Source organism: Abrus precatorius, unplaced genomic scaffold, assembly GCF_003935025.1.
Source record: "Abrus precatorius isolate BTA unplaced genomic scaffold, Abrus_2018 Scaffold9, whole genome shotgun sequence".
Classification (NCBI taxonomy): domain Eukaryota; kingdom Viridiplantae; phylum Streptophyta; class Magnoliopsida; order Fabales; family Fabaceae; genus Abrus; species Abrus precatorius.
In genome coordinates, this window is record NW_020874439.1 from 28,094,978 (window position 1) to 28,156,581 (window position 61,604).

Below are 61,604 nucleotides of genomic sequence, written 5' to 3' on the forward strand. Positions count from 1 at the left end.
GCCGGACTAGGCTTTTGTATTTAATATACTAACACGTGAGTTACATCAAAATTAAATTATACACTCTAAATGAGCTATGATTCAACTTGCTTGAAGCACGATAATCCCAAGCCCCTAGTATAAAGGGATTACAAACAGAAGTGGCTACGCGTTTGAGTGAAAGTCCTAATTGAAGATGAAGAATATAAAGTTGGTATTCATCTTCAACATGCGTGAAGAGTTGAAGACTGATCCACTGCTCAATTATTTCTTTAAATATATGTGCTCCTTAGTTCATGCTGTCTCTTCCTAATGACTATGGATAAGAACTTAGGCGAATACGAAGAGGGACTGTTTAATTATTTATTTCGTTATATTAGATTTTGATAAATTCATTCAGTCACTGAATTGTGATTTCGTAACTAAATCAATACTATAGTACTTGTTTCTACCGTTCAACACGACTCAAAATGATCCCAAAAATTTAGTATCGGCATCAAAATCTTATAAACATACAAAAAGTTGATCCCCAATAAAAGGTAAATTTTAAAACGAACAAGGAGTGCTAGTTATTATGTGGAACAAATACACGAGTTGAACCAATTGGTCATGTGCTCTATATTTATTTAAATTTTTTGGTAAGAAGTCACATGTTCTTTTAGTGTAAACAAAGTTCTCTAATGATATTATTACACACCTAATATCGACCAAGTACACAAGTCCAGTCCAGTCCATATATTAGTCCTAAAAAACTGACAAATGACAATTTATTAAGCAACGTATTGTTTCATTAGCAACTTACTTCCAAATGACCAAATCAATACAATAACCGGTTTCCAACATAGGGATCCCCTAATCTCTTGACAACAATGGGAATTTAACAAGCCTATATCTTAAATACCTATATTGAGAAAGACGCAATCTAACTTTCAACCTGCTTGACGCAGATATCGTACCAGCAGCCAATTTCCGAGATTAGGCCAAATGCATGTATGTAAAGGATGTCATTTTTCAATGTTTTGGATCATTGGATGTTGTTGAACTGTAACCACCTTGAAACTCAAACCAAGTTTAGGACACAAGTGACCGGTGGTGAGTGTGAACCATTGCAATCTTTGCAGACATGTCACTGTTCACTTAATTTAGCATGCACGATACCCATTGACCGAGAAAGGCAACCAAACCAGAAAGTTGCACAATTTGGAAGGGAAGAAACACCATTACTGTATTTCTGATTTCTCTTTGAACGGATACTGTGCATTAGATAGCACATTTGAGAGCATAGGGAACAACTAGATTTAGCTTTTGATAGCACATAGACACACACATAGTCACCATAAGAAAGCCAAATATAGACCTGATAGCAACTGAACTGATACTCAATACGTTCAATTACACATCCAACCATGAATGACAATTTGCCATATATTCTCACCTGACCAATACACAACTTCATTTCATTTAACTGTTAAAAATGAATCCTACTTACTACTGGTTCTTTAAGTAGAAAAATAAATCCCGCCTTATTACATGTTAAAACCTTTGTGCCGAAAGCATGAAAATTTTCAGTAAACTTGGCTATGCCCATCAAGTTCCTGTAAACACTAACTGGGCTAATTACTAGGACTGATTTCAGGTACTCTTTTCTGCTTCATTATTATTTTTAAATAACATATATTTGACCATGCATATGCGAATTGCCATGAATTGACTATATATAGAAGTTGGAAGCTTCAGTTTACTGATATTTTCATGAATTGCCATAAAATCCAAGGCAATACAAAGAAAACAAAATCCCTAAACACAAACAAACCATGCTCCATGCAAATAATTTACTCTAAGCTCGCAAATGAATGAAATTTAAAGCTAACAAAACACAGCCAAAGCTCCAAAAAATTCATAAACACCGAACACCCAAACTGAAACAAAAATAGATGATGGGATTAATAAAATGCAGCGAAGGAGAATTTTCCTCCCTCACCAAATACACGTGAATTATCGTTCTTTGAATGTTGGTTTTATGTATGTTGCCCAAAGGGCAACGAGCATTTTTATATATAAGATTACACAACGGGCAAGAGAAAACCAACATTGATAAGTAACCCTTTCCCTCTACTTCTTCCTATACAGTCCAATTGCTGTAACCCGACCCAATTCCACAGAAATATAGTAAAAATTACGCAACATAAAAAGAAATTAAAATGAAAAAAGAAAAAGAAAGAAAGAAATACCGGAACGTGTAAAAAGAAAAGGAACGTTGAGTTGAGAATCACGTGAGAATGAATCAATGAGTTGTAACTTTGGACCTTTTTTTGGCTTCGCTGTAAAGCACCACACCCATGATAGTGATGCCGAACCCCGCCATTCCCATCACCGTCACCGGATTCCTAAATATCAAAACGGAAACAACCGCCGCCACCGCAGCTTTAGCATTCCCCAACACTTGCAACGTCAAAGCACTCGTATGTTTCGTCACCAGAAAATTCGTCAGATTCACCAAATACGCCACCGTGGCATTCCCAACCAACAAGAACACAATAAACGGATCCCCCTTAGCCTTCTCGACGGTCAAACCCAACACATTCCCTTCAATATAGAGCGTAAAAGGAAGCAATATCAACGCCGCCATGGGAGCCATATAGAGAAGCAAGTTCATGGAGTGAAGCTTCTCTGCTTCAGACGTTAACAGAATCCCCTGAACCACCGACTTCAAAGCGCGGCCCGCAGTGGAACCAACGCAAACCAAAAACCCGAACAAGTGAAACAAGGGTTCGCTATTGCTGGCGACGACGATCCCAAACACAACGGGTAACAAAGCGAGGTAAACCTCTGCGGTTTCTTTTTTACAGGTGATTAAGAAAGCGAATATGGCTGTGAAAAACGGCGTGGTTGCGCCGATGGCTTGGTTGAAGGAAACAGGGAGGTACCTGAGGGAGGTGTTGCCGCAAACAACGGAGAAACAGAAGATGGCGCTGAGGGCGAAGATCTTGAGGAACTGTTTTTTGGAGTGGATGTGTTGAAGGGGAACGATTTCGAGGAAGTTGATGGAGACGTAGCTGTAGGCGGCGCAGGATAGCATGTGGAGCATTGTGAGGAAGATGGGGAAACGGTAGCCGTAGAAGCTGAGGAGGTACTTGTTGAGGAGAAGGACACCGATGTTGGAGAGGTACCATGAAGCGATTATCAACGCCGTTAAGAGTGTGGGAGAAACGTTGTTGGATCCGAAGTTGTTACGGAGGTCTCCCGGGGGTGTGGGAGGGATGTCGACTACTTGGTCGTTGTGTGTGTCCAACCTCGGATTGCTCATTCTTCGGGTTGTCCATGTCTGTGCCTCCACCATCGCCAATGTCTCTAATTAATTAATTAATTAATCAACAATGATTAATGTATGAATAGTGGGATTAGAGTGTGTAGATCTGAAGCGAGGTTGGGAATGGAGTTGAGCGGAGTTGAGGTTGAGGCTGAGAAGGGTTTATTGGATCGCTGAGGTGGGAGGGATAAATGGGGGAATATTTGATCCTACGATGGGACTTGAGATTTGGGGGATGGAGGGTTCGTGATCGTTGGATGGAATGATGATTAAAAGGGTGCTTTGGACTTTCGCCGCTGCTGGTGGACCAGAGCTTGTTTGGCTTTCGGAAATATGGCTGGTTTCTAAGACCTCACCCTTCACTTCTAACTCTGTGATGCACATGTTCAGCTTCGTGTCGGTGTTCAGTGGGATACTTGTTAGACTTTCCATTTTTTTTAAAAAAATAAATACTTTATTCTAGTTTAATTTTTAAAATTATCACAATTATTTAATTACTTCTTTTTAATTGGTTCACGATCTAAATTTAATATTTGACCTTCCCAGGACTGCCAAGATATTTATCCAAGACACTCATTTTCTTAATTACTAATATTGGATGTCAGCTGAAAATAATCCGCGTATTATGTTGTTGAATATTGACGTTAAATCAACTTAAATGCGACATCATATAACATTTTTTTTTATTTTTTATTTTACACATTCTTAAAATTTGATAGTAAAAAAAATTATTGTTTCATTTTCTAAGTGCACACAAGACCTTGACTGCTGCTCTAAATTTTAGGACTCTCTCTCGCGATCCACCTAAAATTTGATTGTTTTATTCCTTGGCTTCGAAGAAAATTGTTCAAACATTGGTCTCTAGACACAGAGAGAGAGAGAGAGAGAGAGAGACTCTAATATTTTTGTCATTGGGTTGCTTACGATCAACAGCGTAGGGATTTCTTTTGTGTGAAAACAGCGTAGAGAATAGATAAACTAAATAATTAATAATGTAGATATGGCATGGGCCATGACAAGGCCAATGCGGATGGCATCTCACATATATAGTCAATGTGAAATTTATTGTAAGCAGCGAATTGCTAAGAGTGAGGGTGCGATATGCTACTGCTCCGTCATGACAATTAAAGAATTATCAGAATCTGTGAGATCTTATGCATGTTTTTATACAATTTTTTTATCGATTAGTTACCTGCCTCAAATGTATTATTGCTCATAATTTAATGCGTTCACCGGTGTTAGTTCTTGTAAAGCAAATATCTCTGGATGTATCTATCCGTAAAATTTGTAAAATACTCCCTAATCAGACCCCACTTTTTTCTTGTATTTTCTGATTTTATGACTCTGCATATCTCATTTGCATGGCACATTTAATCTTGATGGGAGTAAAATGCTCATTTACCGCGTTCACCAGCTTCAACCATTGATGATGTTTTTTCATCAATGACAATTACTCTAATGTGTCATGTTGTTAAAGAGAAATGGTGAAAGAATGATTGATAAAGAAAATAAATTGATGAAAAATGAAGCTTTTAACAGAAAAATTGAACATCAACAAATAAACTGATAAAAACTTAAGTAATAATAAGAAATCCAAGTGTATGAGAATGTTAATTGTTTAAAAAAATGAGGAAAGTAATGACAGAAATATATAAATTAATAAGAAAAAAATTGACAAAAAATTAGAAATGGTGAAATGTAAGTTAATAGAAACATAAATAAAATAGAAGAAGCTCAATGCTTTTTTTGACCCAATCCATTCCTCAACTTTCAGCATATTCTTATCATATTTTCTGATGTTTTTTTGTTGATGTTTATTCAAAAGGATCTCATCTTATGTATATATATGGCCTATATTAAAATAATTAATTTATTGAATCTTTTATCATTTAATTCTATTTTACACACTTGTTCTTTTTCCTTTTAATAAAGATTAAATTAAATTACATAAATTATAGGAGGTAATAAACTTGAAAACATAAAGATAATAATTGTTGCATTATTTTGACACATGAGATTGCTTGTAATAGAGATTTAATTTTTTTAAAAAAAATAAACTATTTGTCACATAATTGAAAACACTTTAAACTAAGAAATATATATATATATATATATATATATTATATTTTTAATGAATTATTTTTACAAAATCTTTAAAAGTCCCCTTAAAGCATATCCGGTGCTTGGAGAAGTTGACATTCCATTCTTCTCACCTCCATTGTATCTTGTGCCATTCAAAGTTAATTTAAAAATAAAGCTTTTAATAGAAAATTTGAATATCAAGAAATAAACTGATAAAAAGTTAAATAAATAACAAGAAAATTATATTAATAAGAAATCAAGTGTATGAGAATATTATTTGTTTAAAAAAATGAAAAAAGTAATGACATAAATATATAAATTAATAAGAAAAAATTTAACAAAAAATTAAAAATGGTGAAATGTACGTTAATAGAAACATAAATAAAACAGAAGAAGCTCAACGCTTGCTTGGCCCAATTCATTTCTCAACCTTCAGCATATTCTTAGCATCTTTTTTGTTATATTTGTTGTAAATATCAATAGCTTCTAGATAGTATTAGTTGTATATTGTATCAATATTTCTTTATTCTTTCATTTGTTTTGTTTTTGTCGATTCTTATCTAAGAGGATCTCATCTTGTATATACATGGCCCATATTGGGATAATTAATTTATTGAATCTTTCATCATTCAATTATGTTTTACACATTTGTCCTTTTCCCTTTTACGGTATCAGAGCTCCCATTTGGAGCTCTGCTAATATTGCTTTCTTATTACCATGGCACGACCCTGTCAGATCCACAGTCCCTTCACACTGATTACATCTTAGACCCACCTCCTCCTCCTTTTAATGATCCTAGCCAAAACTCGTCTAGTTCTTTCTACATACACCCTAGTGAGAACCCTTCCTCTATCTTAGTCTCCCCTATCCTTTCCGGTGGGAACTACCACTCTTGGTCTCAATCCCTTCGCATGGCCCTCACCTTTAAAAACAAAATTGGGTTCCTCACTAGTGTTATTCCTATCCCAAATCCTGATGATCCCACCTATCCTCTATGGGAGCGTTGCAACACCTTGTTAATGTCATGGTCTATTAGTTAACATAATCATAATCAAGTCTTAAAACTATAGAAAATCAACACTTAGTCTCAAATTGAAAATAAATAGTACAATATTTAACCATAGCAAACATAATAACTACTCCAAATACAAAACAGAATTGTAACGATAATGTGCACTTTATGATTCACAAAGTAGTAACTCTAGTAGCACCAGTTGTATCACTTTCTTCCTACAAAATAAAAATAATATAAATATTATGAGAAACATATTTTCGTGAAAATTTTGAAACCAAAATTATGAAAATATATTAATATCAACATCTTGATCTTCTACAATTGTGCCACATGCCAAGTCTGTGATTGCATTAGAAGAAGAACCTGAAAAAGAAAGCATAAATTAGTTAAAGTTATCAATTGCAAATGAGAAAATTTTACTACCTTTGACATGATTCCATAGCCAAGCTTGGCTACACATCAATGCCTCTAATATGTTAAAGCGTAATATACTACGATGAGGAGTAAGAAAACAACCACTAGTACTAAATGAAGATTTTGAGGCAACGGTAAAGATTGGAATAGCCAAAAAGTCCCTTCCAATCATTTGCAATGTTGGATATTTTAATCCATTTGTCTTCCACCAACCTAAAATGTCAAAATCTTCCTCTGAATCAAACAACACTGGCTCCTCCAAATAATGGTCTAGCTCTGACTTACAATACGTAGTGGCATTGTTATTCTCACTAACATACCTTGCAAAATTTGACTTCCAATTTGTCTTTCTTCCACCACCTACTTGCGAAACATTTGTGGCTGACCTTGAAGACAAAGAAGCATGCTGATAAGTTCATATTTTGATATATTTTATGATTTATATTTATACATTTAAACCTTATTTTATATATATTTATACTAATTATGTTATTAATTGTTGCAGTTTAGCTGAAAGTTGTTATTAGTGAATTATGGAGATATTCTAGGAAAAAAAAAGTAGATACTTTTAGTCCTTGCTGTGTGATCAATTGAAATTTTTACAATCTTTTTTCCTTTCATTCCTAGCTCATTAATCCTCTTTTGTGCCTAATTAGTTTGAATTGGATCATTTTATGATGTTTGAATTTTATTTGGGCTTTATTTAATTTTTCCAGCATTAGGCAAATTCTGATACTATTTTGGTTTTTGGACCATATCTTGAGTTGTAGAACTCATTTCATTATGATTCTTGATTTGTAGGAAAATTGAGAGAAAGGCACACAATTCCTATGAAGAGATCAGAAACCAATTCTGATGATAAGATACTGAAACTGGGCCTGAAAAAAGTCAAAAATATGCACTCGTGGTTTCTACCCTTGGTGCAGTATTTGGACAATATCTTAGTCCACAGATGTCCGTTTAAGCCCATTCTAGTTGCGTTTTGAAGCTAACATCCAGGGCTACAATTTCTCTTCATATCAGAAATCGAATCAGATAGATCTTCATGGCAAAAAATACCACACAATATCTTCTCAGATTCAGCATGGATACTAGGCAACAATTACAAGCATAACTTTTCCTCCAAAATTTAAACTTGAACAAATAAGGATTCCAGAGACAACTATTGAGTAGAAGATTAATGTAATTGAATAATTATTAATTATTTTTTATATTTTGACGCTTAAAAGGCCTGTATTTAAATTAGGGCAGCAGGTTGAAAAAGGGTTGGTTGTTTTTTTTTAGGAATAATACAAGTTTTAGGGTTTTTGTCTCTTCTTCTTTGCCTCTTCTCTTCTCTCATGTTTTTACCTTTCATTTTCCTCCATTAATGGAGGCTTAGACTTTCATCTAATCCAAGGATTGAAAAAGGGCTATGACATTCTTGAGGATCGGTTTCGTAATTTATTCAACAACAAATCTGGTTTCATCTCTTCCTTCTTTCCCTTTTGCTAATTATGATTTTGAATTAAAGTTATTTGTTTGGATTGATAATTGTGCAGTTTTTTGATTGCATATTATTCGGTTGATGTATGTGATTAATTTTTGAAGGAAAGTGAATTAGATTTTCAGGTTTGAGATCTATGATTAATGGCATTGGTGAATTAAATTAATACAAATCGATTAGGTTCTAGAGGTTTCTGAACCTTTAGCGATTGTGTGTTAATCGAATGTATGAAGGTTTTCATGTCAATACTTAATTTGAATTAAGGTTTCATTTGACTTTAATGTTAATCACTAATTTGTTGGCTGATGCATCTTCTTGGAATCCGGTGATAGAATAGTCATAGTTCTTCTAAATTCTTGGATTAGAGTTTTAAATTATTGTTAATTTTTCATTCTAATCAGTGTTATTTTATAAATCAAACCTCATCTAAATTTATAATCGTATAACATTATCATCATTAAGAGACGATTCAGATTGCAGCTCTTACTACATAATTTTTATGCAATTCAGTTTTTAATAATTTGTCTGAGTGCGACACTCGCGATCACTGTGCTATGTAAATCTGAGTTTGAATTTTGAAATTAAAATTTAAACTTAGATAAAGATTTGGAGTAATTTTCAATTAAGATTCTAATTGAAGATAAAACTGATTTGAAAAGATAGAGCTTAACCAATTAGAAACTCAAGGCACAATCTATATAAAAAGGCCTTATGCTCCACACTTGACACTTTCACTTCTCTACACACTTCCTTAGTTCTACCCAAACTCATCTTTGAGAGTCATTGGAGACTATTGACAAGGACAACGAGCTTTCCCTTGGAGTCCAAACAAGTAATTGAGTGCCCCTTCGAAGAGCGAGAACTTTCTTCGTCTTCAACCTTTTTGGATTTTTTTGTTTGAGTTTTCCTTTGTGGTTATGGGTTTATTTATCATGTTCTTCGTAGTTTATTTCGTTATGATTAACTAAACCCATAGCTAGGGTTATGGCGAATCCTACTACAAACTTTATGTGATTTTTACTTTAATATTGGTATTAGTGTTTTTTTTAATGTTTTTTTTTATTCTATTGGATTATATTGTGTATGTTAAGATTTGATTACCTTTAGCATCTCATAATTAGTTACATTGTAGGCGATCGTACCGCATGTAATTAACGGAACTATAGAATAAAACGAGATAAGGGGTTAGGTTAATCACACTTAATTCTTTTCTTTCAACCGTTATTGAATTAACAAACTCATAAGATCTCCATACTTTCTCGACCAATTACCTTGCATGATCATTGGGGTGTTTTGACATTGCATAATCATTGGGTGTTAATAAAACTAATTATGAGTGGTTGACAAATATTTAAATACTAATATCAGAATTAAATTAATTAGAACATAAATAATTGTAGAAGGTGAACTCATAAGTCCTAAGCTCATCTCATCTGATCTCTCTCATACATTGTATCACTGTTCTTTTAATTTATTGTTAACATTAAGCTCTATTTTTGGTCTATTGCAATCTCGTTACGTTTAAACAATTGAATTATGATATTCTTGGTACTTGAAAATAATTTCTGTGAGACGACAACTTGGAAACTCTTTTTGAAATCCCTTTATTACTTTTTTATGGGTACACTTGCCTATGAACACATGTTATTTACCCTTAAGTTTCATATCATACTCTTTCACCAAATCTTGACAAATAGATCTAACATTTTCAATTTCAGAAACAACTTCTCCATAAATTTGAGAAAAAAAATAGTCAAGCAAAATCATCTTGTACCTTGGATCTAATACCATCTCAACAATCATTACCATATTAATTACACCCGCAATACTTATCAAATTTAGCAATCATTGTTTTAGCCATTTTTGCAATAACAACATTAGGATTGTTACACCAATCAACCAAAGTCAACTTGATTTCACATATCTTTGGGAAATAAACATTTGCAGTTGGAAACAAAGTCCCATAAAATAATTGAGTTACATCATAAAACACTTCCAACTTTTGACAAATATAACGTGTCATCTCCCAATCTCTTTCACTAACCACAATGTGATATTAACTATCTACTATCAGCAATCGAGCAAACACATCTTTATAATAAATGATAGTGTCAAGCATAAAAAATGTAGAATTTCACCTAGTTTTGCAATCAATAACAAGTTCTTTACTATATGGAATGTTCTCTTGCTCACTTATCTTTTTGAACTTCTCTTCTCTTTTAGGTGTTGATGTCTAAAAGTTAACATTATCTCTAACTTTTTCAATAGAATCAAAAATTATAGACAACTTATGCTTAACAATTAAGTTTAGTATGTGAGCACAACATAACGTGTAATAACTGACCACCCAAAATAAGAAACTTACGAGAAACCTTTTCTAAAATGCAAGCAATCATAGCATTATTTGTTGAGCAATTATTAACTATCAAAGTGCACATCTTCCTATCTATATTCTAATCCAACAAGCATTCATGTAATGTTTCAGCAAGTACTTCACTGGTATAAGATGCAGGAACATCGACAAACCTAAAATTTTAAATAGGGATTTAAAAAGAAAAACATAAATATTAATCATCGACATATGGGATAATCAATGGCATTAAAATTAGATATTATCTAATTAGCTAATTTTGAAGGGTCCAAGAATCATCGATATAATGAGCCGTGACAGCCATATAACCCTTATTTTGTTGCCTGCAGTCCATATATCTATGGTAATAGCAATCTGACTTTGATTCTTGGCAAGTTTCTTCATTGTCATGTCCTTCTCAACCCCATAAAGTTTCATGATGTCACTCTTGATTGTGTTACGACTAACAACCTTAAACAACAGTTACAAAGAAGCACAAAAACTTTTAAATCTAACATGATCAATAATAGAGAGGGGATACTCATGAAGTATTATCATCTTAGCAAGTTTTCTCATTGTTGTGTCTTGATTAAATGCATAAGAACCAACCATAATCGTATCATCCCCTTTTTTCGATTTTCAAAAATGCTTGCCTTATATCTCGAGTTGTTTTAAGTAGGCAAATCTTGAAGTGACTTTTCAAATGAGAAGTTCCTTGTTTTGTATCACCTAACAACTTTCTTCCACAATAATTGCAAATTGCCTTCAATTTTTCATTAATGTTTTGCCTCTTAAAATGGTTCCAAACATCTGAAGTGAGTTTCCTTTTATTAGTTGGAGGACAAATTTTAGTTGGAAGAGAACTTTCCGTAGGAAGAGAGCTTTGAGTTTCAGGAGGAGTCCAATTAACTTCTTGATTCGTAGAAACATCATGTGATTCCTCCACATTTTGCTCATTAACTTGTTAAGTAGGAAGCACTTCTTTATCAGTCATTCTATACAAGGAAAAAAAACAAAATTAAGAGTGAGAATTAAAAATCAAATAGCCATAAGACAAGGATCAATACCAGTGAGCAATGACTTGGATAGGTTGAATCAGAATAGTGAACATAATCATAATTATATCAAATATAATGTACAATGCATCTGGTGTATTTGTAAGCATATGAAAGTTTGATCACCATCATAGCAAATTTTATTTTTTTTTGCCTTACTGAAGCATGTTTAGTTATCTACATAATCATAATTAGCGAACAAATCTATATAATTTACGTAGTTTTTTTTTTTCCTTACTAAAGCATATCTATATCATAGAGAAATAGCTACTAGTTACTAAAGTTGCACACATAATAGTGGTGTGAGGAGGGTGGGAGGAGGAGCATTGCGGTCAGTCCGCCACCAAAGAGAGAAATCGTGTGAGGATCTGAGAGAAAAAAATTCAAGAAACAAAACTAGTGTGAGGGGATGAAGTTGCCAGAGAGAGATGGGAGAAAAGGAATTGACTCTTAGGTTTAGGTTAAGTTTTATATATATAGGGTTATAAAGGTAATTCATAGTATAAGGCGGGTACAAGTAGTGCAAAACCTGCCCCCACCCCTGTTTATTCATGAGTTTTAGAAAAGTCCATTTAACACATTCGCAGGTACCTGAATCAACACCCAAATTCGCCCTGCAAAAGGTAATACTCGCTGGTATCCACTGATTCAAGTATTTTTGTCATCCCTATTCTAAAGGTATTATTCACCAAACAAGTTGTCCTTACACACCTCAACAAAATGGTAGGGTTGAATGTAAATGCCTACACATTCTTAATGTTGTCCGTGCTCTTATGTTTCAATTTGAATATCCAAATAATTTTTGGTCCTATGCAATTAAACATGTTGTTTTTCTGATAAATCAAGTTCCTTTACTAGTTATAAAAATAAAACACCTTTTAAATTATTATTTAATCAAAAATCTGATTTTTCCATTATCAAGATTTTTAGATCTCTTTGCTATGCTTCCACCCATCATCCTCGCAAAAAAGTTTGATCCATGCTCTAGACGTAGTGTTTTTCTAGGTTTTCAAAATGGGACAAAAGGGTATATTATTTTGGATTTATATTCTAAAGAAATTTTCTTGTAAAGAAATGTCATATTTTGTGAGACCATCCTTTCTTTCCGAAAGCCCAATTTCCTCACTCCTAACACCACCCCACCTCTTCCTTCAAAACCACTATACCTTTTTCCCAAAAACACTTACCTTCATGCAGACCTCATTTTCATAGATTTTTTACCTTTTTCTTTGCCCACACACACATCATCATCCTCCCACATCACATCTCAATCCTCGCACACTGAACACGTCATCCTCTCTGCCCTCACCTAACCCATTACCATCCACCACTCATCCCAACTCATCATTGTCATCCCTATCCTTACCCAACTCTCCCACAACCTCCCATGTTCCCCCACACCATCTCCTCCTCAACCACGTTGTTCAAATTGCATCCCTCAGTCGTTCACTCATCTTCGAGACTTTGTCTGCAACACCTTCAGTACTTTGTTAGAACAATCATCCTCAAGGTGTGTACATTCCATTCAAAAGTTTATTTCGTATTCTCAGTTATCTCCTTCTAATCACAAATTTTTCATGTCCCTTTTCTCTGAGATTGAACCTTCTACTTACAAATAGGCTATTCAAAACTCCTGTTGGATTGAGACAATGAAAGCTGAAACTGATGCACTGAATTTAAATTAGACTTGGGACATTATTGTCACTCCTCCTCATGTTAAACCCATAGGATGCGAGTGAGTTTACAAGATCAAGCGCAAAGTTGATGGTAGCGTTGAGCGTTACAAAGCGCAACTTGTTGCCAAAAGGTTTTCTCAAATTGAGGGTATTGCACGAAAATTTAACAGAAGATGTTTACATGACTATCCCTCTTGAAATTCATGGTTATTCTAGTTCACATTGCTGCAAACTTTGCAAATCTTTATATAGACTGAAGCAAGCGAGTTGTCGTTGGTATGAGAAACTTTCTCTTCTTCTTTTGTCTTGTGGATATCAGCAGGCCCAGGCGGATTATAACCTTTTTATTAAAAGCCATAGAATTAATTTCACAGCTTTGATAGTGTATGTTGATGATATAGTCTTGGCTGGTAATTGTTTGCGTGAAATTGATGTTGTTAAGCAGGTTCTAAATTCTAATTTTCACATCAAGGATTTAGGGCCTCTTAAGTATTTATTGGGTATAGAAGTTAATATATCAGATATTGGAATTTCTCTTTGTCAACAAAAGTATTGCTTGGATTTGTTATCTGATTCTGGCATGTTGAGGTGTAAAGCATCTACTAATCCAATGGATTGCTCACTTCGTCTTCATAAAGATTCTAGTCCACCATTGTCTGATCCCTCTCTTACATACGTTTGATTGGTCGATTGTTATGTCTTACAAGCACGCGTCCAAACATCGATTTTTCAGTCCAGCAACTAAGCCAATTTATGGCTAACCCAACTCAAGTTCACTTTTAGGCTGCCATGCGGGTTCTTAAATATCTTAAAGGTTGTCCTAGCAAAGGCCTTATGTTTAGGCATGATTCTCTAGTTCATGTTCTGGGTTTCAGCGATGCAGATTGGGCTACCTGCGTTGATTCTCGTTGATCAGTTACGGGATATTGCATCTTCATTAGCAATTCTTTAGTTTCTTGAAAAACCAAGAAACAAAACACGGTGTCCATATCTTCTTCCGAAGTTGAGTATAGGGCACTTATTTCCACCACATGCGATTTACAATGGCTCATTTATTTGCTATCTGATCTACGGATTTCCTGTTCAAAGCAACATGTCCTATATTGTGATAATCAAAGCGTACTCCATATTGCTGTTAATCCAGTTTTTCATGACCAAGCATCAAGAAATTGATTATCATCTGTGAGAAAGCTCAATCAGGACTTATGCATTTCTTCCTCCAACTAACTTGCAGACATGTTTACAAAAGCCCTTCCTCCTCGCCTATTTACTATTAATTTATTCAAGTTGGAGTTGCTTGACATTCACACACCACCCACTTGTGAAGGGGTAAAACAAAAGAAGCTCAATGCTTTTTTGGCCTAATCCATTCCTCAACCTTCAGCATATTCTTAACATCTTTTCTATTATATTTGTTGTAAATATTAGTAGCTTCTAAATAGTATTAACTATATATTATATCAATATTGTTTTATTCTTTTATTTGTTTTGTCCTTGTTAATGCTTATCTAAGAGGATCTCATTTTGTATATATATGACTCACATTGAGATGATTAATTTACTAAATATTTTATCATTTAATTCTGTTTTACACACTTGTCCTTTTCTCTTTTAATAAAAATTAAATTAAATTACATAAATTATAGGCGATAATAAACTTAAAAATATAAAGATAATAATTGTTGCTATTATTTTGACACATGGCATTGCTTGTAATAGAGAATTAATTTTTTTAAAAAAATAAAGCTATTTGTCACGTAATTAAAAACACTTTAAATTAAGAATTTATTTATTTTTTACATTTTTTAATGAATAATCTGTATAAAATCTTTAGCTGAAAGTCCCCTTATAGCATATCCGGTACTTGGAGAAGTTGACATTCCATTCTTCTCACCTCCATCGTATCTCGTGCATTGGAAGTTATTTTGATTGGTAGTAAACTGCGAGGATTTTATTTTATTTTTTTGTCTTAAAAACAACCATATTCAAATTTGGGCCAGAAATTAATAAAGCCCAAAAGAGATAAAGTTTAAATGAATGAAGGCCCAATAGGATCCATGGACACGTGTACAGAAGATAAAGCGATTCATCTTCTTGCTGAAGCTGAAGCGTAGCTTCAATGGCCGTGAATTTTCGCGCAGTTTCTGTTGCGCTGAAAAGGTTCACTCCGTTTCATTCCCCCATTTGGCCTTTGAGGAAGAGTGGTTTCTGCTGCAAGATGTCGACCGAATCACCTCCCTTGTCTCACTGTATCACGCTGCCGAATAAACAGAACGAACCTGTTCATATTGTTGCTGCACCCGGGGTTTCCCGTTCTGATTTCTGGTCTGTTATATTACATTTTCTCTTTTTCTACTAGATTTTTTTGGCAGGAAAACTTTTTATTATGATGCTGGCATAATCGTTAAGCAAAACTTTTGGTAAAATCATGTTCCTTTTTTAATAAAAATTTCAAATGCAGTCTGTTTTGTGTTGATTCAAACTATAAACTGGAATGTTTCAATTTTAATTAGCCAAAATTATTTTATAGTGATACGAGCAAAGCGTTGATGTAATTCACTTGGTTTTAATCTGAATCAAATTATAAAGAAGTAGAAGTTCTATTCAGTTAGGTGCTAGATTTTCGTTGATTTTCTATGACTAATATCTTGTAGCTGTGGTCCTTTTTGGTTTGGTTTTTGATATTTCCGCTTCCAGGAGTGCTATTGAATCCTCTTTATTCAAGCAGTGGTTGCATAACTTGCAAACTGAAAATGGGGTTCTATCCGATGGTACCATGGCTCTGAGACAAGTTCTAATTCAGGTAATCAAAGAATTCAGCTAACAAGATTGATGAAAGACATTCTGTCGAAGAAAGAGGTTTTCTCTGCATTCCATATCCGAAAGTTTAGAATATATGGCAAGAAAATTATTTGATGTTGCCAACATATATGTTTGCTTCACTGTTTGATGTAAGGACTAAACTAAGACTGTAATCCATAGAAGACTGCCATTGCAAAAAATGTAGTTATAAAGCATTTGTAGACTATCAAGAAGAATATCTGATCTGAGATTTTGAGTATGGGTGAATGGTGGTGATCTCACCTGTGGCAGCTGAATGCTGAATGTCTCCTTCACAGTGGTGATGTCTGGAAGCAATGGAGGAGGGGGGTGATGTACGGAATTTGCATGACACTTTGACACTCAAATTTGCAAAGGTTTGGGGAATGAGGAAGAATATATGCTCAAGTGATCCTACCTGGATTCCTAGCCATGCTTTTATACAGAAGTTGTAGTATCCAACTAGTAGTCTTCCTCCTTGGTCTGATAAGGCTGTGAAATGGTGGTAGCTTCCCCTTTGGAGACAAGTTTCCAAAATCTACGGATGTCTATCATGGATCAATTAAGGAGATGTGTTGGATCCTATTGAGCTCAATCTGATTTTGATCATGTTGGGTCTTTGTTTAGTAAACTATCCCAAAACAATGTTGTTTTTTATCGTATAAGAAATTGTTACTTGTCATTTGAAGTAAAATGATATTTGATTTATATCCTTGGTTTATTTATGCTTCCCGAGAAATAAACATAAATTTGGTGGAATTTTTTTGGTATAAACAGGGAGTAGACATGTTTGGAAAGCGCATTGGGTTTCTCAAGTTCAAAGCTGACATTTTTGACAAACAAACTGGGAAAAAGGTATCAGATGATTTGTACAAAAGCTTTTTAATGTGTTAATTATGGCAATGAGCTATATGAATCAGTATGCTTATTGTATTGTCCTTTTCTCTAAATACTATTAAACATTGGCATCAGACAGATGCTTTGGTTCCATTTTTTTCATTTGTTGTATGGCGATGTCTAAACAGTTGATTCTACATGCTGGAAATAAAGCATAGGATGCATTTGTTTTATAGTTATCTTAAATTTCAAGGTATCTTGGATATAAGATGCATAAGTATTTAGGATTCCCATGTTTTTATAACAATATGTTCATATTCTCTTTCTCTGGCATGTCTGACTGCCCATGGTAATCTCGTAGCCTGGTATCAAACAAAAAACATCTTTCTTTGGAATCCAAGATGGTTGGATTCCACCTAATGCTGATTTCTTTCTTTTATAGTAAAGTAAACCATGATTAGGTTCCAGGTATCGTATTTGCAAGAGGACCAGCTGTGGCCGTGTTGATACTTCTGGAATCAGAGGGTGAGACATATGCTGTTCTTACTGAACAGGTAGATGGCGGTTGTTACCTTGCTGTGTCTTTTTTGAGCAATTATAACTGTAGTTTATTGTTATCCCTATTTTTATGTTGGATATTCTTATTTATCAGGCAAGGGTTCCTGTTGGAAGAATTATTTTGGAATTGCCAGCTGGAATGTTGGATGATGACAAGGGTGATTTTGTTGGCACTGCAGTTCGCGAGGTCTATTTCTTATTGGCCTCTCACCCGCCCTAGTTATACTGAAAGTGCATGTTTTATGGCCTTTTCACTTGCATGTCAGACATTTTTTTTATTTGTCTTCCCTAGTGATGTAACTAACTTATCCACACTATGTATGATTTCGTGTATTTATGACTTTGATAGGTTGAAGAAGAGACTGGCATCAAGTTAAACATAGAAGACATGGTTGACCTAACTGCTTTCCTCGACTCCACAACTGGATCCAGAGTTATCCCCTCTCCTGTAAGTTTTTAGCCTTTTGCAAGAGGATCTCATTGTTCTTTTTGCTTTTTCAAGTTTCATAATCTGTGCTTCGCAAAGAAGTTAGCCATTTTGTCAAATAAAAAACTTTTGGTTTCATGTCGTATGTTTTGTAAAATTTGCAATAATTCAGTATGGTAATATGAAATTATGAATATTGTTAGTATATAAGATAATATCTCATCATATGATTCATATCTTATAGTATCTGAAATTAACCTTTAGGATGAGTTTTTCTATTTCCTCATTATATGTCAAGATTGGTTCTATGTTTCCTTATCCCATGTGATTTGTTTCCCTAACAACTAAATATTATGATTAACATAAATCAGGATTAATATTCTACGTTTCATACACACATTAATGCATTGTAATGCTTTTCATTAATAATAGTATGCAGTCTCTAATCTCTATTGGATACTTAAAACCCTATTATTTCAACCAGTGTAGTTTAGTGCACGTCACTGTTGTTTTATGTTTAGATGAGATGTTTCATTTAATAATCAATGAGCATGTAACTCAACTTCTGTTAATTTGAAGCTAATCTAAGAAGTAATTATTGTGCAGATGAGACTTGTACCACTGTTAACTGAAAATAGTATATTCCTAAGTAAACTTTGAATCAAATTAATTGACGACTAGATTTTACTTCAGAAACTGTTGAAATTATCTCAATACTAATATTCTTGTACATTTAGCTGACAGAGATCTTTCTTATTGCTTCATCACATGGACATCTTATTTTCCCCGTTTCTTTTTCTCTTTTGTGGTAAGGGAGGGTGTGACGAAGAAATCAGTATCTTTCTGTACAAAGGGCGTGTTGATAAAGAGATAATCACACAGCTACAGGGTAAAGAGACTGGCCTTAGGGAACATGGGGAGTTGATTAAGTTGCGTGTAGTACCATATAATAAACTTTGGCACAGTACAGCAGATTGCAAGGTTCTGGTGGCTGTTGCGCTGTTAGAAATGGCTACGAAAGAAGGGCTATTGCTTCCGTTGTCTGCATAAATTTTGTAGCTTGTTGTGGCCTGTGGTACTGGTTAGAGGAAGATAGAAGACTTTTAATAAATTTATTGAAATTTGATTTTTTTATGGACCGTGTTTTTACTTCACAAACAAAGTTGAGAGGAAGAAATTTTTCTTTTGAGAAAATTCCATTAGGTGTGTCTAGTACTAAGTGTAAGAATCAAGTCTCATGGATGTTACTTTTTGCAACTTTTTTTATCTTACGAAAATAAAATTCCAAATCTTTTACTTATCATTTTGCGCCCTTTTTGTGCTAATCTACACCTTTTTTTTAATCTTTTGAAAATAAAATTTCAAAGCTTTTACTAACTTCCAAAAATAAAATTTTGGAAGTTGCTTTCTGAATTTAATGTTTGAAAGATAGTTGCAAGTGTCCCTTACCGAGATTCTTTGTTACAGCCTCGTTCTTTATTCTCTTTAAGCTTGTATTTGTTTGATATTATTCAAAAGATGATATACAGAGCGTCTCTCTGTGTGAAGATTGAAATTCGGTTTCGAATAAAAATCATGATTTGATATACTATCAACGTGATTTTATCGAAGTAAAATACCGACAGTCCTATGGCTCATGGAATTACGGGGTCAAGAGAACGAGTTGATGACATTTTCTCAAATTTTAGGCAATAAAACATTTCTAAGATTCTGTACTTATACTACTATAGCAAGTATCATATTTTTTCTCGACTCAGAAGGTATATTCTTCTCGTAACCATTATAACAGCGGAATTTAGCTAAACTTGAACAAACATTAAGAAGCCAAACTTTAGAATGAGATGCTGCAACCCCATTTCTTGTGAGTTGAGGAATTTCACCAATAAAAGTAATGTGCATATTTTTAAATTCTTAGGTCAAATATTTAAACAAAAAAAAAGTATTTTAAACCCCCTAAGGCGTTCGTTCCCTTAATATTCTTCGTCACTAATAATATGGATTCAATCTATTGTACATTTTTAAAAATATATTAATATATTAGTAAATTGTCTGCAATAATTAATAAAACTCTTTAACAATTTATTAAACTACGTAAATTTAATGATTCCTTGGCTTATTGTACGTGTGTGAGTGGGGAGGAGTTCTTACAAAATTAACAACCATCTTAACCACAAAAAGTTTATAACTAAAGAAAAGAAATTTAATGTTAATGACAGACTTGGTGAATTGCTTTCCAAAGGGTGTATAGTCCTCAAAATATGAAGTACTGATGGGTTACAAGGTAACCAAATTACAATGCTTTGTTTAAAGGGAACTTCTTCATCAGACCTTGCTAGTAACAAAATCTCTATCACTTGCCTCCCATATGGTGGTGCCATCGCAGGTACAGAGTCTTTTATAGTTCTCCCCCACTCCCGCACTTCTGGCAACCACAGCAGCAGCTATACCGGGTTTTGATTTATCCTCAGTTGCATATATCACCACAGATCGTCCGATAAGATCAGCCACCCTCAGCTTTTCTTTGACCCCAGTGTACAATGCCTCACCCTTTTCGTTAGCATCCAGTGTTCCCAGGTCGCCAAGTGGCTGAAAATCCAGTCAAGCCACAAGCAACCCTCAATAAGTTGGGTTTGAAATCATCAAAATATGGAAATAATTTGATTTGATTTGGAATTTAATTCAGGTTTAGAACTCATAATAACAAATAGAATTTGAATTGAATTTAAAATCAAATTTCATGTTTGAAACAACAAAAAATTATACTGACTTCATAATACTAACTTAATCACCCTTATTGAATTAACTAATAACTGAAAAAAATGTCAACTGGAACAATTAAAACTAAAATCCTCTCATTAAAAAAACTGAAAACAAAGAAAAACATATCAATTAAAACTGATAATTGCCAATAAGTTTTTATTTGTACACAACTGAAATAATAAAAAACAAACATTTCAAACCATATCAGTTCCTATTTTCGAACTTCCAATCAAAGAATTTCATTTATACATTGAATCAATTACTAAATTATTTGGCACAATACATACTCAGGATTTCTAAAATTTACCATCACTCTATCAGTAAGAGAACAACGGTCAAGGACATAAGACTGCAAGTGACTGTGTGATGGCCATCTTTACTATATCATAAAAGGTATGCCAACAATTAACACTACTCAAGTAGAGGCAAGGGAGCAGGGAATGCATTCATCAAGTGGTAGGATAGGTTTTAAAAGTTATTTGTAGCTTGAGGAAAAATATTTCAGGCATTTTATGTGTCTGTGAGTCCTCCTACCTACTCAACCCCCTAATGAAACTATACTAGATTTGTGGCCGAATAAAATTTCAGTAATACCATGTCAAACATCACATTAGAGGAAAACAGCGGCCTCAATCAACAGAAATATTTACAAACTTTATTAGACATCATGATGCATCCATACTTTTCTGATTTCAAAAGAATAATTCATCATCCTAACCGTTCTAGTGTTTTGTAATAATATATATACCAGTCATCAATCCTTAATGGAAATATGATTACACGATGTCAGGAAAATAGTTGTTGTTCAGAAAAAATGTACATGGAAAAGCAAACCTCTTTACTGTTTTCCTCATTTATTGGATTGAACGTTTTGCCAGTGCTTGCTGCACCTCTAGTCAGATCTCCAAACTCATTAATAGACCAACCATGCTTTCCTGGCGACAACCCGCTGAAGCTGGCTTCGATCCTAGCCAATTCCATATTCACTTGGGCCAGGCGAACAACACCAAAAATATCTGGACCTTTGAATTCAGAAACAGCAGCAGATATTAAAAAGTCTGCAAAGCAGAAGAAGATTTAACTACATCAGAGGTGATACAATAGCTGAAAACATGAACAGAAGTGAAAAACATATTGCTGACAAGTGACAATCATATTAACTGAAATTGAGGAATATAGGAAATGTTGATAGCAAAGGAAAGACATGCTTATACACAATTGTCATATTGTGTAACAATGCTATAGCAAGATGATCAAATGAGGAAATCGGGAGACATCAGACAACTAAACAAGAGTTGTTCTTGAAAAAAAGAAATGATAAAACGTCTAGCATTAAGCTGCAGTCAAAGCAAAAACAAGCTTATGCCATATTAGGGTTGATAAAGAGAATATACAGGCAAGTTGGTGAGAAACATAGTGAGGTGATGACAGATGAACAGACAAAACTTAGTGAATTCATAAAATTGACTACCACATTATCTTGCTCAAGGAAAGAAACAACTATAGTTGTTTGCAACCTTATTTGCCTAACGGACTATGTTGCCAGCTGAGTCAAAATCCAGCAGTTTCCTTCATTCTTCCAGGTAAATTGATGACACATGTTACAAAATCACCCAATAGCTCATATTTCATGGAAGAATAAATTTCGAAGTGTAAGAAAATAATACAATCAAAGATGAGGGGAGGAGAAACAGCAATCTAGTTAACTTTTTCACTAAAGTAAAAGAAAGACTACTGGAAATTGATTGGTGTGTTGTTCTAGCTCTATCATTACTAGCTCTTGATGATAAGAAGAAATCGAAACCCTATATAAGATATTCTACTGCTTCAGTAAAATAAAAAGAAACTGACAAATAATAAAAAAAATGGTACAAGCTAGAAAAAGAATGTAAAAGGGACAGTGTCCCATATAATAAGATCATTCTCAATCTTCAACCAGAAATGCATATACATATACATATACATATATAAACAAGGTCATTGAATCTCTGTAATTGTGGATCATATGGCAAATATATTTGGAATTCAATCTTACCGGCAAATTATTAAAAAATTATTGATTCTAAGAGCTGATGCTCTAATTTTGAGTTTTTGTTTATTATATTATGGAATTGCAACAAAAGTGAAGATAAATGTAAGAGGAACCTAGGGTTTTAATGAGAAGACGGTTTGAGCAATGGTTTCAATGTTAATGGTAGGTACAATGTAAGCCATTTGTTGTTTGGTTATAAATGTATCAACATCCAACTTGACACTGGAGAAACTGCCCGTGCTTGATCTTCAGGACAAAAAGTAATCACATAGAAATTAGTATGGGAATCACTTAAAGAATTGCCTATTAAAAAGAAAAGGACCTTATTTCTCTCTCTGTAACAGCAATAAAGGATGTAGAGAAACTAACTACCGTCGCAAATAAGCTGTTTCAACGACCATACAAACTCATAGGTTTAAAAGGTGATGTGCAGCTGCGAGACAATCTCCAAATAAACTACACTAATATCTCACTTCATAATTATCAGACCCATTATTCCAAACAAACAAACAAAAGAGTAAACCCCTGCCCTTCAATTTGCAGATTTTATAATCTCACGTGCAAGATGATTAATACAGAAAAGGTCATACTCATAGATACACTCATAGTCATTAAGAATTAGTGCTAAAAAATTTTCAACCAAAAATCATGACAGCAAGAAATTGAGCGGCAAACCTTCAGGCACTCCTTGTCCAATTAATCGGGCTTTTCTACCAGTCTGCTCCAAAGCTTCAGTCATAATCTTCACCGGCGTTGATCCAAGAATCCTTACAACCTGATTGCCCAAGTCCACCTCTACGTTCTTAACTCCTGAAAAAAAAAAAGCAAGATGACCAGAATTACATCAAGATGGAAATCAACGGCGCGTTAAAACCAAATGATTTGTGAATTGATTTAATTCAATTTAATTTGCAGAAATGAAGTCAAATAAATCCAATTCCATGGACGTTGTAAGTAGAAGAAATAAATTGGTAAAGTATATGACGCGAGCTACACCTACCTTTAATCTCGTTCAACTTATTTTTGACCGCATTAACACAACCTTCACATTTCATATCCACCATGTATTCCGTCTGAAATCAAATTAACCAATAAGATTTATAGTCGCAGAGAAATAACGAAAGAAGAGAAGATGGTTAAACTGACCAATAACTCGGGCAAGACAGTGTTGGGCTGCGAGGGAAAAAGAATAGAATCAAGAGATGAAATAGTAATTGAAAAATAAAGAGGAAAATGGAGAGAAAAGAATGGGGAACCTGAGAAGAGAGATTGGTGTCCATGTGGATAGCAGAGGGAGGGGTAGCAAATGTTTTGACAAGGCACAACCTGTTAGAGGGATTGGGGGATTGTGAAGAGCGAGGGAAAGAAGAAGAAGATGATGATGATGATGAAAGAGAAGAGAAGGCGAAAGCTGCAGGGATGGCAGCTACAGCTGTTGCAGTTGTTACTACTGACCTCAGAAATGCCATTTTACTCAAATTATTCTTTCTTTATTATACAATGCATTCAATTTGAGGGTAGCTTTTGGGGCTGCTCAGTGCTCGCCTCAGTACGTCTTCTAGAGTCATCCACACCTCCTCCCCCTTCTACCTTTTTCTACTTTCCTTATTCATTCATTTCCATTTTGTTATCTTACCTTTGTTTATTATTTTTAAGTACTTTTTAAAATATTTAAATATTTTCTAAAACATAATATTAAAAAACTAAATGCTAATTAGCGCTTCAGATTGTAGTTAAAAAATATATAAGTAGAAATTTATTTATATATATATATATATATAATAAATACATGATTTTTTTATACATCCTAACATAATTTTTAATAAAAATATTTTTTATTTATTTTTTACCAGTATCTTTAAAAAATTAATTCAAAATATAATATAAAAAGTGGTAAAAACAGTTTTTTTCCAAAATTTTTACTATTTCTTTTTTTATCAAGAAATTTTTATTTATTAGAGTCTATGTAAATCAACTCAAAGGAATGCAGAGGCCCAAACCTACAGCCCAACATTAAAGCAATGTACCTGAAACGAGAAGGCTATTATTGTTGACCAAAAATCACACACACACAGAAAGAGAGCCTGAAGCAACGATACTAAAGTAATACGGAAGTTACTTTTTGCACTCCTTTGTTTACTTAATACACGACCCTTTTAAAAAATCTTTTTTACAGCACCCTTCATTATTTAAAAGATATTCCAAAAATTATTGCATTTTGAAATTTTGTTTACGGTGGGCATTCTGAAAATAAAATTTGAGTGACAGTCATTAAAGGAACCATACTCCTAACCTCTTCTCCATTATATCATATAGTCAAACAAACAAAATAATCAATCATCAATTCTTCATCACGAATATTACAATGAGGGGAAAAAAATAGAGAATAGAAAGAGTATACAAAAGAAATGACTAATAGCCACTAAAGGATCCATGTTCCCAACTCTCTCTTTCACTTTAAATTTGTTTTCAGGATTTATTGGATATTTTCATTTTTCTCATTCCCACTTTGAAACAGAAGGGCAATTTTGAAATAAAATAAATATAAAAATTAGAGGAAGTGCAATTAGTTTTTTAAAAAATGCAAAAAACAACTCCCAAATAATAAAGAAGTCGACTAAGACAAGCACAACTCTTTCACATGCATTTTTTTAAAAAAAAGAGAGAGAGAGAACAAAAAGTAAAAGAGGAAGTTTATTTTTTCTAGTTACACGAGATTTCACTTTGATAATAACAAGAGCAAACATATATTTAGTTTTTTTGAAGTTATTAATTATTTTTTGTTTTTAATTTGTATATATTTTAAATAAACATACTGCATTTTAATTATTATTTTTAAAGTATTATTATATCTTTTTGTTAAAGATTACGATTTTCTATTATATCATATAAGTTTCAATTTTAATATTTGACATAAATATTGTTGGGCTAATTTTGAAACATCAATCTCACCGTTATTTTAAAAATTGCTTAATTACAATCTGATGGGTTTTATTTTTTTAATGAAAGATGCATTTTTATTTTATTTTTCTTGGTCGAAAAGTTGCACTTTGTTAAAAGGGGAAAAAGGTGGAGGGTAGTCCATTTAGCCCTTTAAATTATTTAAAGAGTTTCCTATTCTTCCCAGAAGGACCAATGAAAATAAATATAATTGAAGCTGTTTTTAAGATCCAGAATATCACCTGTTATGGTCCCAACAATAGATAGATTGGTGCAACTTTTTTGAAGAGATGAAACAATTGACTGAGCATCACTTTTCAATGTCACTCTGTTGCAACCCCAAATAAGCAGTAGTTGTCGGGTCACCATGCAATCCGATGATTTTGATACGTTAAAAACTAATAAATATATTTCTGAATAGATTAATTAATTTTAATTTTTATAGAGATTTATTTAAAGGATTAAATTTATTAATTTATTAAAGATAATTTTATTAATCTATTATCAGTTTAAAAGAGTAAGTGATACCTTAAAAAAATTGTGTGTTAAAACATAAGTTTAATTAACGACTTTTTTTAAAAAATAAGGCAGACTTGTTTTTAATAAAGCATACCTTAACTTATTTCATTTCCAATTATTGTTCTTGAATTTTTTTTTTATCTTTATAAGTAGTAATATCATAAAATAATATGAGAGAATTAATTGTTTAAAATAGAATAAAATTTAAATGAAACATAACAGTTTTATCTCAACTTATTCATCTATTTTTTCCTCTAAATTTCAAAGAACATGAGATATAATAAACTATTAATTTTAAATTTGTAGAAATAAAATTTTATTTTATCATAAAATATATACCCAATTATATAATAAACTAAAATAAAGGTGAAACATTATTTAAAATTCTTCCTAGAATCAATGTACAATATTTCATGTTACTCAATTTTAAAAATAAAAAATCTCTAAATGAATATATATATATATATATATATATATATATATATATATATTGAAAATACAAATATTTTACAGCTTAAGTAAATCAGAAGATTTTTTATTTCAGAATGAATTTCTGCCATTACTGTCTTATCAGTAGTACAATGTAAGAAGAGGGAAGGTTCCACCTGATAACGCTAAATCTTAATACTGAAATTTTCAGGAAAAGAAAAAATAAAATATCCCAAACATTTTTACATTCGGGACAAATTATTTTAATTCCGTATCTTTGTCTCTACTAACAACATAGAATAATATGAGAGAATTAAACTTTTAAACAGTTTGAAACATGATTCAATTAAAAAAATGATAAAATATTTCAATTTATTCATCTAATATTTTTCTCCTCTCAATTTCAGGAGTATTAAATGTATTTATTTTATTTATTTTATTTTTATTAGTCATTTTATTTTTTCAAATAATAAAATGAAATTGTCATTTATATCATCATAAAATATCCACACAATAATATAATAATTTTGCTAAAGGTATATATGATGATTTTAGTATTACTTTTTCTTCTTGGAAGTTTAAACTAAAGTTAAATTATTTTTTGCTAATAACGTTAAATTATTTAAAATACCGTAATAACTGCACTTGTATATTTAACAAGTAAATAAGATTTGTAAATGTTTTATTTTGAAAAAAAAATGTTATTTTTAATTATATCTAATTTTTTTCATCTAAAATTAGTTAAATTAAACACACTTAAATATAAAGATTTGCTTTTGGAATGATTAAGAGAATTTGAACTTTTTATTTAAGAAAATCTAGCATTGATATTTCGTTCTGATAAGCAGGCAGTGGAGTAGCTTATATTCTTTTTTATTAGTGATACTGAATTCTTCGTAGAATCAATGTACAATTTCTGACTCAATTTAAAAAGCAGTAAATTGAATATGAAATTATTATTATTATTATTATATATATGAAGTAATTCAAAATATTTAATAATTTTATTTTATTATAAATTACACTAGGTATTGTCTTTACTGTTTGTATAATTTAAGAAGAGCGAAACTTCCTAAGGATTAGGCCAAATCGTAATATTGATAAACTCTTGAAAAAGAAAGGATATTTGAGATATCCTTAACATCTGTACATTCAGCGTATATTCAAATCAAACTCCCTGGAGTGCTCAAATAAGATTGCTGTGCGGATTATAGTGTTTTATCCATTTACTAAATATGCTTATTTTCAATAGCCATGTGTATGGATCAAACCATGATCCTTGAGCCGATGGGGTTGAGTTTAGTAGAAAAGGATGGTCTCCATAAAATATTAAATTTCGGCTAAAATTCTTTCTGAAGAAATGTTCACATATAACAGATCATATTTCAAGCATGATTGCTATTTGTGAAGAATGTTTGCGGAAAAAACACGCTGCTACATGTAGATAAATAATTAAGTTTACTTTTTGTAGTCTGCGAACGTTGATGGATTTGTTTTTCAAATAATAATAATAACAACAACAAATCACTTCATATAAATGCTGCAACCAAAAGCACCACGAATAACTCTATCTAAATGTTGACAAGAACAATGTCCTCTCAATACATAAACTTTTTACTCAATTGAATAAGAGGTTTCCAAAGGACAAAAAAAAAAAAAAAAGCAAATGCGATCAGATTACTGAATAATCAATGTATGAAAACACATATAACTTCAATAATATAATAGAAGCTTCGAAGGGTAACCTACCACCTTCCTAATTAAACAACATAGATGCCCAAAATAAGAGGAGGAAAGAAAGCCCGGAGAATGAGACTCTGCCTGCTCCTCCTTTGTCACCTCCAGGTGTTGCTGCAAGGCCAAAATTGCAGCAGGTTCGTGAGGGAAGAAATTGTCATTTGAAGATAATGGGAACTTCAACTATTTTCTATAGATGTGTACTTCTTAAGCAATCTCAAGCACATATTGACTTGAGAACGCCTAATAGCTTTATTATTATTTATTTTTTAAAAGGAAGGTTCATGATAAGCCTCATAATAAAAGATAAAACAGAGAACATTAAAAAAATAAGAAAAGGCCAAGGCATAATATAAAGATTATATTGGTGCATTTATATTTTAAATCCTACAACTAAATTAATTGAACTGATTTTGATGGGGTATAAACTAATATATGCCAACTATTGTATTATATTATTTATTAGTCTTGTTGTTGCTCGTATAATGATCACCGAAATCAATCCCAGTCCCCTGTCAGCGGGGGAGAGACAACTGGAAAATGAGAATACTGAATACGTGTCATTTGCATAAAATATTCAAAATTGGCGGGCATTAAAATAAATTGCAGGCTCCTGATCTAGACCGATTAATTTGAATATTTTGAAGGGTGGTGCCATTTCCAATTCCAATTCTCACAGTGTAAATGATTAGGTCTCGAGGAATGATTTTTTTTAGGCTATCATCAAATGACATTTGACTTCGAATTTACCTTTCTTATTTTTAATATTTAAATATTTTCAATCAACTTTAATTATAATTAATAAATTATTTGTATATTATCGATAAACTAATCTTCTGCCAATGAAGCTAACTTTTTTAAATAAATTATTGCAAATACATTTTTTGTATTTATTTCATCATTTAAATTACCTTTTCAGTTTTTCTTATATTTAACCGTAAAATTTATTATAAAAAACTAAAATTATTTGTAAAACTTATTAATAAAATTATAAAATCATGGAAGTCTATCATCACAACTAAATGAAGCTCAATGGATACAATAAATGTGGGGATGTTGAAAGGGTCTTACCTGGCGGTCCCCCTGAAGTAGGAGGTGGAGCTGTGCTGCCTGAAATTTTTGGAAAATAAAATACAACAAAATTAGTACTAATAAATGTTAAGAAAAAAATTGCAATTAATGCATTCACAGCGAAGGACCCGCATCAATCAATATGAAACAAATTATAGAATTGAGAATTGAACAACATCAAAACAAGTGCTTTGCGCAATTTCTTTTTCCCGCACTAGATCTAGAAAAATGATTCAATTTGTCTAAAACCCATAAAACTTGTAAGAATTTCAAAGATCATGAATCGAGTTACACACTACAAAACAAAATCCGGCTCAGAAAAGTTAACTGTAAAATTGATGAGGCAGAACAAAATTTTATAATAAAAAAATGAATCGAAAGGGTGCTAAGTGTTGTACTCTTTTGACAGCTGCTGATACCACTGGTGACACCGCAGTTGCGACTGAGTTGGAGAGCGTTATCGATACTGATATTGAAATTTTGAAGCAAGCCAGGGGTATTGAAAAGGTTGCAGAGGCATGAGAGTTGTGTTGCAACTGCGTTTTTGAGTGGGTCGCAGCAAGAATTGGGTGGGTGGGCTGAATTGTTGAGGTAGTCCAGACACGGAATCAGCTGCTGTGCGCAAGAGGGGACACCGCCTCCACTAGATTGCGCCTCTGCAGAGCTCGCCATCATCAACACAGTAGCCAACATCAACGATGCCAAACACATGCTGTTCCTTAACCCACTACCCATCGTTTTTCTGCTGTTTCCCTTTCCCACAAGAATGATCGTGTGGCAATTTTATTTCACTACCTTTTCCTTTTCTGTCTCTGGATCGGTTTTGTTTTGGAGGGTTGGTTTGGTAGCCGTGCGGTTCTTTTCCTGCTTTTATAGCTGCCATTGCTTCGCTGGCAAGGTGAGCTTACATGTTTTGACGAAACTCACCTACTATACATTCGACACGCGTGTTCTTAGGTCATCCCGTAATTAACAAAAGAGTGAAGCCGTTTTTCAGGCTAAAATGTAAACAGCAACGATATTTTGATTCAAAAAAAGTGTAATTTAAGAGATACGATGTAAGTAAATAAAAATTTATTAATTGGTATAAAATATTTAAAAAATGTATTTGTACGATTGCTAACATGTAAAAAATTAAGTTCGTATATTTTATCATGATGTTATCTTTTTATTAATTCTTTAACTAATATTTTTTTTCTTAAATATAGGTTTTTTATAGAAAGTTTGTTACGTGTTTTCTATAAGATTCCCTTCGAAGTTATTTATTGCATTAATTATTTTTTACTAAAATACTTTAAATAAAGACAAAATAATTAATTAGGTAAAAAATAAAATAATGGATCCAAAAAATTTCATTAAATAACATTGAAGACTCTCTTTAATAAAAAAAATTAAGTTCGTATATTTAAAAAATGTATTTGTACGATTGCTAACATGTAAAAAATTAAGTTCGTATATTTTATCATGATTAAAAAAAGATTTATGTTATCTTTTTATTAATTCTTTAACTAATATTTTTTTCTTAAATATAATTTTTTTATAGAAAGTTTGTTACGTGTTTTCTATAAGATTCCTTCGAAGTTATTTATTGCATTAATTATTTTTTACTAAAATACTTTAAATAAAGACAAAATAATTAATTAGGTAAAAAATAAAATAATGGATCCAAAAAATTTCATTAAATAACGTTGAAGACTCTCTTTAATAAAAATTAATTAAAAATTTGCAAGTTAACAAGCTAAAAATTCACAACTTACGAATAGTTCATTACATTAGAGCTATTTAATAAAATTAATTATACAATTAATTAAAATATATTAAAAAATTTAAATTTTAATCTTTTAAATAGATAAAAGATATTAACAATACATTATTTATTATTAACTAAAATTTATTCAAAATTAAAAAAATTAATTTAAAGTGAAAAAGTATAACTCGCATTATCTTTTTATAATTTTTAATAAATTATAACTAAAAGCAAACTTTGTATTACAAATAATATATTAGAAAATTATTGTTAGTATTAATCTTATTTTCAATTAATCAATTATGCATAGTTATATTTATTTTATTTTTGGTTTTATATTATTCACAAATTTACATAAAGCTTATAATTTATTATTTTTAAAAGTTAAGTTTTTTTTTTTGGGTATAAAGTTATTTTTCATGCTAAAATGTAAAGAGCAGTGATATTTTTATTTAAAAAATTGTAATTGAAGAGATGTAATGTAAATAAATAAGAAATTATTAATTTGCATAAAAAAATTAAAAATAACTAATCAAGTAAAAATAAAATAATAGATGCGAAAATTTTCATTAAATAACATTAAAGACTCTATTTAATAAAAACTAATTGAAAGGTTGCAAGCTAAAAAGTTAACAATTTACAACTTATGAATAGTTCATTACATTAGAGTTATTTGATAAAATTAAATATATAATTAATTGAAATATATTAAATAACTACAAAATTTTAAATTTTTATAATTTATCTAATGTCTTCATGTTTAAGAGTATAATGATACCTCATGTAAACAAACTATATATCGATTCAAATAAAATTTATTTAAGTAAATTTGACAAAATGTGATTTTAGCTTAAGCCAAAAAATTTACTTGAGTGAAATTAATAAAAAAAATATTTTTTACTTAAGTAAAAAAAATAAATAATTTAAGCAAAAATAAAAAATTTTGCTTAAGCCAAAAAAAGTAACAAGAAAACTAAAAGAAAAAAAGAGAAACAAAGGGTGAGAAGGATATAGGGACAAAAGCAAAAGAGAAAGAAGCTAAGAGAGAGGGGGAAAAAGCTGAATAAGTAGAGAAGGGGAAGAGGGGAGAAAGAGGAAAGAAAATTGGGTGTGAGTGAAAGAAGAAGAGATGGAGAAGGAGAGAGAAGTTGGGTGGGGGTGAAGTAGAGGAGATGAAGTGAGATGAGGAGGAAAAGATGAAAAAATGGTGGAGAAAAAAAAAGCTGGAATAAAAAGGAGATTATTTTGATTTATAACTTAATAAGTGATTGTTTTTATATCACTTAAATAATTTGTTTAATATCTTAACTAGTATCAAATAATATTTTTAAATATATCATAATTTTTTTTCATTTAATAGCATTATAAATATATTTTAAATAGTTAATAATATAAAATAAAATGTTGTGTACTTAAATAGAATGAATTATATTCTAAATTTATAACATAGTTTTTTATATATAGATTTTCAAATCATTTTAATAGATTTTATAATTAAACTCATGAACAAAGTTCTCTGCTTTGTTTAAGGTGCACTAATGAGATCATACTACTAATGTACCAAAAAAATATTATGCATCAACTAATTTTGATAAGTGAATAGTGATTTCAATACATAGTAAAAAAAAATTATTGAGTTCATCGTAGTTCCATAATACTTAAACTTTTTATATTAGTAAAATGAAAAAACTAATTATATTAGCAGCTCTATATATTATTGAAAATAGTTTTCTCCAACTGCATTACTAATGGTTAAATTATAGTTAAGAATAAAATAAAAAGTTTGAAAAGATTTAGGTGCGATAAACATAAATCAACAGTAGCTAAAGAAGTTATATAAAAAAACTTAAGGCATCTTACTATAATTAAAAAAATATTAAAAGTCAAATTAACATTACTTAGAATAACTTTATATAAACCAACTTTTAAAAGATATAAACTCTTTAAATTATGTTATCAAACACATTTTAAGATTATTTATAAAATTAATTGAAAGATTATAAATAATACTACCTCCAGCTTTTTTAAAAAAAAAATAAAAAAACTAAATTATTAAGACCAAGAAAAATAATTAAGTCAATTATATTTTTATAAATATAAATTTTATTTTAAGAATACTCATAATATTAAATAGTGTAGTTAGTAATTTATATATTTAATAATATTAATAAAAAAATATAAAAAAATTAATAATTAATACATCTTGAATCTATCATTTATTTTTTATAATAAAAATTAAAAAAATATTTAATTTTATTTTTTATAAAAAAAATCAGAAATAATAGTTTATAATCATAAGTTAGTTAAAAATTCACAATTATTTATAACTTATAAATAGTTTATTAAACTATCTTTTTAAAATTATTTTTCAAAAGCTATAAATTTATTATATTTATAATTATCAAATAACTTTAATAACTTATTAATAAAAATTAATAACAGGATTTCAAATTTTACTCTTATTTAAAATTAGATATTATCATATTTTTTTCACAGTATATTCTGTCATTACATTAAAAGTCAAGAAGTTTAAAAATTCAACATTCATAAAGGATATATATAATATTGATAAACATTTTTAAAACTATATAAAGTCTTATATCAAAGACCATGAAAAAATTTAAAAGATCTTACAAAAAGATAAAATAAAATAGGTATAAATAAAAAAATTAATAGTTATTCCTTACAAATATTTAACATTTTTATTTATAATTAAAGAGATTTATAAACGTGCAACGTAGAATAAATTAAAAATTATACATAGTCCAAACGTCATAAGTAAATTAAACTACATTTTATGTATCGAACAAGATTAATATCATAGCGTAGATTATGATTGAAATGTATCGAACAAGAAAATTCTCCTCTATTAGTCTTACTTTTTCAAAGTGACCCTTCGACCTCTGAACCCCTATCATTGGCCCAATATAGAGTTTAATAAAATCAAATGACATTCATTGCTCCCATTATACCTGCCTATCATTTTTAAAATGATATGAATTCCGCACCAGTATTTTCCACCCCGCAGGATTTTTTTATTCTTAAAACTAGCTCAGAAACGAGCAGTGAGGACGATATTTCAATTTCATCACAAATCAATCAATAATATAAAAAGCAAAATGACTAACTAGAAATCAGAATATTAATAGGTATTTTGACTGCGAATATAGAAAACAAAAACAAAAGAAGCAACCAGAACAGAAAGAATAATTAAAGGCCAAATTATATAAATACAATTAGAATTTTTTATATCTTTTCATACATTTTAGAAATCTGTTAATTTTATAAAATAAGTATTAAACAAAAATATGCATCTATTATCATAAAATTGTGCGCAGTGTGAATGTGGCGACAAAAGAGAAACATAAATTAAGGAAACACTATGGTTTGACTGGCACATATAGTCATATAATTAAACGGTAATAATGTGAACAACAGGTGGGTCGCATTCACATCACGCGCAAAGCTCTCTTGCAGCATTCAACGGTCAACACGGTATTCTGCGTTGGCGGCACGTCACTCGCTAGCGTGAAGCCGGTCACCATCCGGTTCCAGTTCCAAGTGTGAACATACGCATTTGCTGTCGTATATTCGTGTGCGCGCCAAAAGACTGAGCACAAAAATGATCACATCTGTAATTATGTACCTGTTATTCAGTTTTAATCGTCGTAAAATATCTTCATTTTAAGTAGACTCGTCTATCTTGTTAATGTTACTTGTCCTCTGTCTGTTCAGGCAAAAAAATGTTAACTTGATTAATTGCTCAGTCTCTTGACAATTTCTCATTTCAAAATTAAATTTTTAAAAAATTATATCTGTGGGCCCATCGCATACATGAGAATAAATAAATAAATATGAAGACAGATAAGCAAAAAACATGTTGGGTACAAGCTGCTAAAATGAATTTGGTGGAATATTTCCTTCAATGAGTCATTCAATTTAGATTTGAATAAATTTAGGTTTATTCCACCCTAGTCCCAAAAAGTCAACGTGAAAAATAGACCTAGGGTGTGTCATTATATATTTTCTTACTTTATCTATTATTATTATTATTATTGATGATTTTTTTAATTGTGCCTAAAGATACACAATCAAATTCTACTTTTATTAATTTTAATTTTTAAATTTGAGTTTAAATATTTAAACATTCAATTTTTTTATTAAAAAATATTCATTATATTAAAATTATAAAGTGTAATAAATATTTTTTAAGAAATTATTATTATTATGAATATAAAAATTAACTATTGTTAGTTTCTTGGACTCAACTTTAAAAATTGACTTTAAATGTTATAATATTTTATATATTATAATTTTTAATAAAAATATTTATTAATTTTTATTATGTATTATTAGACACGTCAAGTTCATCATAGCCACTCACCTCAAATAAAGATAAAACAAATATGTCTAAATGAGATTTTCATTGATATTATTCTAAAACACTGACAACATGGAATAAAATGTCAATCTTTATTATCGTTGCTGTTATTGTTATTAGAATCCTGTAATAATTTTTTGTTTAACATTTATTATTGTTGTTTTTTTTTTTAATAAATTATAAGTATATAGGACTAACTTGCACAAGTCATACCTTTAGAGGGTCATACTTGAGCTGTTATTTAGAAATGTGAACGACTTCGATTCTTTACCTGCATAAGTTTGCGACTTGCATTGCTAAGTAATCTGAATTGATAGTTCTAGTTTGGTACACTACTAAATCATGTTTGCTATAACAAGTTAAAAAATTTGAGATTAAAAAATTAATAAATTATTACTAAATGAAAGTATTTAAAAAAATTAACTAATCAATAGGTATAAAACAACATAAAAACGTAATTATGTGCTTATAAATTATACTTAATTTTTTTAAATAGTTTACAAATTTCCTATTATTATTATTATTATTATTATTAAGTAAAGTATGATTTATAAAAAATAAAAATGATTAAGTATGCAAATATTTATAAAGATAAAATATTTTATAAAAAATAAAATAATTAAGCATTTATAAATTATAAAGGGCCATTAATGACAAATTTATTAGATTACTGAAGAAAAAATAGAAAATATATTGTAAGTTATAAGTTCAAACACCATTTTAAATAGTGTAAAAAAAAAAGAGAGTTTTGCCTACCATTATCTATTGATTTCTTTCTATGAATAAAAAATAATAAAAATAATAAAAATATTGTATTAGTAATATTAAATGTCAAATAATTTTTTTACAATAATGATTAACAAAATTATTTATTAAATAAATTTTTAAGCCTAATTAAAAGTCTTTGAAGGTTAATTTTTAACTCTGATTTTAAGAAAGTAGATGTTAAATAATGTCTTTAAAAATATTAAAATTAATTTTTTATTAAAAAATTATTTTTTTAACGAGTGTCCTAAAGACTCTAATTAGCAATATCTTGATAATAATAAATATTCATATTTTTATAATTTTTTTTATTAATAAACAACTTATTTATTTTTAAATTCAATTTAAATGTATTAATAATCTGATATTTTTATGCTATCATTTAATCATAATCATATTAAAAAATATATTTAATTTTCATAATAATTAATATAAAAATTACATTTACGATGTATTCTAATTAACTGACGGTATTTTTACACTGGTCATGTACTAAAGCTAATATTTTTTTATCATAATCTTTTTTCATGTTTCAAAATAAGTTTAAACTATAAACAGTATAAAATTTTAATTCATTAAAGAATTTTAACTCATTGACAGCAATTATTCAATGTTGTTATTTCTTTCACTAACAGAACATAAAAAAAGTGAAGTTGAAAAATTTCATCTAACTAAACCATCTTCTGTGAGTGAATTATGAATAATGCTAGTTTAGTTTTTTAAAATTAAAAATAATTTATAAAATGAATGCTTTTATGTTTATAAAAAGTGAGTAATATATTTAAAATAATGTGTTGTTAATATTTAATATAAACATAGCCTTAGTATTACCAAATCCTCCAACAATGTAATAAATGTAGTATACAAATATACAATGGCTTCGTAGCTCAAGACTATATAAATTTATTAGAAAAAAAAAAGACTATATAAATTTAAGTCCAACTTCAGCCCAATTTAGTTTTTGGGCTTATTTTTTCTCCACGTGCAGCTTTTTAGAAAAATAAAAAAACTATGGATGACAAAAAAAAAAAAAACTAATAATAAGAGCTGAACTTATATTTAAGAAGACATCTACTTAAAATGTGATTTAATTTTTAAAAATAAAATCAAACATACTTTTAATCTCCTCTCGAAAACATAAACTTTAGAAGCTTATTTTTTTTCCTTTATATTTATAGGTGTAGTTATTACTCTTTCATTTCTTCCTTTAAGAGAAGGTCTTCTTTTTATAAGAGTCTCTTTACATTATAAATGATATATTTTTTTTAGCTGTTGAAAATTTCTTTTTTAACTTATTCTTTAACCCCTTTAAATTTATTTTTAAGTTAACGCTTACATTTTTTTTTCGTCCGTGTTATTGTTATTTATGAGTTTCCTTTTTATTTTTTTTGAGTTAATGTTAACTGACTTTTGTAAAATCTATTATATTTTTCATGATCCTTCAAACTTCCAAATTTAAAGCAATGCTATTATATCAACTGACTATGTTAAAATACAACAAAAAGAGAGGACAATATATATAAAAAAAACGAGTTCTTTTTAGCAGCTATTTGTGTGAAGAAACAAAATTAGTGTTAAAAAAGAGAACATGTTCTCTACTTGCTTCACTTAATTTTTTAGTTTAATTTTTTGTTTAAAATGTTTTTGAGTGAACATTCTATGTTTTGTTAGTTTTTAAGCATTGTATTATTATTCTTTTGGAGATGTTTACTCTTTAATATTGGATGTAAGTGTCAGTTGAGACTTTAATCTCGTCTTCTTTGACAAAAAGTAAAAAAAAATGAATGATAAGGGCAATGAAATTTTTATATGGTTAAATATGAAAATACAAATTTTTGTTAGAACTTGAAAGAGTAAAGAGATGTAAATGATGAGTAAGAGAGAGAAAACAAAAGATGTATTTTATTTTTTTTTAAGTTTGAAAGAAAAAAATGGATGAGAGAAATATAACGGGAGACAAGAAAAGAAAAGAAAAGAAAAAACGGAAATTTTGATTAAAATTTATTATATTTTTGCTGAGTTTAAAAGAAAAAGTTACTTGCCTTCTTTTTCTGGAATGTCTTGATTTTCTAGTTAGGTTCGAAGCTCGTATACAAAAATGGTGCTTTATTGTTGGGGGCAATTGCGCAATAATTGACGCCAAGGTTGGGTGGTGGGGGAGTAGAGGCGTTCTTTCGCGATGGAGGCAGAACAAGGGAATACTTGGTGTCACGATTTTCTTTCTATAAAAGATAACTGCAACTATTAAATAAGACAAAATGTAATCAATACTTTTAAAGTATTAATTAAAATAATTGTTTAAATACTATGAATATATTCGTATCATAATTTTTAATATACTATATTATATTTCTAATAAACATTTTTATTTTTAACTATCTTTTTCACACCAATGAACAAAATTTGTAAAAATATTAACCACTTGATTGCATTTTTTAAGTTTCTTCTTTACACACACACACACATATCTCTCAGCTATCCTAATCGGGAATACTAGATTCCAGCGCGTTGAATCTTCGATGGAATACTTGTTTGTTTCAGGATCAGACGTCTAGAAACCTTAGACCCAAGATTGAGGGCGATTTGTCTATTTTCTTAAGGTTTTTCAATAAAAATATATTGTAAATATTTTATGATGATTAAATACTTTTTTTTAAAAAAAAACTCCAAACCAATTTTTTTTACATTTTTAAACTAAAAAATCATAAAAGATCTAAAAAAAATATATTGTTTTTTGTACGTAGACACAATGAAGTTATGAAACGAGGGTAATTTAAATAAGCCAATATTGAATAACAAAAATATTAATGCATAAAATTATTACATTTTATAAATTTAATGGGAAAATGTAGATATAGTAAGTTCAGACTAAAATTGAGCAATAAAATTAAACCTAAATTAAATAGCACAAAATTCGCTAACTTTTACGTCCTGTGTCCTTTAATCATATCTATTAGAAAAAAAAAATAAATGTTAATGATGCTACAGTATAATTAGCAGGACTAAGAGTCTAAAATTGCGGCGATTTACCAAACTAGAACTAAATTTAATAGCGTAAAACTTGCTGACAATTTTATGTGTAGCAACAGTATGGGTTAACTAAAGTCTAAAAAGTGGGCTATGTACCGAACTATAACTAAATTTGATAGCACAAATTTCGTAGAATTTTTCAAAAATGTCCTGTGTTTTTATCATGTTGAAATATCCAACGAACTTCTGAACGTATGCATGCACCCATGTTTGGTTTGTTCGGCATGACTAAGGTTGTGCCTGTTATCATGTATTTGGAGAATATATTTGCAGACCATGTTGTTATACCATTTTTTTAAATATTCTTTCAGTTTGAAAAAAAATAGAACCTAAAACACATAACTTGTTGAAATACAGAAGGTGCCCATTTGCAAATACAAAATGAAATTAAATGAGAAATGTGTTTTCCTTTCTCATTCTCATTTAAAAAGTTTTACACGACATTAGCATTAGCATGTATATGATTAATTGTTCCCAAATTTTTTCAAGGACCGAATTCAGATAGAAAAGATACCTAATATAATCTAGATCAGTCATCCAACATAAAGAAAGAAGTCACTGCACAGGTCTACACTGTTCATCTGATTCTGCTTATTTTACCATGTGATCAAACGAGGTCATCTAAGAGTCTCTGTCTAGCTGAGTTATTATGTTATAGGAGTAGCAAGGTTGACCTTAGACATGCATCCATTATTTTTTGTTGCTTTTTCTTAACAATGTCTTTTTTACATACACAAAAGTATATTGTTTCACTTTATATAATCTTTTCATTAATTTTGATAATCGTAAATTTTAAAATGTCTAAAAGCAATTCCATCGTTAATTAGTTATCGTTATGTAATGATACAACTAATTGATGTTGTTATATTATATGTCCTACAATACTCCCTAACATTACATGATAATATTTAATTTTTCATAAATTATAATTAAATATTAAATTCTAAATTTGAATTGGTAAATTATATAGTTATCATGTGTTAAAATTGTAGCATGAATGATATTTTAATTAATTTTATTATTTGAACTAGTAAAAATTTTGATATTATATATAATTATTAAGAATATTACATTCAATATTAGCGGAGGTATGAACAGTTTTTCTTCCATTGTTTTCTCTCCTTTTCTTTTTGCTGCACTTGACAACTTTTCTTCCATTATTTTCTTTGTTTTTTTTTTCCTTCCTTCCGTGCCTTATTGTCTTCGCATCTATATCTACAAAACTAGAACCCCATCTTTGTCTTTATCAAATTTAGTGAAATTTTGCTCAATAAATTGAAATTTGTTTAAGCAAAATTTCATTAAAATTAAATGTCCAGAATTTACTTAAATGAATTTTAAATTCATTTAAAAGAAATAAAACCAAATCTTCAAATCACGTTGCAGTGGGAGGGGATCGGTATCCCTACCTTTTACATTCTTCTTTCATTTGGTCCCAATCCAATCAAAAATAGTCAGTCAATGCCGTGGACGTCGTATATCACTATTCGGCTGCTTATAACTGTGCTTCAATTTTTTATTTCCCTTGTTTCAACTGATTTCGATCCAGTATTTTAAACTTGGTATAGTTGTTTTATTTTTCCTCAATTTTTTTTTAAAATTAAACACTAAAAATATTAATTTGTAATTTTTTTACCATTATGATTTCTAAATAATTATATAGGTTTGTACGTATTGGATAGACATTTTAAGTGTTTTTTTTTTCAGTTTTAGCGAATATATTTAGACATGTGTATGTATATAAAAAATAATTATATACAATGTTATCTATAATATTAATTTTCAGTGGTTCAAATAATGGAACTCGTTAAACAAAATAATTTGATTTTTTTTAATGTCTAAAAATATACAGTAAAAATTAATAAAACAGGTTTTAAATCACATAAAAAAAAAGGATATTTTCCTGAAAAGCTCATCCAAGCAAGTCTTGTAGAAGTGTTTGCTTTACCGGTATATATTCACTGAAGAAACAACGGGAGTAGCCAAACAAATTTTTAAAATTAAGAATGGGAAAGTGGAAAGACATTAATTCAACAAGAACACAGTAACTGCAGAAGCCATGTGACTGTAGTTACCGCCTCTAATCATGTTTTGACCAGAAAACACATTTAAGAAAGAATTTTCATGCAATCCCTATATAAGCGAGCATCACATTGCCATAATCTTCACATTATAACAGAAACAAACCAATGATCAAAGTCTCCATTCTTCACAAAATCACATTCATGGCATCAACACTCCTCAGCCTCTCTTTGCTGGTCCTTTTAATTGCTGCAGGCACCGTCGAGTCCTCAGTTACCAAACGATCCAAATCCAACCCAACAGACTTCATCAAGTCCTCATGCAAGGCCACTCGGTACCCCGTCGCGTGCGTTCAAAGCCTCTCGGGATACGCAAACGCGATTCGCCAAAGCGACCAGCAACTAACAATCACGGCCCTGTCAGTGAGCGTATCAAGGGCCCAGTCATGCGCATCATTCGTGAAGAAGATGGGCTTAGTGAAGGGGATGAAGCCCATGGAGTACAGTACTGTGAGAGATTGCATAGATAATATGAATGACAGTGTTGACCGTTTGAACCAATCGGTTAAGGAGTTTGGGCTTGTGGGTAAGGGTAAGGGCAAGGGGAAGGATTTGGCGTGGCACATGAGCAACGTACAGACTTGGGTCAGTGCTGCTATCACTGATCAGGCCACGTGTCTTGATGGGTTTGATGGGCCCCACGTTGATAGAAAGTTGAACGCTGCGATTAGGCCCAAGGTTGTGGACGTTTCTCAAGTCACTAGTAATGCCCTTGCTTTCGTGAATCGATTTGCATCGAGGCACCGTGCTGCTGCTGCACTCACTAATTAAACGCCATGACTCATAAGTATATATGCGTGGTTCAATTGAATATATATAGTTTAATTTGTTCAATTGTGTTTTAATTGTTCTTTCTTTCTTCTCCTGCCTATTGTTGGAGAAGTGATATGTGTTCTCCCAATAAGAAGCCAATATTTGGTTTCAGCTGGTTCTCTGCTGCTGCAATGCATGTTGCAATTGCATTGTTGTAAGGGTAAATGAGAGCATTTTGTGTTATTTTATATCGCGTTTAATAAAATCGTAATTTGGAAGGCAATTTGTCACTTGTATACTTTTTTTCTCTCTTTAAAGCAACATATATTTTTCTGATGATCGTTATTTTCATGTACCGAAAGAAAAGAAAGAATTGCTAATTTTTTATTCTGAACAACTTCTCTGCGTCATATTTTGGCTAGTAAAATGAGTCTCTGGTGACATTTTTTTTGTAACACTTGGCAAGTGATGTATGTATATATTATCATTGCATTCATGCTTTAGATTATTAGGCCATTTGCATATATTATTGCATTGTTTAGTTGATTTTATCATGCATTATCTTTGTTTTAGATTACACGTTTGTTTTTCTTGTAAATAAATATTTTAGGTGCATCAAATTGAAAAAGAGAAAACAAAGTAAAGATTTCAAGTCAGAAGATTCTACAACTGAATTGTGGATAATTTCATGTTTGTGGAAATATTTCAGAGCGAAAGTTAGAAGTCAGAGAGAATCATAACCAGATTGTGAATTTTTTGCTATACTTGTGGAAACACTTTAGAAATGCAAAAGTCATCCATAAAGATCCACAAGCAGGCTGTGGATTTTCCCACAACCTGTGGTTTTACCATTTGCAAATGTTTATAATTTTAAGTGGACTTGGCCCAAGGAAGAGGAGGCAAAAAGACAAAATTTTAGAAGATAAATAGGGGGCATCTGAGAGATAAGGGAGCAGAAAAGATGGAGAAGAAAGCTAATACCGGGAGGTGGAGGCTACCTTGATGCGATTAACCGCTTTATCAGTCTTTGGGTTTTTATTTTAAATTATGCATAGCTAATTTCTTTTCTGTTAGAGAATTGATGTAGTACTTTGGATCATACGTACTGAACCTTTTCAATTGTTATTGAGTATTTTTCATTATCCCTGTGTTCTATCTTTGTTTATCATGCTTATTCTATAAGCAATTTTACAATTGAGAGATTGGGAATTGTTTGCGAAAAGAGGTAGAACAAATTAGATTTTGTCACAATTGGGAAATTGCGTAAACCTAATTAGTTTTCTTATGAGACGATAATTGTTATTCACAGTTCTTTTGAATTTCATAATCATCCTAAGGAATTAGGGATTAGGGTTCAATGAACAGTTCTACTTGCCTAAGGAATTAGGAGTAGACAACTCTTAATAAACTCAAAGTGGATTATTTGAATTCTTGTATCGGTTGAAAAGGGTAGGAATGCATAAGAAAGAGTACGAAATCAATTGTCTAACAATTTCATTGTAATTAAATTTTTGTAAAATTAAGAATTTTCTTTGGTTAATCTATTTCTTAATTTCTCAAACTTAACAAAAATTAGTGATCTAGTATTCAACAACTTCAATCCCTGAGGACGATATTTTTTACTACAGTAACGATTGGTACACTTGCCAAACGACAACAAGTTTTTGGCGCCGTTGCCGAGGATTGAATTTTCTGTTGATATTAGTGAGCTAAGAGACTTGAGATTTGAGTTGTAGGCTCTAGATAGTTAATTTTGTTCTGTTTTTAATTTTAATTTTTAATTTTAATTTTAATTTTTTTTATTTTAGAGTTTTTATTTTTTTTAGTATTTTGTGTTTCTCAGGTATTTATGCGAGGTACTGTTAATCCGGAGGATTTGCTGTTTGATCCAGAAATTGAACAAACTGCTAGAAGGAATAGAAGCAGTGCAAGAAGAAGAAGAGAAAGAGCTAGACAAGCACTAGCTGATCAACAAGAGCAAGAGTGTCAAGAAGAGCAGTCAGTTCAAGGAGAACAAGATTTAACCATGGCGGAAGAACCTGGTAATGTAAGGAGGACCCTGCAGGACTATTCTATGTCAGATCCTAATTGCTATAGGGGGAGTATTGTGAGGCCTCCTAATCTTAAAACATGAGCAATAACTTGAACATAAGTGACTAACAAACACAAGTCTATTCCTAGTACAAGAGTTTGTTAAGTGTGATGATTCAGTTCAGATTAAGAATATGTTTTTCAACAAAATTCTAAACACTAGTTCATAAAGCCAAATGAGCATTGAGTTAGAATTACACGCAAGTAAGGTAACTAAATATCATATAAACTCAACAAGAAATAGAGTTAGTAGTTACATCGAATCCAATCCAAGAGAAATCAGCCACTCATGGTGAGAGCTATAGCAAGATACAAAATAAAATTATAAGAAGAAGAGATGAAGAAGGCTCCTTGTTCTCAAGCAATCTCTTCCCCACGTCTTCCTTGTGCTTCGTTTTCTCTTGGATATCTCTTCTCGATCTCTGTTTGTCCTCTTTCTCTCCCCTAAAAATTTCCTTTTATACATGTCTTTGAAATACGAAAAATTTGAAAATTTTAATTCCACTGTTGCAGCTATGGATTCAAGACACTGTAGCTGTAGAGATCTAGATTGTATTAATTACTTTATCTTCTCATGGCTACAGTTATAGATTCATAGTCATGGCTGTAACTATGTAGAATTTTTGTTTTGTTGCACAATTTCATGGTTGCAGCTGTGAATTTGTGGCTATAGCCTTGGATTTTAAATTTTATTAAATTCTACAAAAAAAGAAATTTTTTCTAAATCAGAACACTACCACTCTTATGACTTCTTGAATTAAATTAATTTACCAACTTGAGAGATTTATATGCCCAAAATTATTTACATTTTAACCCAAAAAAAGTGTTAAATTAATGATAAAACATGAATTTCTAGCATTAACGATTCCTAATGCTGTTATATCTTTAATTTCAAACTCATGGAATTACGAAAATAGTTCAAGTTTTCATAATATATCACTTATTTTATTCATATTTTTTTTATTTTTTTCTTATATTACAAAAACTTTAATAAAAATATATTATATAAGAGTATCGTTAGTCTTTATGTGTTACAACAGTGTCGGTAGTCTAAATGTATTGTTTAGAGTTTCCCAAAATAATGCATGCTTTCACGTCCGGGTGCTTTATTATAGCAGACCAACATGGACGTACGTCCTTTATTTACAACTTACAAGCAGGAGGCCAGACATAATGGTACGATACACATGCAATTAATCTCAAATATTATCAGAGAAATTTAAAATTTAAAATAAGAAGCATCAATCTTGAATAAAAAATCGTTTTTTTAAATCTCTTTTAGATTTCTACAAGGCATTGCATTGGCAATTATCCTTTCTGGGTAGAACCTGCATCCTCATCCATTTTATCAATTGCTGGACGTAGTCCAAACATTAGTTGATCGATGCCATACGCATTAAAACAAGTGAATAATTTAATGAATCTAGTAATTAATCATGACACATTGCGTGTTGAAACAATTCCAACAAACACATTAGATCCTATCGTTGCGCATTATTTTTCATCGGTAAATAGTCAAAAAACGTAGGTCAAGCTATATTGCAGCACGTTGAAATTTGATACAATTACATCTGGATTTGCTACGTAAAGTTTTCATAAACCGAGTGCATCTAATTATGATGTTATAAGCTACATATTTGATGATGTGATTGGCCTAATATACCTAATTATAAGCTGAATGTATTAACTACCTGACATCAGCAAAATACGTACACTGATTCATAATTAATAAGTGGAAATGAAAATTTAAAATATTGCCATGACATCCAATTCACGAATTCAATTACTATTTATAAATGGCATGCAAAAAATTGAAATTGTTTTTAGAATTTTCTAGAATAAATGTTTCGCAAATACAAGATAAAAGATCATGAAATCAATAAACAAAATGAGGTTAGGATTTTATTTGACCATTTAATTCTTTCGGGCAACCAAATTGAACCTAATCCATTTTATTTTTTTTATATTCTCAATTGGGGAAAAAATCCTCACATAATATTTAATGTAAAATTTTTTGTACTTTTTTATCCTTTTAAATGATAAGAACATGGTACCTTCAATCAATTTTACTAGGCAAGGTATCATTGACATGCAGAGTTTAAATAACAAGTAGTGTTATTTTACTATTTGCAATTCAACTAATCTTCAAATATCAACAAATCTTTTAGAGAAGGAATGCTTATTACAAATTTTAAATGAATCTACAAGATCCTCTATTCCATTCAAATATATAATCTTTTAAATATAAAGTTTTTATATTAATAATACATCAAAATTAAACTCATACTAATAAACTATAAATAAAGTTTATCAAATATTTAATCTATTAAAGAGACTTGCAATTTATTCTTTTGAAAAAAGGCAATCCTACACATGAGACTATTAAAAGGAATACAGATTAAATTTAATAATTCTTCACCTACTTTTATAGCAAATATATCAAACAAAAAATATATTTATATATTACCTTAAAAATATTAAAAATATAAAACATATTTAATATTTTTATCTAATAATTAAGAAAATTTTAAACATAAAATGTGAAAGAATGTAAACTATCTGTATATTTTGTTTAAGCACAAGAGAATAGTGAAAGGTGGAGAGATATCACCAGAGAAGAAATAGGGAACGCCATGAGCTGTTTGTGAATATTTTCCTGTACTGGGCACTGAATGCTTAGTTCTTCTTGGATGCATGTAATGTAAATAGCATCATTTTTATTTTTTGGTCGTTAATAGCATCACGATACGTGGTATCCTTACAGCCCTCTTCTTTTTTGCTTTTCACTCTTTTTTGTGGCCTTTGGTTTTGAAACAGGGAAGCCTTTCAAGCTATCCTTTCTCAATTTTTTTAAACACAAATTATTTATTGAACTTTAAAATACGTACCATTTTTAGTGTAAGCGGGCTTTGCATGTATATCCATAAGTTTTAAATACGTAATACCAAGGTTTTTAAAATTTGAACGGCTATTAAATTTATAGTAATGAAATATTTAATAATATATATATATATATATATATATATTAAATAACGAAATACTATATTTATATATAATCAAGTAATTTGACAATAATTTGATTAAACAAAAACATAATAGTCGCTTATAATTTAAAGAATTATATATTTTAATAAGCTAAATATGACATAATATTTAAAATTAACTTGTATAACTAAAAAAAAAGAGTCCCAAAATGGCATTGTATATTGGAAAAGTGATTTGAATATGGTATATTAAGAAAAGAAGTTCAAAAATATGGTCTTTTCGCATTATTACCGAAATATGGGAAAAAAAACGTAAATGGCGATTTTATTATGAACAAAATTATGGCAGAATGCAGACTGTAATTTCTGATCTTCACAAAAACACCAATGGCAATTTTAATCTGAACAAAATAATAACAAATATGCATACTGCAATTTTTAATTCCTGTAAAATTGCAAATGGCGATTTTACTATGGTCAAGGGACGTTTTTATGCAACAACAAACATTACAATGCACATGAACATAGCAGGACTGAGCTCTGAACACTGTAAAATTGCCATTGGCAAGTTTTGACTTCATTCATCATGCGTTACAAATAACTGAAGTAATGAAGACTATTAAAATTTTCATTGGCGATTTATTCTCTTTATATATGTCTGAATCGATGCTCCATGCGCGAGAAGGGTATTGTGAATTGATAAAGAAGAACCTGCTGAAGAAGAAGAAGAAGGCCTGATGAAGAAAAAGAAGAAGAAGGGTGTGTGAGAGAGAGTAAGAAATAAAAAAAAAATTTTTTTTTTAAAAAAAAAAAATGGTGAAAGATACAACCGTTGATTCAAGAAAACATATTTTTGAAAAAATTTAAAATTTAAATGTAAGTTTTAGAATTTTATTTAATATATTTTTAGTGTGTATTTTAATATATATTTATATATTATCATTAATCTATTATGTTAATTTAAAGATTTTTATATATTATATTATAAAATAATTTTTCTGTAAAATTAATTAGGTTAACTTAGTAATAATTATTTAATGTATTATGTTAATTTTAAGAATTTTTATAAATTATATTATAAGATAATTTTTCTATAAAATTAGTTAGATTACTTTAGTAATAAATTAGTTAAGTTTTATATGGAATGAATTAGGATAATTTATAATAACTGAATTAATTAGTAATTAATTATTTGAATGCATAAAATATTTTAAAATTTATTCAGAATATTTAAAATAATTAATAATAAGTAATTACTATATTTCTTAATAATTATTTGTTGTATTTTATATAATTATAATTTAAATAGTAATTATTTTGAATTTTTTTCAAATTTATTAAATATGTTTCAGTTTTATACATAATGAGTTAGGATAATTTATAATAAAAAAATTAATTAGTAATTAATAATTTTCATGCATAAAATATTTTAATAAAATCTGAGAAATAATTTAAAATAATTATTAACAAGTAATTACTATGTCTTTTAATAATTATTTATTGTATTTAAATAATTATAATTTAAATAGTAATTATTTTGAATTTGTTTCAAATTTATTAAATATTTTTAAAATTTCTATGTAATGATTTAGGGCAATTTATAATAAATAAATTTAGTGAAAAATTATTTGCATGCATAAAATATTTTTAATAAAATCTTAGAGTTAATTTAAAATAATTAATAACAAGTAATTACTATATTTTTTAATAATTATTTATTGCATTTTAAATAATTATAATTTAAATAAAAATTATTGTGATTTTTTTTTAAATTTTCTATAGAATGAGTTGGGGAAATTTATAATAAATTAATTAATTAGTAAAAAATTATTTGCATGCATAAAATATTTTAATAAAATCTTAGAGTTAATTTAAAATAATTAATAACAAGTAATTACTACATTTTCTAATAATTATTTATTGGATTTTAAATAATTATAATGTATAAATATTTTGTAAGAGTTATTCAATATAAATAATGTATTTTAATAATATTTTTTATTTTATTCATAACAGGTAATGAGATTGTTACGCTCTCGTCACTTATCGATAACGCCTCTAAGGATAGAAATTATGAAAATTTTACAGCATACTAGCTTTGATCGAATTTCTCAACTTTGCCAAATGCAAATAAACGGTTCACTTGTAAATGCACTTGTGGAACGTTGGAGGCCTGAAACACATACATTTCACCTAGTTGTTAGATAATACAAAATTACATTACAAGATGTTTATATGTTACTTAGACTTAAGATCAACGGTGCAACAGTGATTGGTTCTACAAATTCTTTTACTGTTGTAGTACAGGATATGTGTGAAAATTTAATAGGAGGCCGACCTAATTCAAACGACACTGACAGATCATAAATTAGATTAAAATGGCTATCACAACACCTTGGTTGGCTTCCTTTGAATTCTAACATTAGGTTACAACAACATGTTCGTGGGTATATTCTTTCCTTGTTGGGACATGTTTTGATGCCAAATAAAAGTAATTCAGTGGTACATGCAAAATTCTTGCAGTTGTTAACAGATGTGAATAAAATTGGCAAATATAGTTAGGGATCAACATGCTTGGCTTCTCTTTATAGAGGGTTGGATCGTGCTTCTAGACATGATGCTAAAGAAATTTGTGGCTGTTTGATACTTTTACAGGTGTGGTCATGGCATCGCCTCCCATAGCTGGCTCCAATCCCAGGACAACCAATAATATTTTCACTTGCTCTTAGATGGAGACACTTTAGATATCAAGCAAATACTCTGTTTAAGAATCTTCAGAATATTAGATTAGCATTGGACTAAATGGAGGTTAATGAGGTAAAGAGTTTTACTAAATCTTATTATTATGTTACATTATGATATCTATACAAACCTTTCTTAATAGGAATTAACACTACTGAATTTTGTATATTGCAGTTTTTGTGGACACCATATGTGGATGATGAAATTTATGTAGTAACTCCAGATGAAGTGAGGCATGAACAACAAATGTGGTCAACTGTTAGTCCTCTTATATGTTTTGAAGTTATAGAGTGACATGCAACCGACCGTGTAATGTGTTAATTTGGATATGCTCAGCCTGTTCCTCTTCAACCCCAACAATTTGAAGGAGTCCATAACAGAGACCTACGTGGAGCAAAAGAACCAAAGGATTCGATAATCATACATCATGAGTGGGTGACAATGTGGGAGCATCGACATGAACGTATTTTAGAAGGAGTCTAGCCTCAGAATTTCTATTCTTCTAATGAATATTGGGCACAATACACATTGTATGCAATGGATTGGCTATGGTTATCCCCACAGATGCAAGACCTAGCACCTCAACAACAATTGTTGCCTATGGAGCCATCATTTTTTGAGCATGATGACATTCCTATGGATGCATCACCTGTCCAGCCACAAGATACTCCATCAGCTTTTGTACAACCAAATCAAGAATATTATTGGTCACCTGAAAGGAACGAGTGACAACCTTTTCAATGGGATAAATAATCACCACAACCACAACAAGAACGTATGTTTACAAGTAGGATAGATATTGGATGTGGTGGAACAAGTAGGCAAGAAAGAGGTCAAAGGTCAGTTAATTGTAGTAGTACTAGTGGATTTTCTCACGGATTTATTTCAAACATATGATTTTGTGATAGATTCAGCTTCACCTTCCCAAAGCAATCCGGCTTCAAACTTTGATTTAAATGAAGAACTAACTAGGGAAGATGTTTTTGTAAATGAGGAGAATGTGTATCAACCAGAACCAGTGTATGATGCTCTACCTGTGCAATGGTCTATGCCAATTAGCTCATGGGATTTCACACCTTAAGAATATACAAATACCTAACCATCAGAAAATGAACAAGAGCCTGAACCCCAAGTAGATAGGGATGCAACAAATGAGGACGTAGACACTCAAAAGGATGCACGTCAACCAGAAAGACGAAGGGGATTTCTTTCTCACATGTTACGTCTATTTACACATCCTCCTGATATATATAGTCATTCATTAATAAAAAAAAAAGGAAATGGAGGATAGTAATTAAATTTATTAGTGATTTCTGTATTAGTGACACTATCTATAATGTAATGTTGTTATTTACTACATCTTATTATTAGTGGTGTTTGTTTGTAATGTAATGTTGTTATTAAGTGGTTTCTACATTATATTTGTAATGTAATGCTGTTATTTATTAAATCTTATTATTGTCACTATGTGTTTAAATTTAAATGTAAGTTACTAAAATGTGGCTGGTCACGTAATTGTAAATTAACATAATCGAATAAGTTAAAAAATTACAAGATATTAGTAACAATACATTAATATAAAAGAAACTGACATTCATCACAATCAATAACAACATAACAAGCAAAGCATCAGTACTCCACACTATGAACTAAGGCCAGGAGCATTAGGACAACCGCTACAACTATGGTTTTTGCCTCGACAAAGACTACAACGTCGTGAACGCCTCATTTGTCGTTCGTCCATTTCGTTAAGAAAACAAGTTGATTTCGGATGACCTTTTAAAGTACGCTTTAAGGCGAGGTTAGTACAGAGCTTCGGTCCTCGATATTTGCACCACTTCAATTCATTCCCGACAACCCCAAATTCCTTCTTGTAAACTTTGCACACTTCATTGATTGTATAGACTTCATTCACATAAGCACGTCAGTCAATGTTTTGACTACAACAAGCTGCAATGACGTGACGACATGGATATCTATCAGTTTGGATGTTTTCACAATTGCAATAATTTTGTCTTAGATGAACTTTATATTCCTAGTTGTTGGATAAATCTTGAACATGAAAAGTCTCATTGCGTCTATCAAATTGAGTTACACGAAGGTTTCTTGAGCCATGCTCGTTTGATTGACGATGACTTGTTATATTTTCTGAGAACAAATGTCCAACATTCTTACGAGCATAAGCCTCGCTCCTTTTACGTGCAAACAACTGTGCTAATTGGAAGTATGTAGCTTGAATAAGTTTTGTAATAGGCAAATTGCGAGCGCCTTTCAATACAGAATTAATGCATTCAACAAGATTTATCGTCATCTGGCCCCATCGATGTCCACGATCAAATGCTAAAACCCATTTTTCTCGTGGAATTTCATTAAGCCTGTCTATATAAATTTGTCCACACTCCCGTATTCGCTCATAATGAATATTAAATTCATGCTCAGTTCTTGAGTAACCTGTAAATAACAAATTCAAATTTCATAAGCATAAACAATGTTATCTAAAAACAAGTACATTGTGTTACTTCAAATAAGAAAATAAGGTTAATTACCCACACGAACAACAAGTTTATGCAAGTTAGGAGCCTTGAATCTTCGCAAGAAATTTGCAGCAATGTGCCTGATACAATACATGTGGAATGCTCTTGGAGGTTTCCACTGGCCATTGCTTCTTCTTATTGCTGCTATAATTGACTCATGACGATCAGAAATTATGCCAACACCATCTTTGGTAACAACATATTTTCGTAAATTTTCGAAGAAAAAACTCCAACCATCTGTTGTCTCACCATCAACAACAGCAAATACAATTGGCAATATATTTTGATTTCCATCTTGTGCAACAACAACTAGTAGAACTCCCTTGTATTTGCCATATAAACGAGTCCTATCAACCTGTACAAGTGATTTGCAATGTTGAAATGCTATAATGTAAGGACCAAAACTCCAAAACACTCATCGTAGTATTTGAACATTGGGAAGCATTTCACCATTGCGATAAGCCTTTGCAGCATCTAATTTTACAACAGATCCTCGAATAGCATCACACATTGCTATGCACCATTGTGGCAAAGCTTCAAATGAGGCTTCTCACTGACTAAATACTTTTTCAATTACCTTTTGTTTTGCCAACCAAGCTTTTCGATAACTTATCGTGTACCCAAATCGAGACTAGATTTCTCCAATCACTACTTTGATTTTAAAAGAAGGATCAAATTCTAGCATTGACTTTATACATTCTGCAATTATGTCTGTATCTAACTTTCTGTGATATTGAGAAATGATTCCAACAGTACAAGTGTGTAGACCATTATATTTTTAGATTTGTCAAAAATATGCATTCTTCTTGAAACTAGCTCGAAAAAGCCAGCTACAATCTAGGCCATATCTTACACATTTGCAATAAAAAGTATTTGGTTCTGACTCTAACACTTTGTAGTCCACTCCTTTTGATATACTGTAAATGCTTTATTGTTTGTATAACAACTTCTTTATCACTGAATTGCCTTCCAACATACAGTTCACCATCTATCTTTGTGTTATCTACTAGTAGTGAACATAAATTAATTAACAAAACTAAAATTAATCTCACTAATATAATTATAAATTTCACACACCTAAGTTTGCATAGTAGTGAACATAAATTAATTAACAAAACTAAAATTAATCTCACTAATATAATTATAAATTTCACATACCTAAGTTTGCATACTCTAAAAACTCAGAAGCATTCATAGCATCAAGATCTAATTCACGCATGGAGTGACTCGCCAAAAGGATGTTGTCCACCTATATGGGGCTTCTCTTCATTAGCATCATCATTAAGATCCTCATTGCTTTGCTCATCACTTTGATAATCTCCTTCAAAGTCATAGTCATCACTTTCACTGTTGTTCTCTAGTAGCATGACAAATTCTTCTTGAACCTCATTACTTTTGAAAATAACATACAACTCAATTGTACCACTTGGAGGATGACGTTGTTGATGTATCTAAAACATTTGTTGAACGTCATCATCGTTGGTTATTGGAATCGAATGATATTGCATAAAACCACCAAATATCAACATTGGACATCGATACATAACACTTTTCACTATATTTGGAAACAGAACTTCATAAACATATTGACAAAGCCAGCACTTTAAATCTTCAAATGATACATTATATGGAATATACACACATGTTGGTTTCTCGTATGCAAATGACATACCTTTACTCGTATTTGGTATAATCTCACCGTTAAAATAAATTACAACAAGGACGCTCATTTTTTCTTTTCATAAACACATAAGCTTCACACACACTCTCTAAGAACTTCAAATGGTGTAGGGACAAATTGCAATGAATGAAAATTCTAGTATTTATAGCCTTAGCAAATTAAAATTGCCATTGACATTTTATAACATTTTTTAAAAATTTACATCGGTTAAAGGTCGCCTTTGACGAGTTTAAAAAAGTGAATACTTTTCTAACAATATAAATTACCATTGGTAAATTTTACCAGTCATGTTTACTTTTCTGATAAAGTACACTCGCCAATGACAACTTTGTTTTATAAAATTTTGTCTTTTTATGCTGTAAAATTGCTAATGACGATTTTACTTTATCAGATTTTATTTTTTTACGTCTTAAAATCGCCATTGGCGTTTTTATATACACCATATTTATGTAATTTTGTAAAAAATACCATATTTTTGTAATTTCATTTTAGAAAAATCATAATAAAAAAATGACCCTTGTTTATTAAAGTTTTGTTTTCTAAATTTCAAATGAATTAATTTGATGTGTTTTGACTAATTTTAATATGATTCGGTTAATTTTTTGAATGATCAATTTTTTAGTTTATATAAATTAAACACTTAACTATTAAACTGATTTTTAACTCAAATTGATTATTTTTTTATTTAATATGGATTTGACTTGAGTTGTATATCTAGATATAGTGATTAAGTTTATTATTAAATAATTTTTGTATATACAAAAACTCAAATCTAAAAACTTAATTAAGTGATGTTGAACTATTTGTTACTAGAGATTTTTTATTTTTTTAAAAATAATTGTTATTTAATACAATACTAAAATTATAAAATAAGTATTTGTTCATACAAATAATTAATAATAATCAGTTTATAAAGTAAAATTTGGGTCAGAACTAATCAAATACTACCTAAACAATAAAAGAAAAAAATGATATATATATATAAAAGAAAATCTTCTGATACAAAAATTATGTAAATTTTTTAACTATGCAAAATGTTATTTGCGTGCTATTCCTTTGAATTCCGAAACAAAAAGGTAAGACAGATTTAAAAAAAAAAATATTTAAGAGTTTTAATAATCGGTGGTCCATATAAGAGCATTAGCTCAATCCTGGACTTGGAATGGCAGCACAAACTCCGAAAGACGGGGCTAATTGTAATCCACGTTGCCCTTTGTTTCAACCATGAAAAATAGGTACCTCAAAACTCAAACTAATTACGTATTTTGTATCAAACTACATTATGATACCCTCTTCTTTCATTATTTTTTCTTAAATTTATTTATGACGGAGATTAAATTCGTAAAAACAAAAAATAATTTTATATATAAATAGAACATGGAATTATGTGACACTATCTGGTTCCTAGTCCTTACCGAAAACTAGAGGCCAGGGTCTCGAGTGTGTGGGTTTGTTGATCTCGAACACCAGAGGTAGAGAAGAAGGCTCAAAATATGGCAGCAGAGTCACTGAGAGTAACCACTTCATCTCTCTGCTACCTCAATGGATCACAGAGGAGACCAACCCCTCTCTCTCCTGTTCGCTTCATGGGTTTACGCCCTCGACCCTCTCACTCTCTCTCTTCATCTTCTCTTTCGCAATTCTTCGGGACTTCTCGAATCAACTACAGTTCTTCCACTTCACGCCAACTTGCTCCAAGAAGAAGAAGCTTTTCTGTTTTCGCCATGTCTGCTGACGGTATCTATCATTCTATCCCTTTTTTACCTGTCTCGTGTTATGAATGTATACATGGCTTCTTAAAAGAAATAAAAAATGAATGTCATGAAAGAAAACATTTTTTTTAGTTTGATTTATTTGTTTGTCATCCTTAAAATTTGTATGTTATACTTGAATTTCGGTTTGAATTATCATATTGGGGGGGTGGGGGGGTTGGAGAACATCATTTGCCTGCTCTATTGGGCTTTTGAAAGTAACTTGCATTTATGAGGAGTTGTCTAAGAAATAATGGTAGTCCGTCTTTATATTTCCTATGGTTCAATTTTATTGTATGAGACTATGAAGTGTTTTGGTTTGGTTTCATCCGTTTGTAAATGACCCTTTTTAACATTCTTCCCAGACACAAAGCGTGTTGTTCCATTGAAGGATTATCGCAATATTGGCATCATGGCTCACATAGATGCTGGGAAGACTACTACAACCGAACGAATTCTGTATTATACTGGAAGAAACTACAAAATTGGAGAGGTACACGAGGGAACCGCGACGATGGACTGGATGGAGCAAGAGCAGGAAAGAGGGATTACCATTACTTCTGCTGCAACTACTACATTTTGGAATAAGCACCGGATCAACATTATCGATACTCCTGGTCATGTTGACTTTACCTTAGAAGTGGAGCGGGCACTTAGGGTGTTGGATGGGGCTATATGCTTGTTTGACAGTGTTGCTGGTGTGGAGCCGCAATCAGAAACTGTGTGGAGGCAAGCTGATAAATATGGGGTGCCACGGATTTGCTTTGTCAATAAAATGGACCGCATTGGAGCAAACTTTTTTCGAACGAGGGACATGATAGTAACAAATTTGGGTGCTAAACCACTTGTACTGCAGTTACCAATTGGTTCAGAAGATAGATTTAAGGGAGTTATAGACCTTGTTAGGATGAAAGCTATAGTTTGGTCTGGAGAAGAGCTGGGTGCCAAGTTTGATTTTGTAGATATTCCAGCTGATCTTCTAGAGCAGGCTCAGGATTACCGAGCCCAGATGATAGAAAACATAGTTGAGTTCGATGACAAGGCTATGGAGAACTACCTGGAGGGAATTGAACCAGATGAAGAAACTATAAAAAAATTAGTTAGGAAGGGAACCCTAGCAGCCAGTTTTGTGCCAGTGTTGTGTGGCTCAGCTTTCAAAAACAAGGGAGTCCAACCTTTGCTTGATGCTGTGGTGGATTATTTACCATCACCACTGGACTTGCCACCAATGAAGGGCAGTGACCCTGAAAACCCAGAAGTGACGATAGAGAGGATAGCAAGTGATGAAGAACCATTCGCTGGGCTAGCTTTTAAGATCATGAGTGATCCATTTGTAGGCTCACTAACTTTTGTCAGGGTGTATGCTGGGAAGCTAAGTGCAGGGTCCTATGTACTCAATGCAAACAAAGGGAAAAAGGAGAGAATTGGTAGACTTCTAGAAATGCATGCAAACAGCAGAGAGGATGTTAAAACAGCTTTAGCTGGTGATATTATTGCTCTGGCAGGTTTGAAAGATACTATTACTGGTGAAACTTTGTGTAACCCTGATAATCCAATCATGCTTGAGCGGATGGACTTCCCTGATCCAGTGATTAAGGTTGCAATTGAACCCAAAACTAAAGCTGATGTTGACAAGATGGCAACTGGTTTAGTCAAGCTTGCCCAGGAAGACCCTTCTTTCCACTTCTCCCGTGACGAAGAGATAAACCAGACAGTGATCGAAGGAATGGGAGAATTACATCTTGAAATCATTGTTGATCGACTCAAAAGAGAATTTAAGGTAATACCTCGTTCTTCTTGAGAGTTTTCAATTATCCAACCCTGATGCTGTGTGTGAAATAATTACAATTAGAAACAATAATAGTACATAAGCATGGATGTTAGCTCATTAGATTGTAATGGAATCTGTTTCACTTTGAATTATCACTTATTACCTGTAAATGTGCAAATGAAGGAGTAAAGAACCATAAAAAAATTATGATGCTTATGAGACATGGCTCGTAAGCCTCAGTAAAATCCCTGTCTATCATCTGATAGAGCATTATTAATTGTTAAGTGGTATGCTCTTCCCCTTCACCTCTTCTCTCCTTTCTTCAGTAGTTTTATGTTAAGAATATGTCTACTTTTTTTTTTATAATTTTATCAAAATCACATTATCTTTATTTGTTAATGCAGGTGGAGGCTAATGTTGGTGCTCCCCAAGTAAACTACAGGGAAAGCATTTCCAAAACCTCAGAAGTGAAGTATGTGCACAAGAAACAATCAGGTGGACAAGGTCAGTTTGCAGATATCACTGTACGGTTTGAGCCCATGGATCCGGGTAGTGGATATGAGTTCAAAAGTGAAATCAAAGGAGGTGCTGTACCAAAAGAATATATTCCTGGGGTGATGAAAGGATTGGAGGAGTGTATGAGCAATGGTGTGCTTGCTGGCTATCCGGTTGTTGATGTGCGCTCAGTTCTTGTGGATGGTTCTTACCATGATGTAGATTCAAGTGTGCTGGCATTCCAGTTGGCAGCAAGAGGAGCTTTTAGGGAAGGAATCAGAAAAGCTGGACCAAGGATGCTTGAACCTATAATGAAGGTTGAAGTTGTTACTCCTGAGGACCATCTAGGTGATGTAATTGGCGATCTCAACTCAAGAAGAGGCCAGATAAACAGTTTTGGTGACAAACCCGGTGGTCTAAAGGTACATCAAATAACTGGTTCTCCTTGTTAGATTATTTTATTAGATTTGAAGGTTGGCTTGAAAGTGCTTGTGCTGTATTTTTTGTCTGAAAATGCACAATGTTTCCTAATTGATATGTTTTCTACACAATTCTAATTTCCAAGGCAGCGCTTGAAAATCCAAGGAAAGGAAAACACCCAATATCATTCATCCCACATAATCTCACAAGAGCCCTCTTAACCTTCCCTCAATATAAGATCATAAAAGAAGAATAAGGGTATACCACTTAGGAGGTTGTAGTCACGTTAACCGCATTGATTGATTGTACTTGAAAGTTTTGCCAATCGTGGTTGTCTCAAATAGTAGGATTGAGTAGTGTTGACTCAAAGGTCTCGAGTTTGAACTAGGTATTCTATATGTAGCAGACTTTGTCGAGGACATGTGGATATAGATGACTAGGATGAATGAAGGCAATATTTTTGTTCTGTTTTTACCTTGGATATTGATTCTATTAATTGAAGCTAGGCTTATTCTTTTCTTCCTTTTGATGGTGACAAACGCAGGTGGTTGATGCTCTGGTACCTCTTGCTGAGATGTTCCAATACGTCAGTACACTCAGAGGGATGACAAAGGGCCGTGCATCCTACACAATGCAATTAGCCATGTTTGATGTGGTGCCTCAACACATTCAGAATCAACTTGCCTCAAAAGAGCAAGAAGTTGCAGCTTAATGTATTTCCTTGGTCTCCAAACAAGGAACTTCTTCCCTTCCCCTTGTCAAATAGTTGTATTCGGCTTATTGTGTTGGTATTTTTTTATTGTAATTTTCCTTGTACCAATACAAGGTTAGCCAAAAAAATAATTCAGAAGCAGACAGAAAAACCAAACGATTTTTCTTCCTTAGTTGGAGAGAATGAACTGTTACGGGGCACATAAATTTTTTGGGGTAAACTTGAACAATGCTTAACTATGTTGAGAACCAAATATTATTTACCTATCTTTAGTTTTTAATAAAAATGCAAATTGAATTTGTCCGCATGATATTTTTAAGGTGAGCATTATTGTACGTTCTGAACGATTTTGGCAACTTTACCAAATTCTAGTGGCACAGTCAAGTGTCAATATGACACTTGTTTTAGAGTATAAGTAAGCTTGAAAAAAAAATTATTAATATGTTGCTTTCAAAAATTAAAATGTTAACTTTTGTCCCCTGACATTTTCATTAAACAAAAGGAAATAAAGGATACAATAGTTAATCATAAAAAATAAAGACATATTTGACGACTTTTCAAATTCTTGCAAAACAAATTAAATGACGAACAAATTTCAATTAGATAGTGGCCAAATTTATACTCCGATAGCTTTACCAAACAAACTTCTGATCAAATAATCACTCTTTTTGATAAATTCTCAGATTCTAATTGAAGACCAACCAGAAAATTATACAATATTATACTTTTTTCTTCCAATGTCAATCTCTCGTGTAATCTTTCTGTTGGTGTTTTTTCCTTCCATCGTAATTAACCATGCTCAAAATCATGCGTTCACCTTCTTATCAATCGATGGCCCCAACCCTCTGGCGAGTAACTAATTACTATCTTAAAAAATGCTAAAAATGAACCACAAAACAATAGTTTGAATTTGGAGAAAAAAAAAAAGAAAAGAACTTAATCTAACCTCCATCTGAATCAACAATTTGTAATTTCAAACTGAATAGTTTGACCAGATTTCGTTTCCCCTCAAAAGTTCATTCATGTACAAAGAACAACCAAAACGGCAGAAATTATAGTGTGTCCAAGGTCGCTCGTTTGTCAAACGACTAGAGTCTTCACAGCCAAATCAGGAACTTTCAATACTCGTAGCCTGCTTTGATCTAAGTAAAATGTACACTTGAAAGTTGAAAGCACACTTGTACAACGTTATAACTAATCCTTCACGCCCCACGATTTCAATTAACAGAAGAGTCACAGAACGCAGGACGCACAAGAGGAAAAATGAACTGTGTTTGACATATAAACAACATGAATTCACCAAGACTGAATGCACTGAGCGACTAAAAAATCTCCCAACAGTAAATTGTCCTTCCCGTTTTTCCAATCCGATCCAATCTATTTAGAGAATTCAGTCACACTGGAAAATCAATGGCTTTTTCGAAGATTGCCACCTTCCATCAAATTCACCTCATCTGGACAATCCCAGCACTGATCAGCCTTTGAATCTTGTTCACCGCCATTGGATTCCTAGTATGTTCCTGTGCAGCGTTCGGATTTTCCTGGAAATCAATCAATACCTGCATAAACACCCAACATTCATTAGCACACCTCCATTACCACAATACATAGCATGCTGTTGGGGCAAGAGAGTTTTTAGGTAGGAGGCTCACAACGAATAGGACACGGCAACGCAACCTCAAAATTTAAGTCAACAGGTATATAAATCCATCTCCACCCCTAACTTGCTCATATCTCATTCCACATGACACTAATTCACACTTAACTCCACCATTTAAAACAGATAAGAATCTGCATTCACTGTTAAAAGTAAGGATTACCACCTCTATATCCAATGAGTATTATTACCTTAGGATCTTTAGGGTTCCTTTTTATAGCCTCTGTATAATGCTTCGCAGCCTCAGGTACCAGTGTGCTTGAAGAATTTATTTCCTGCATTTCAATGTTTCCAGTAATTGAATAGTTATTTAATGTTGAGCAGATAAATAAGAAACAGATATAGTCATCATCAGGATTCTTGTTAAATAATGTTTATTTCAGAGGAATAAATATAAGACAATACCTTTCTCTCTCTCCTCATCAGCCAATTTTGATCAAAATATTCTTGTTGCTCTAATTCTTTCTTAGCCTTTTAAGCATGATTCAGTTTCTTCAAGGTGTATGGGTTGC

At 31.1% G+C, this 61,604-nt stretch overlaps 6 protein-coding genes across 9 annotated transcripts; 3 read left to right on the forward strand and 3 right to left on the reverse strand.

Moving 5' to 3' along the window:
• Positions 1-863: 863 nt before the first annotated feature.
• Positions 864-3,454, reverse strand: LOC113849469 (probable sugar phosphate/phosphate translocator At1g12500). 2 transcript variants are annotated; one of them, XM_027479396.1, is made up of 2 exons: positions 2,211-3,454; positions 864-1,031 (listed from the first exon to the last, which is right to left on the reverse strand). In XM_027479396.1, exon 1 carries the CDS (start codon positions 3,317-3,319, stop codon positions 2,264-2,266), a length of 1,056 nt encoding a protein of 351 aa, XP_027335197.1. In that variant the 5' UTR covers positions 3,320-3,454; the 3' UTR covers positions 864-1,031; positions 2,211-2,263. The 2 variants fall into 2 exon arrangements, with proteins under 2 accessions (XP_027335197.1, XP_027335196.1); XM_027479395.1 differs by having other exon boundaries at positions 864-1,038.
• A 12,025-nt stretch (positions 3,455-15,479) lies between these two features.
• Positions 15,480-19,306, forward strand: LOC113850090 (nudix hydrolase 14, chloroplastic). The gene is made up of 7 exons (XM_027480454.1): positions 15,480-15,692; positions 16,065-16,170; positions 16,965-17,042; positions 17,486-17,578; positions 17,677-17,769; positions 17,932-18,030; positions 18,823-19,306. The coding sequence occupies exons 1-7, from the start codon at positions 15,487-15,489 to the stop codon at positions 19,057-19,059; spliced, it is 912 nt and encodes a 303-aa protein (XP_027336255.1). The 5' UTR covers positions 15,480-15,486; the 3' UTR covers positions 19,060-19,306.
• A 766-nt stretch (positions 19,307-20,072) lies between these two features.
• Positions 20,073-24,399, reverse strand: LOC113849349 (copper chaperone for superoxide dismutase, chloroplastic/cytosolic). 3 transcript variants are annotated; one of them, XM_027479208.1, is made up of 7 exons: positions 24,257-24,385; positions 24,058-24,127; positions 23,948-23,974; positions 23,802-23,874; positions 23,477-23,611; positions 21,604-21,827; positions 20,096-20,595 (listed from the first exon to the last, which is right to left on the reverse strand). In XM_027479208.1, the coding sequence occupies exons 1-7, from the start codon at positions 24,268-24,270 to the stop codon at positions 20,332-20,334; spliced, it is 807 nt and encodes a 268-aa protein (XP_027335009.1). In that variant the 5' UTR covers positions 24,271-24,385; the 3' UTR covers positions 20,096-20,331. The 3 variants fall into 3 exon arrangements, with proteins under 3 accessions (XP_027335008.1, XP_027335009.1, XP_027335010.1); XM_027479209.1 differs by having other exon boundaries at positions 20,176-20,595; positions 21,604-21,791; positions 24,257-24,399; XM_027479207.1 differs by having other exon boundaries at positions 20,073-20,595; positions 24,058-24,382.
• Positions 24,400-28,231: 3,832 nt separating this feature from the next.
• On the reverse strand, positions 28,232-30,331 carry LOC113850513 (lipid transfer-like protein VAS). Its single transcript, XM_027481075.1, has 3 exons — positions 29,896-30,331; positions 29,498-29,536; positions 28,232-28,540 (listed from the first exon to the last, which is right to left on the reverse strand). The coding sequence occupies exons 1-3, from the start codon at positions 30,230-30,232 to the stop codon at positions 28,446-28,448; spliced, it is 471 nt and encodes a 156-aa protein (XP_027336876.1). The 5' UTR covers positions 30,233-30,331; the 3' UTR covers positions 28,232-28,445.
• An 11,314-nt stretch (positions 30,332-41,645) lies between these two features.
• Positions 41,646-42,272, forward strand: LOC113851150 (21 kDa protein-like). The gene has a single exon (XM_027481629.1). The coding sequence runs from the start codon at positions 41,646-41,648 to the stop codon at positions 42,270-42,272; it is 627 nt and encodes a 208-aa protein (XP_027337430.1).
• Positions 42,273-55,650: 13,378 nt separating this feature from the next.
• On the forward strand, positions 55,651-59,750 carry LOC113849196 (elongation factor G-2, chloroplastic-like). Its single transcript, XM_027478910.1, has 4 exons — positions 55,651-56,023; positions 56,403-57,817; positions 58,213-58,725; positions 59,268-59,750. The coding sequence occupies exons 1-4, from the start codon at positions 55,780-55,782 to the stop codon at positions 59,433-59,435; spliced, it is 2,340 nt and encodes a 779-aa protein (XP_027334711.1). The 5' UTR covers positions 55,651-55,779; the 3' UTR covers positions 59,436-59,750.
• The last annotated feature ends 1,854 nt before the right edge of the window (positions 59,751-61,604 follow it).

Bases quoted from the DNA above. Each gene is read 5' to 3' on its own strand.
- LOC113850090 (XM_027480454.1), top strand. From the start codon at position 15,487: ATGGCCGTGAATTTTCGCGCAGTTTCTGTTGCGCTGAAAAGGTTCACT. The intron at 15,693-16,064 runs GTCTGTTATATT...TTCCGCTTCCAG, and splicing joins GTTTCCCGTTCTGATTTCTG to GAGTGCTATTGAATCCTCTT. The intron at 17,770-17,931 runs GTCTATTTCTTA...TGACTTTGATAG, and splicing joins TTGGCACTGCAGTTCGCGAG to GTTGAAGAAGAGACTGGCAT.
- LOC113851150 (XM_027481629.1), top strand. From the start codon at position 41,646: ATGGCATCAACACTCCTCAGCCTCTCTTTGCTGGTCCTTTTAATTGCT.
- LOC113849349 (XM_027479207.1), bottom strand. From the start codon at position 24,270: ATGGCATTTCTGAGGTCAGTAGTAACAACTGCAACAGCTGTAGCTGCC. The intron at 23,875-23,947 runs GTCAGTTTAACC...ATTTGATTTCAG, and splicing joins CTGTCTTGCCCGAGTTATTG to ACGGAATACATGGTGGATAT. The intron at 20,596-21,603 runs GTTTGCTTTTCC...CTGGATTTTCAG, and splicing joins ATGAGGAAAACAGTAAAGAG to CCACTTGGCGACCTGGGAAC.
- LOC113849196 (XM_027478910.1), top strand. From the start codon at position 55,780: ATGGCAGCAGAGTCACTGAGAGTAACCACTTCATCTCTCTGCTACCTC. The intron at 56,024-56,402 runs GTATCTATCATT...CATTCTTCCCAG, and splicing joins TTTCGCCATGTCTGCTGACG to ACACAAAGCGTGTTGTTCCA. The intron at 57,818-58,212 runs GTAATACCTCGT...TTGTTAATGCAG, and splicing joins GACTCAAAAGAGAATTTAAG to GTGGAGGCTAATGTTGGTGC.
- LOC113850513 (XM_027481075.1), bottom strand. From the start codon at position 30,232: ATGGGTAGTGGGTTAAGGAACAGCATGTGTTTGGCATCGTTGATGTTG. The intron at 29,537-29,895 runs GTACAACACTTA...CAAAAATTTCAG, and splicing joins TATCAGCAGCTGTCAAAAGA to GCAGCACAGCTCCACCTCCT. The intron at 28,541-29,497 runs GTAAGACCCTTT...TTGGCCTTGCAG, and splicing joins TACTTCAGGGGGACCGCCAG to CAACACCTGGAGGTGACAAA.
- LOC113849469 (XM_027479396.1), bottom strand. From the start codon at position 3,319: ATGGTGGAGGCACAGACATGGACAACCCGAAGAATGAGCAATCCGAGG.